We start from the raw sequence: 71,490 nt of genomic DNA, 5'->3' as shown, positions 1-71,490 counted from the left end.
AGATTTTGATTTAGTTTGAATTTTGAATTGAATTAACTCCAAATAAAATAAAAAAGATCCAACTCAACCCACACAAATTTTGAAATGGAATTTTTGGGATGAGGAATGAATTAGCTAACATTTTCAAATGAGCACACAATTAAAAAAAAGTTTTAAAATTTTGCAAATTTCACTCAAATAAATATTAATTTTTTTTGGAATATTACAATACTACCTCAGTTCCAAATTGTAGGTTATTTTAACTTTTCTAGGTTTATACATACACTATATCTAGATGCATAATAATATCTATGAACCTACAATTTGGAACAGAGAGACTATAGTGTATATCTAGGTGCATAATAATATCTATGAACCTAGAAAAGTCAAAACGACCTACAATAAGGAATGGAGGGAGTAAAGCTAGTACTACTTATTGCTGCTGTGCTACATACATACATGGGGCCCTATGGTTTCAGGGGCATGGGATGAATAATAGCACAAAGCAGGATGAAGAGCATGGTGGCAGCAAGGGCACGAAGCCCGGAACAGCAACACCCTCTTGGTCGGAGCGATGCTTTGCCCTGATTTATTGTAGCTTTGTTTCCTCTATCTACCTTCACATTGAAGTTTGATTATGCTTGTATAGACTAGTTTCCTTCCCAATTATCAGTGAATTTCTCCCAAAATTGGATTGTTGCTTCTTTTCAATTCTAGCTCTTCTTCTTGTTCAGCGGGAGTGCCTGTATTTTAATCAATTTTGTTTAGCGGGAATGCTTGTATTTCAATCAATTTTGTTATGCAAACCTGACAATGCATGGTATCTGTTAGGAAAGTGGTTCTAATTAGGTCATTAGTGATTTTGGTGATTGTGTGTCAATAATAACAATAATAATCCAGAGGGGGCCAGCCAATGTTCATTAAGCAATTAAACTAATAAACAGTACCAAAATCACTATTCAACCAATGGAAATTTTGCTTTGGCAGGGGGGCCATGGCCCGCTATGGCCATGCCTAAGCTCGCCCCTGCTAGGGACGAACAACATTTGCGAGTATATAAGGTTTAGTCACATGGATGTAAGGTAATGGACTTGAGTGATGAAACACATCAAACAAAGGTAAAAGAGGACATGTACAAGACCACCGAAGACCTTAAAGCAACCCAAGACATCATAAAAGAAAAGTCAGCACAAAGATACGGCCATCTCCCGCGTATATCGAGTCGATGAGGATCCTGGTTTTCAGGGCCCTGCGTCACATGGCCGATCGCGCCAAGTTGGCCAAGACTCGTGAAGAGGAAGATGCGTACAAGCGTCAGGCCCAAGAGGTGCACCAACGAATTCATTTTCTGGAGGACTCTCGCCCAGGGATCGTCGGCACGATAGATCGCCTCAAACGCCGGAGGGCAGAGCTTGCCAAGGAGATGGAACAGGTGACCAAAGCAATAGATGCCGAAGAGAAGAGGCTCCAAGAACTCCCTTCCGTCATCGCCGATCTAAAACAGGAGAGGCAGCATTTGGCCCACGAAGCCCTCAAACTCCACCGCAATGTGTCAATATGTCGTCCTTGCATTCGGACTTCCCTGTTAACTGATCCACAATAAGCATGGAATTCCCGAAGACTTCGACAGAATCGGCCTTGACTTCTCTTAGTAATTGTAATCCCTTCAATACAGCTCAGTACTCTGCTTGATTGTTAGTGGCGGTGGCTTCTATCGGCAGAGAAAAGTCATAATTTGCCCCCCGAGGCGATATGAGGACGATGCCGATTCCTGATCCGACCCCACATGATGATCCATCGAAGTATAAAGTCCAAGGTACCGGTTCCACGAAGGTAGCCTCTGGTCCGCAGTGTTGGGCGACGAAATCGGCCATGACCTGTCCCTTGACGGCTTTCGCCGATTCATACCGAAGGTCAAACTTTGACAAAGCTAAGATCCATTTGCCGATTCGCCCTTTCAAAATTAGCAACGACAACATGTATTTTACCATGTCGTCTTTGCATACGACCACACATTCCGTCGATAGCAAATAGTGCCGGAGTTTGGTACATGAGAAGTAAAGGCATAGGCACAACCGTTCCACTGGAGGATACCTTGTTTCAGCGTCCAGAAGTCTTCTACTGACATAATAAATTACTCATTCCTTTCCTTCAAACTCCTAGACTAGTGCCGACCCAATAGCCTTTTCATCGGCTGATAAATATAATTTAAATGGCTTACCAGTTTGAGGAGGGACCAATACCGGTGGTGAGACCAAGTACTGCTTGATATCTTCCAGTGCCTTACGTTGCTCTTCCCCCCAATAAACTCCTGGTCGGGCTTCAACTTTAATAGTGGTGTAAAAGCTTGGATTCGCCCAGATAGATTAGATATGAATCTTCTGATGAAATTCACCTTGCCGATTAGACAGTTGGAATAAACCAAGGTGGCCTGGGCATCTGAAGGCCGTTTTGGGTATGTCTTCTTCGGCCGTAAGTATTTGATTGTACCCAACGTTTCCGTCCATGAAGCTAATAATCTTGTGTCCCGCGGCAACGTCTATCAGCACGTCGGCCGTTGGCATGGGGTATCCGTCCATCGGCATGGCCTGATTAAGATTCCTGAAATCAACACACATGCGTAGCTTTCCGTTCTTCTTGTATACTGGTACAATGTTGGAGATCCACTCGGCATAACGACATTGCCGAATAAATTTTGCTTCAATTAGCCGAGTTATTTCGGCTTTTATGTCTGGTAGAATTTTAGGATTGCACCGCCGTGCAGGCTGTTGATACGGCCGATATCCTAGTTTTATGGGTAGCTGATGTTCAACAATAGATCGATCTAATCCGGGCATCTCATGATACTCCCAAGCAAAACAATCCTTAAATTCTCTTAACAAACTTGTTAGTTTACATTTGTATTCTGGGTCTAAATTTGCACTAATATAAGTCGGCCTTGGTTTGGTGCCATCGCCTAAGTCTATCATCTCCAATGAATCGGCCGACGTGAACCCGTGCCCTAGCTTCCCATCTTCTCGGGTGAACTGATCCATTTAATCTGAGTCTTCGGAGCCGACTGCTCGGATCGGCTGTAGGCCAAAATTGGACACCTTCAAGAAGTCAGTATCCCATACTCTACCGGATATGCATTTGACGGTTTCGCAGCTCCACTGCTGCGTGTCGGCTGCCGCGATGCCGTATGCGGAGTCGGCGTTGACCACCTCGATGTTGTCGCCGACCCATTGTACAAGACATTGATGCATTGTCGACGGGATGCAACAATTTGCGTGTATCCAGTCTCGGCCGAGTAGCATGTTGTAGGATCCCTTGCCATTAATAACAAAGAAGGTACCGGGAAGGGTCTTACTGCCGATGGTGAGGTCGACGCAGAGGGCGCCGCGAGCGGGGGATACATTGCCCTCGAAGTCCTTGAGCATCATGTCTGTCTTGGTCAAGTCATCATCGCTTTTCCCAAGCTTCCGGAGCACGGCATATGGCATGATGTTGACTGCAGCTCCTCCGTCTACCATTAATCTAGTGAGGGGTCGGCCGCTGACATGCCCTTTAAGGAACAACGCTTTCAGGTGTTGCCGTTTGTCGTCTTCGGGCTTCTCGAATGTGGCTGTCATTGGCTCCAAAGCCAATTGTGCCATCTGTTCTTCTATCGCCGATATATCCTGTCGGTCGGCAGGAGTCATAAATTCCATCGGCAGTATGAAAACCATGCCGATGTCGGCTGCCGATTCATCGCCTGCCGATTTGTCGCCTCCTCTGTTGTTTCTTTTGGGGCGCCATACCTGAGACCTGCCTTCCCTCTTGTCCGTCGTGTACTGTTGTTCTTCCTCCTGCTGTTCCCACTGGCAGAGGCGCTGGATTCTTCATTTTTGAGACTTGGTTAATCCATCGGGACACCACCTGGGGTTCACTGGTTTGGTTCGTGGCCTGGCGTGTTCCCATTCCGGTTCGCGTCCTAAAGGGTTCTTGTCTGACACTCGAGCATCGGCCACCTCTTCAAGCCGACTGTGAATGCTGGCCTTGTTCTCCGACCGGTCATGTCGATCAAATCTGCCCTCCGGCCTATCATGGCGTTTGCCTTCCGACCGATCATATCGGTCACTTCTGCCCCCCAGCCGATCACGCACGGGAGGGCGCCGGTCATCTTGGTCGCGCCATTTCCTGTTGATCGGCTCTGGTCTCCCATCTCTAGAGCGAGACCTGTTGAACGGCCGATTGTTATGATACGGGCCGTTGCACTCTGGGCAATTATCGGCCGACGATAACCTGAGGTTGCTTTCCCAACAGTGGATGAAGAACGGGCATCTCCAGTGATCTTCATGTCGCCGCATCGCTTCTTCCCGGGATCTTGAGCGCTCATGTTGCTGCTGATATTTGTGGAGCAGGAATTGGGAAGTGATGCGTGGCTCACCTGATCCGCTGTCGTTGTCTACCATCCGCCGCTTCCCCTTGATGTCTTCAGGCGCCGCTTGATTTCTGGGATCTACGGCACCACCCTTTTTAGCCGATTCGGATGTTAGCACCTTTGTTTGGAGCGGATTCTTTCCCGTGTCAACCATGTTGGTGGGGAAGGGGTGCTGATCGATCTTCATCGGCTTGGCTGGTTTTGTTGGTACTTCAAATTTAAGTCTGCCCTGCTCAATAGCCGTTTGTATCTGTTGTCGGAAGATTTTGCACTCGTTAGTGTCATGGGAGGTAGCGTTGTGCCATTTGCAATATTTCATCTTCTTCAGCTGTTCGGCAGAAGGTATCGTATGGTATGGCGAGAGCTTAATCTGTCCTTCCTAGAGTAGGAGGTCGAAGATTTTATCGGCCTTCGACGTGTCAAAACCGAACGTTTCTGGCTCCTTCTTGCCGAACGGGCATGATATCGGCTTCTTTCCCTTAACCCATTCCGCAAGACTGACCTCTGCATCTTCTTCGGCTTCAACCTCTTCTAAGTATGCCACCTTCTTCTGGAAGTTCCTCCGTGGATTGAAAGAACGTACCTCCTGTCCAGACAATCGGTGGACGATTTGGCTTAAGCTCTCAAACTCCTGTGAGGCGTATTTTTCTTTGATGTGAGGTAGGAGACCTTGAAAGGCTATATCAGCCAGCTGTACGTCGTTTAGAGCCAAAGAATAGCATTTGTTCCTGATTTCCTGAAACCTTTGTACATATGAGGATATCGGCTCTTCGCTTCTCTGCTTGAGGCTGGTCAAATCGGACAGCTTCATCTCATGTACCCCGGCGTAGAAGTATTTATGAAACTACCTCTCCAAATCGGCCCATGTAATAATCGAGTTGGGCGGTAATGTCGTGAACCACTGGAAGGCCGACCCAGACAAAGACGACGAGAATAGCCGCACCCGTAGAGCGTCTTGCGCCGCTGCTTCTCCGCATTGGATGATGAATCTGTTCACGTGTTCTACGGTTGAAGTGTCATCCATCCCCGAGAACTTGGTGAAGTTAGGAACTTTATACCGATGGGGAAACGGCAGTAGGTCGTACGTAGACGGGTACGGTGTCCTGTAAGTGTAAGTCTGTACCTTCGGCTTCAAGCCGAATTGTTCCTGAATCACTTCTGCTATACGTGCCGACCAGTCCGGCTGTTGCTGGTAAACTGTTGGCTGAGGGACTGGCACGTGCTGGTATATCGGAGGCAGGATGGCTTGATGCTGAGTGAAAGTATGTGGCATCTGATGTGTTATAGCCGGCTATGTATTCAGGGTCAGCTGTTTGAATGAGCCACTCGTTTCATCATATAGTACGAGCTCTGCTACTTTGCTCATCTCTGGTGCGACAGGCTGGTATGGCGGCATAGTTGGTCGAGTGGTTGCCTGGAAAGACGCCTGGAATTGGGGACTTCCCTGACTGGCCGATTGATCCTGAACGGCCGTAGCTGATGGTGCACCCCAAGGCGCTGGACTAACCGGAGGGAATTGCGCAGAGGACAGCTGAACGGGGTGTGGCTGGAGGTGTTGTGTGCCATTATACCCCATAGGAATTGATGATGAGGAAGCGCCTGAACCCCCAAATGGAAATTGGATCGGCTGAGAAGCCGAATTCAGATAACCCTTGTTTGGTGGAATCGGCGGAGCATATGCCGGTCCCTTGTACCCTTGAGATACCCCGCTAGCCAAGGAGCTGATGATGGCATTGTACACCGTATTTGCAAGCACCGGGGATTGATCGATGAAGGCTTGATAAACAGACTGCTGGACCATCTCGGACATCTTGTCCGAGTCCTCGGTGATTGTGATCTGACGGGGAGTTGGAAATGGAGACTTTTTGATAGCCTCCCCGCTTCTGGTGCGACTGAAGGACTGCAGGCAAGCCTTCCGGTAGTATGCAGTCTGCTTCTCTAGTTCTTCCTTCTGGTCGTCCCTGAGATCTGCCTCTGTTACTTCGATGACGTTGTCTTTGGAGACTTCATCAGCTTTCGACATGGTGGCGGTTGTATTTGTCCCACCGGGCATGCCAAAAGTGTGTTGGCACTAGAAATCGGTCGACCGAATCCCCAGCGTCTTAACACACGACCCGGGAGAATCTGCTTAACTCCTGTTTGGGTGATTGCCCTGGTGCGGTTCGCGCGGCGTGCCAGCCAATCTGACCTGTTGATTGGCAAGGAAGAAGACGTGTCAGATCCAGAAGTCGCGATCGGCTAAATTTCCGATCTCGAGAGAGCTTATCAGCGAATCGGCCGATTTGCCGTAATAAAGAAATCGGCTATAAAGCAGCCGATTACCAGGCAGCGTGAATGAAAACTGTTGGAGTAATTAGTACAACGCTACAGTAGCAACACTAGGAACAAATCTAGTCGGCTATGCGTAGAATAAGTAATTTGAACGGCAAAATATGAGAAAAGCCGAAACTGCCGGTTCCTAGCTGGATAACTAGTGATAAAACTAGAAAAACAGGTAAAACCTACGATTCTAGTAAATATTGATAACTAGTGAATAAATCTAAATGAAACGACAGCGATGCGCCCGAAGTTAAAGCTTAGAATTTACTCGGTAAACGGAACTTACAAGATCGGCCGGAGGTCAAGTTGATGCATCCCCGCCAACCCGTACGAACTCGTGAAAAAGAAGAAAGTATTTGGCGAAGTTGCCTGCTTGAAAGTAAGTACGAGGAAATAGTAGTTTGTTGTATTGAGTTGTTGATGATTACAGATCTACAAAAGTGGCTATTTATAGCCCCGTACAGACGACTTCCTATCTGGCTAGAACTCTATCCCTAATTCAAATGGAAAACGAATATTTACAAGTACGACTCGTACTAGGTCGGTTATTATACGCTTCATGGGCTGATTCCCTCTTCATCTTTATAATCCTTTCCAAGCCCATACCGGCCCAATTATTCCAACCTCCCAATCGGCCGATTTCTTCATCGGTGAGGGGTAACCGATCGGGAACCGGGCGCGTCCGATCCAAACCCCAGGGGTCAAGTGAGGTGGAATTCTAAAGATCTATCGGCCGATCCTGGACTGTAGCATCGGCCGATCTTGGACTGTAGCACCAACCAACTGATCTTTAACTGTAGCGCCACTCGGCCGATTTCCAACTGTCACCCTTGTATCCTGCTGTATCTTCCCATTTTTTCTTCTCCTGACGCTGATTTTACTCGTGTCGAAATCTGGCGTCAACAACTTCCAAGCACATCCACTTCCAGAAACAAGTCACCACGCCAACCTCGCACGAAATCAACCAACGTAACACCCAACGACACATACAGTAATGGTTGAAGCGACCGCAAGTCGCTGTATCAACTAGCTTTCGCAACAACTAAGTCAGCGGGTTGCCCCACATGGCAACCCAGCTTCGACTTATCTAAACTTGTAGTTGGCTCACGAATAAGCGCAACTAAACCACAGCAGCTTAAAAAATGCATAGGTACATGTGTATTTCATAAGGCATAACTTCGTACACAATCAAAAGTATCTAACCTCGTCACCTTTACATCAAAATAAAAAACAAGTCTATAAATAAACAGATCTACTCCGCAGCATCCCCCTCCTCGTTAGTAGCACTAGGCTGCGAACGAAGCTGGGCTAATCGCTCGCAAGCTAGCCTCTTCACGTATTCCTGCCCGGAGGATGACCACATGCGCTCGAATAAATTCTTCTTTGCATTCTCCACAACAAAAGAGTTCGTGGCGCATCCAATATCTTGGGCAGCTGGGGCAACATAATTGTCCTCGGAAATATTTTTAATATGCTCGCATCCTTGTTGCTCCAGCAAGTGAAGGGCGCTTTCCAGGCAGAACACGGCGGAGTAGTCGTTCAGGCCCTCAAGAACCTCGGGAAGACTCTTGACCTCGTCTAACAGCCATTCGAACATGCGCTCGCATCCTTCGTCCAGTGGGCAATCATCGGGCTCAGCACCAAACGCACCAAGGGAGGCTTTGTAAGCTTCATGAACTTTTTCGAACCTCTCCCTTAGCGTAGTTTCTATCTGGCTCAAAAGCTTTGCCCTCGTTTCTATCTTGGGCTCGATCTGGCCAATCTTAGCTTTTAAGCCCGAGATAATCTCGCTATCCCACTTGGCATCTTCGCGCAAGTCTTGGATAATCTTGTCTTTCTCTTTAACCAGCTTTTCAAGATCCACCACTTCTGATGACAAGCGATCGAGCTCATCGCCCCTAGCCTTGTAATTTTTGCCAAGTCTGCGAGAGTCCTCTTTCAACTCCGCATTCTCAACCTTGACCTTTTTCATCTCTAGGGACATAGCTGCAATAGTCGCTTCAAGTGAAGCCACTTTCTTCGCAAGTTCCGCAGCTGACTTCTCGCTCTTGACAAGCCGATCCCTTGTAATCATAGACGAGTAAGACATCTGCAAAATCCAAACAAAGAACATCAGACCAAGTCACAGTAGACGCAACAAAGCTAATAAACTTCACACGTATCACCAAATCGACCAGTAGCCATACCTTCTTTACGAGGTTAGCCTCCCAATTCAAAAGCTCCTCCGAGCTCATCGACTTTACAGATTGCTGAAAATCTCTGAGTCAAGCATACAATTATAAGTACACCACGACAACAACGAAGTCCACAAACAATAATGACTCACAAAGTGGCTATTACCTTCGTACCCCCGCGCCTCGACGGCGACCGGAACAATCTCCTTACCCCTACCCGAAGCCACCACACTCGCTTTCTCCATCTTCTTCGAACCTCCAGCATCTGCACAGCGCTTGCAATCCTCACCCTCTTTCCCCCAGTCCAAAATTAGGTTATGTGGATTATAAACCCTACCTTCAGCGCACGTCGCCAGAACCTCCGTGCACCCGCTCAAGCCCAGACCTTCGTTAAGCCCTTGCAGACCAGCCGGCAATTTCTCACCTACATCATAACATTTAACTTTCAGCCTTACATGATCCTCACAGCTAACCTCGCCAACATCCCCCATAGTTGCCTCCAAATCCCTCAAAAATGACGTCGAAGCCCGCCCGCAATCAAAGAACTGAAGCTTCGGCAAAACCACCTCTACATGCTTACCAGATCTATCAGCCTCAGCACTAGCACCCTTAGGATCAGATGAGAATGCGTCCACAAGCTTTGCCTTTTCGGCAGCTACCCTCTCCTCACGCTTCTCGGTTTCAACCAAAAGAGCCCTTGAGCTTGTGGAAGAAGGTACAATCTTGCTGCTGGCCCCCGAAGGCGCATCGGCCTTGGCACCCGGTACGATAACGCGTGCAAAACAAGGCTTGTTAGCCCCTTTCTTAGTCCGAGCACCAGGGCCTGCGGACGAAGGTGCATCAGTAGGAGGACGAACGAAAATAGGTACAACATATGCCGGCCTGCTCAAGTCAATAGATGAAGCCATCGACCCAGATGGTGGCACGACAGACGAAGCTCCCACGGTAGCATCTTTCCTCTTCTGCGCTTCCAAGTTGAGAGTTTTTTGCTTCACCTTCGTGGCTGCTTGTGACTCAACAACAAGTTTCGTAGTGCGAGCAGAATCAAATTTCACCTTCTTCCTCTGCTCAGCACCAGCACCCCGACGGCGCCTCTTTCCCATAACCTTGGGAAGAGGTGGCACTGCGATGTCAAGCAAATCACAAACCCGGTTGACACGCCGCCCGTGTCTCACAACAGATTAGAAAGAGCGCCTTTCGGGCTGGGTCACCGGACCCAAAATCTCATAAGCCACATCTTCCACTGACTGTACAAACAGGTCCAAGTCGCCAACCTCATCCTTCTTAAGCTCGAAGCAAGGGAACGGCACAACGTTCTCGCTCCAAGAAACCTTCTTCTCAACGAGCTTAAGTGGCTTCGCAAAATTGGCAGACAAAGGCCACGCTCGGGCAGCGACGTACTCCTCCACAAGATCACGCCCAGATATCAAGGGCCCAGCAACCCTGTAGGCAGCTTCGCATTTCGTCACAATGGCTATCTGGATAAACGAAGGAGTCATCAGCACGTCCATCGGCCCAAACTATGCATAAAATAGAAATCTAGTACCAAGGCCGGCCATCTCAACTCTCACATAAAACCAGTGCGTCAGCCATGCGTCATCCCACTTGTTCCTCTGCACGAAGGTAAGTTCTACCCTTGGCAAATTCCTCTTATCGTTCTTCCAACGCGGCACGAAGGTACAACATCCAAAATGATTTTCGCAAGCACCCTTGCCATCATCAGAATAAGTCCTCTTCTTCTGAATGTGAAGGTCATGTAACCTCGCGAACCCCTCCACATCAACGCTTCCACCAAACGTACGCTGCACGCAATAGAACTTAGACAAGTTCACGATGGTGTTGGGGGTCAACTAATGCAGCCTAACACGATAGCGATCCAATATAACTGGTAGCTGCCTGTCGCACGGAAACCGAAGCCCCGCAGTAAACAGATCCCTAAAGACAATAGCTTCGCCGACTTCGGGCGTCAGAACTGCCTCGCTCCCAGGGGCTCTGCCCATTCCCTTAGGGAAAAAGTTGCTCTCCTCAAAAAGTGTAATATCTTGCGAGGTCACCTGGGAGTGCCCAAAATAAAGAGTAGGAACGCACGGAACCTTCCCCCTGACGGATGCCCCCAGCCTCACTTCAACCTCAGCATCCTCCTCCTCCTCACCCTCAACCTCGTCGGCACCTTTACCTTCTTCCTCGTCTGAGGATACAGCATGAACCTTGGCTTCCCCTGTACCTTTCAAGGCTTGACCCATTTCACCTTCACCTTCACCCCCATCAGATGACCAATCAGGCGAGCTGCTCCACGAAGATCCCTCATCAGCAGAAACCAAACCATCCTTCGTATAGATTCACTTCTTCGACCTCTTCCCATCAGATTCCCCACTGCTCGCAGACTGCGAAGTAGGGCTACCTCCACCACCAGGGGCAACCTGAAGGGCCAACTCCTCCGAAGACATTGTCTGCAGCTCTGTCTGGTGCTAACTGCCAAGAAAACGAAGTCAACACCCCACCAGGAAAACGAAGCCAATAAAGCACAACGAAGCTGCGCAGCGAAGGCAAAAGGTGGCAAAAAATGCAGCTCGAAAGTGACAGTGTAAAATATGGCCCGCCCCTCCCGGCAAACCTTTTATAGGCACGGTAAAAACCACCTCGAACCATTAACCGCCACATAAGAAATGACCTTGTTACCCTCACATAACGGTAAAACACCTCGGCCCGCACCGCCCTTCAGGGTGACGTTTTGAGGACGTTTTTGAACTTTTCGTGGGATCGGTTGACGACGCCTCGGACCTCGCCCACGAAGGGGCTATTGTTGGGGACCGCCCCACAACACACCCTGAACGGCGCTGGCGGGGACCCTCTCTCTTAATCGACCCTAACCTCATCACATTCCCCTTTACGAAGCTAATAAATGACCAAAGTTAACTATCATGAAGGTGTCCACTCTGGTGTTTTGCAGGCAAGGACTCGCGAAGTTAAATCCCCCACGGAGCTCTCAGCGATTTGGCTTCGGAAAGATTCCGTGACCAGAAGCCCAAGTTAGCTGACTTCGACCAAAGAAGGTGAGAAGTTTACGGAAGCTTGCTCGGTCTCGACGAAGCTTATGAATAAGGAAGAGGATAGTCAAGACGGTCCTGGGACCACTTTATAGCAGGACGACTCCGTAATAAGAATCTTGAACGAGGTTGGACATGTAATTTTACCGTGAAAGCGACATCTTGAATAGGAACAAAGTTACTGTCCTGTACAGAATATTCTTAGGATGTAGTGGTTGAGTATGGGTATAACGGGGATGCAGAAATGTAACTTTATGGCCCTATAAAGGGAGGTGAACCATCCCCCCAGGGAGGGCATTAATCACTGATAGGATAGCCACTGTAACGTTTGTCTGAACGGCCGTTGTATTCGTTCGTCATAACGTTCCTACTATTGTTTGTGAGGCCCCTAACATATATATATAACAATTTACTGACAATAAGAACGGACTATATATACATGACGAGACAAAGAAGCATCCTTCTTTATTCGATATAAGTCTATATATGTACGAATCTGAGAAATACTAAGGTAAACCTACTTAGTGGGGTAGGAAGGCTCCATGGCGAGACCGCACATGCCCCTCTTGTCCGAAATATCCTTCTCCATTCTCAAGTAACCATTCTCGCCCCATGTGGTGCCCCAAGAGTTCTTCATCAGCCAGTAGTTTGTGCCATCACTTGCCTTTCCATAACCGATTGCTGCAATTCCATGATCCAAGTCTGTGCCGCAAGAGCCGGTCATCACACCACCGGAGTAGAACTGAAATGTCATGTCTCCTCCATCCACGGCCACCGAGACAGGCTGGTTAGCTACGGCCTTCATGAGGGCTGCCTCGTTGTTTGCCGGCACATCTTCATAGCTCTTGATGGTCGCAGCGCTGTTCGATCCACTCTTGCACTTGCCATCCGCAGCTGTGTAAGGATAGCCAGACTCCGTGGTTAGGCCGCCATTCTTGATGATGAACTTGAAGGCGTCGTCCATCAAACCACCCTCACATCCCTGATCCTCTCCATGGACATCGCAATCCACCAACTCTTGCTCCGAGAGCGAGATGAGCTTTCCGGTGCTGAGTTTCACAATGCCCTCCGTGGCGGCCACAGCCGAGAACGCCCAGCAGCAGCCTGCAATTGGTTAATTATGTTTCAACGTATGGATGCCATCAAACACTAGTTGCAGAAAAATAGTGTTGACACAAGTGTATCATCCTTCTAATTAAATGTACTTACCACACTGTCCCTGATCCTTGATGGGAGTCACAGCACCCTTAGTTCTCCAGTCGATGGTCGCCGGAAGCGCATCAATGCTAACATTCTCGTACCTAAATCCGGTAGGGACCTTCATCGGGCTAGGTTTGAAGCCCTTGTTAGTCTTGGTGGCCCTGAACTCGTCGTTGGTGAGGTCGGCAAACTGGTTGACGCCGAGCCAGAACTTGCGGTTCCCAGCGGCGTTGAATGACTCGATGAACTTAACATTGGCCTTGAACACCTCGAACCGCCGAGCCTTCTCGGCAGCATCTTTGTAGACACGGCTGTACTGTGCCATCCATTGCTCGTGCCTCGCCACCATGGCTGAGTCGTCACTCAGGGCGCGAGCTGCGAGAGCACCACTGAATAAGAAGGCGCAGCCGAGGATTGCAAGGAGAAAAGCCTTGGGGCTGGCCATGATCGATCAGGCCTTTCAATAGGTTGCTACTGCTGCCGTTGTGCACTGTGCTTTTGATTTGGTGATTGGATATGCAAGAGTTGCACGGGTATATATAGCTACCGGCCTGTATTTTTGTAAGTCTTAAGATACGGTGCTTGTACGATGTATTGTGTGGAAAGGGACATGTCCGTGGCCGTGAAGTACGGTGTGGTTGACAGATGGTATAAAATACTTGTGCTTGAGACGTGCGTTTGCCGCACTGCTGAGAATGCCCATTGTTTATGCCTAGCGTTCTAAAAGCATAATAAACATATAGAATAAAACGCCACATTTGATCACAGGCATTAATATTCAACATATAGAGTAAAAATTGGAAAAAAAACATACCACCAGGGACAGGAATGTGATTTTGACATATAATACCAAAATAAGTTTTTCCTTATCTTTATATCCTGTACTTGAACATAACGTTCCCTTGTTATAGATATCTATAAACTTAAAAATTAACATAGTCGGTCGTCCTTGAACACTTTAAACGATGCCATTCATCTTATTTATATCAGTTTGCCACTCCACTAAAAACCTTCAGTGATATATTGACGCAGACTTTGTGAGATAAATCCTTTTTACTGATGCTCTTTATCACAAACCGTAGCGCTATCCATCACTATCGGTTCTGTTAAAAGACCTCAAAACTAGACACTCAATTTTCCTAAGTTCTCCACAGCCTCCCTTTCCCCTCTATGCTGCATGCCTCCACGCACCATGATATCTCGCCTAGGTGGAAGCCAGGCCAGGCACGGGTTGGAAATTTTTAGAGTTCCGCGTTTCAGGATCAGTAGTGGCAACAGCTGATGTGTCAGCTTCTGGCACAGACAAGCCTTTCACGCCCACCTTTGCAGCCTGGTCTGGTGGCTTGCTTGACGCTTGACCCTTATTCTTGCCCTTGGAGATGTGTTTGCTCCCTTCAAGGTGGCACCGGCGGGGTTTGGTGGCGTGGGCCTGGCACGGCGCGACCCGGGCTGCGCGTGCGTGGCACAGGGGAAAACCTTGTCCGCGGCACGACGGCTGCAGCGCACGGGCCACCGGTGTTCCGGGGCCGCGGCGGCTTGCAGCGGAGGGGGCCCGCAGGGCAGCAGGGCAAGACGGCATGGTTGCGGTGCGGGGCTGGCTCGGCGTGTGCATGACGGCCCAGCGGTTGGCTGCGAGCGTGGGCAGGGCGTGCACGGCGTAGGGAGGACTTCCCGCCTGCGGCACGCCGGTGGCCACGTGCGGGGCTCTTGCATTCCAGACCTGCGGTGGCACAGTGGCGAGCGGCGGCGACGTCAAGCGGCTGGAGCATCTCCCCTGCAAGACGTGGCACAAAGGCTCGACAAGACATGTTGTCCGCGTGCGTGCGTCAGGAGCAAGGAGAAAGGGGAATAGTTCTCCGGGTGGCTCACAGGCGGGGTCCGCCGGTCATCAGCTGCAATGCGGAGGGTTCCGGAAGGTGGGCCGGCGAGGTTAGCTAGGCCGGCTGGCTTAGCTGGGCAGCAGCGTGGTTTAGGCAGGCCAGGGGCCAAATGGTTTGGGTGGGCTAGGCCGGGGTAGGTTAGGAGGCCAAGCTGGTTAGGTTAGATGGGTTAGGGAGTTTAGGCTCGAGTTAGCTATGTTTTTATAATTGAGTTAGCTTTAGTTTATATTTTGATTTAGATTCGGAATGCAAAGTCACAAATCCAAATCAATCAAGCAAGCATGTGTTTAAATTTAAGTGCAAAAATTTAATTACTAGCTTTGAAATTTAGAGAAAAGAGATGACGGTGGACTTTAAGTTTGACCCACACATTCAAACAAAAAGTGTTAAATTTTTGCAAAAACTGGCACAATTAATATCACTTAATTTTGAGGGATATTACACACATGCTCACTTATCTAAATGTGTGTGTTTCCTCCTTCTCTTTCTCTCTCCAACATTTAATTTTCATGGTTTTTTTGAGAAGTCTCAGTAATTTCAATAGATCCCTCTCTTTGTTTGATAAATATTTCAGATATAATATTTTGCTAGGATTGTTTTTACCTACCAAGCTTCACATAAACCTTCCACTATATGAGTAGATTAGGTTGAAAATAATCTAGTATAGGCTTGAGTACTTGATGAGATGAGAGTTTCTAAGAGAGAATCGCACTTGTGTTGGCTTTGAATCTTTTTGAAAAACTGTTCACGATGGAATAAGGTAAAGGTTTGAAGTTCACTAAAGTTCAAGAGCATTGAATTCATTTTATCGTGGCTTGTTAGTTATTACTAGTCTATCTTCCATGATGAAAAGTAGCCAGTCACAACTTGAACTTTAAATGTTAAACAGTTGAGAGAGCAATGTGTCTTGTTATGTATAACTAAGTGCAGGGATGGCATCGAAGGGCAATGTTAATTTCTTAATTAAGCAAGTATCCTGGACTTGCTCGAGGACGAGCAAGGTTTAAGCATGGGGGAATTGTTGACACTAGTTATTTCCACCTTTTTAGTACTATTTAAGTAGTGTTTTTGGATTAAATCTTATACTAACCCCTCACTTAGCACCTGAAATAATCCCATATTCGCATATGTATTGTATTTTGAACTATATTGCAAAATAGAAGGAAATACGATATAAACATGTGACTTTTGTACGGGCTTGATTTGGACTTGGACTTGGGACAACATAAGGAGTCTTCACGAGAAAGACAAGGACCAGGGAAACTCAAAAGAGGGTAGGCCGATCGGCCCAGCACCCATAGGCCAATCGGCCTAGCCCAATTCGTCATCCAAATACGTCCACATTCAATGAACCATAATTTCAAATGACTTAAAGGTGAAATATGTGGTGATTTGGCAAGATAATCTCGTTGTCAAGCTAAGGAAAACTCAAGATTGGAAGGTCTGAAGGCCTGTAGAAGTAGCAGATCTTGCATAAGGCATATCTCCCTCCTTGGACTCTGATTCGGGCAAATTTGGTGTCTAAACTGCATGACTCGAATGATGTGGCATTTGAGGCTAGAAAAGTGGCGTAATCATCTAGGCCGATCGGCCCAGCGGGCCCAGGCCGATCAGTCTAGCCTGTTTCTAGCCTCGATCAACGTGCCCTTCGTCCCATGACATCTCCAGACTATAAATATCCCCGTTCTCCTTTGGCATGTGCATCCAACCACAAGAACTCGATGGAACCTAGGTCATTCACCAGAGGGAGCTGACGGCCGCCGCAAGTCTTCGAAGTTGTCTAGAAGATGGCTTAGGCCAAACCCTAGCTGCCATGGCCTCCCTGCGCGGTTGTGCCATGTGTCGTACATACATCTATGAGCCCACCAGCAGATTTGAACAGTCCCAAATATAGGGCTATACACCGAGACGCATCTGATATAGAGGCTTTGGTGCAGGACAACATAGTATATGTGGAAAGACAAAGAGTAGTTGAGGATTAGGAAAATACCTGTTGTAATAAGGGTAGGACTTCTCTAGTCGTGTTCGACTAGTTTTCATGCAATAAACCGACCTGTAACCCTACTCCTGACTATATAAGGCGAGGCAAGGACCCCCTCCAAAGCAATTCAATTCAACTAAAACACAGAACATAGGGTATCACGCAACTAGCAGCCCGAACATATCTAAATCATGTGTCTGTGTTTACTTCGAGTTCCTGATCTCGATGAGCCCCACCAACCAAAATACTACCTCCGGCACCCTCCTGGGTAGCTTGCCAGGTCTAAACACCGACAGCGGGCGTGCCAAGTAGGAGAGCACCAAGAATCCGTTGGCGAACTTGATGGCACAAGTCATCATCAAGCCAATCGTCGCATTCAAGGAAGCCAACCATGAAGCTCTAGCGCGAAGCTCTGGAGGATCTCGTTGAGAATTTTGGTTGATTTTCTATTTCTGACCTAGTCAGAGGCTAGGGGGACGAGTCTGAGTACAACTCAGCTTCTTCCGCTAGTTGGCTTGACTCGCACGAGTTGACGCAGAAGCCATCATACGAATCGAACTACTCCCAGAATCAATTCCCATTCGAACTCTGCAATGCGGCCACTGTCTATTAGGCGGCCTTGTCCAGATCGCAATCCAATACGGATAGGATCAATGACCCCGACTACTACTTGGATCCGGATGAGGAGACCCCTTTATCAGGTTCGCAGCAGAGTCTGGTAATCCCATCATCTCCACAAGGCAGATTTGTCTACTAGCCCAACATGAAGCCATCCGCTCTAGCCAAGGACAACAATTCATGCCTCATTGCCTACCTCGACAATCTCTTGTACCGGGACGGAGCTCCTTTGTCTCCTATCCTAGAGAAGGGTGGCCCTACGGAAGTCACCACCTTTAGTTTGGAAAGCTTCCCACCAGAGCGAGAAGTTTTCGCTGTTCTCAAAAATCAAGATGGTGATCAGGAAGAAGAGGAACGAGATAACAACCCATGACATGAACATCACCTAGATGACATCTCGCAAGACGAGCTCACTGCCAGCATTGTTAGAGAAGAAATTGAAGCACAAAGAACTCGATGACGAGCAAGAAACACTGCAAGAGCAGAGCGATAACGCCGCCTTGCAGCAGATCTACCGATCCAGAACCTTGACATCGCCTTTGAAGTAGTTCAAATACGTCACCATCATACTCCTTTGGCCACCATCGCGTCAATTGATCTCATTACCAGCACGACACCCCAAAACAAGTACACCCAATACTTGGCTGAACTGGCAGAACTCGTGTATGAATAACTCGATCAGCAGAATCCCATACAGTCAGTCCAACACTCCGATCGAAGCCAACATGGTAGCAGCCACAGAGGCCCTCCGCCTAGACAAAGTCAAGCCGGAGGCACCAGACCAAGCCAAGCTAGAGCTAAAGGTAGTTAGGTAGGTGTTGATGCTCGCTATTGACACACTTTTACCCCTGTTTATCTTCAATAATGACATGAATTTTATACCTAAACTATTGACTACACCTAATAAACTAGTCATTTTCACATGTGAAACATATTTTGGAGTTCTGTATTTGCAGGGATATGACCTAAAAGTATATTTTTGGATAAAGCACTGAACGAGCATCGAACTAGACAAAGGTAGAGGCCAACGGGCCTAGGAAGGGCCTTTGGCTGATCGGCCCAAAGGAGCCTTGGCCGACCGGCCTAGGGTCTTCTAGAGCCTTTCGACGCCCATCTTTGGCAAGCAATCCTCCGAGATGACTTAAGGGCTAACTTTGTGAAGATACGGTAAGGATCACTTTGGGATCAAAGAGGAATCAAAGAAGATCAATCTCATCCTGACACAACTGATGAGCCAGGCCCACGTGCAAGTGAAAATAAGACTTCAAAGCACTAGATGAGACTTGAGGACGAAGCAGGACGCGAGAAGGCAAAAGGGGTCCTTTGCCCTCTCATCTTCCAATTTTTGCCACGTGCTCTCTAGACTATAAATACCCATAAAAAATTCACCGAGCCCCATATCGAAGATGATGTACTTTATGTGAAGCAGCAGAATGAGCTTGAGGGACACCTTCCCAGAGATCCGAGAGCCGTGCGATTGTTGGGGGCTAGCGTAGGCGAACCTCTGCTGGCGTGATCACCCTACGAGGAAGATCACGCTGGAGTTCTGGAGGTAGGAGTCATCAAGATCAAGGTAGGATCCCGGTGGTGATCTTGTAATGTACAATCATTCATGGTGAAGTAATAAATGTGTTCATATTCTTAGCGATTTAAGTATCTCCTTTGATGGTTTTATGCTTTATCGGGTTTGCTTGCTTTTCAATCTATGAATCGATGATAGATTTCTTAGGGTGTTCTTGTGGTCATGGTGACCAGATTTGCATGCCTGATCTACCGATGAGTATGGCATGTTCTTATGATCATGCCCTTAACCTGCTTGTGCTGATATAGGTGATCGTAACAGGATCTTTCCTTCGTAAGGTGGGGGGGTTTAGAAGTCCGGACCGGAGGTCTAGATTTAGAGATGCTTTTTACTAAGATCATATCTATGTTGCTTTGCTATCCATGCTCAAAATTACAACATATGCATAGTCTATGTTGCTCTTGATTGGTTACCTCTGCTCTATCTCTTAGCTGTTTGTATATGCTTAGCAGATTGGATCTGAATCTCTCATATACAACAACTTAATACTAACAAGGATAGTTGAAATAGATCTTGTGCTACAACTGATCCGTACGCTTGCAGTTCACAACTTGGCATGCTTACAACCGTCAACAAGCTTTGCTAACGCGGTTGCCAGGGAACTAACACTCAAGTTCTAGTATAACTATGCATGCATAGATATAACTTTTTGTTCATGATTTTTTAGTCTTTTTTGTTCAATATTTTTGTCTTTGTGTAATCTCAAGCAAAATTTCAGATCTAGTTGTTTATATGTGTTTGCTTTCACTAACGCTAACAGGAGATGGACGGCTACATCTCTAATAAATTGAAAAATTTTGTGGACGATCCAGAAAAACTTTACGGCATTCTAAACATTAATGACTTACCTATCCATGAATTGGGCGGTGTCGGTCAACCGTTTGGGATCGATACTTCAAGACTAAGGATCTTGCAGAGTTCACCTTTCACTGGCAAGGAAGATGCTAATCTTCATCTACAAGCTTTTACGCAGCTATGCAACACCGTCGACGCGGATGGAGTTACTCAGAATCAACTAAGGGTAAGGTTGTTCACTTACTCTCTACTTGGATGAGCGCTTTAATGGTTTTACTCTCTGCCGATGGCAACGATTTAGAATTGGGATGAGTTGATGAAGGCTTTCTTAACTTAACATTATTTGCCAGCTAGACTCAGAATATCAGAAGCAGGATAGCTAGTTTTGCTCAATATGCTTCCGAGATGATTGCTGAAGCTCATGAGGACTTCAATGAGTACGTCTTTGTAGTTCCACACCATAAGTACCCGAAAGATGACCTAGTCCAAAAGTTCTATCAAGGGCTGACACCAGCATTAAGGGCAATCATCGATGGATCGACTAGAGGATCAATTATAGGCCTCACCCCAACTCAAGGTTTCAAGTTATTCAGGAAGGTTGTAGACAATGATGCATGGCATGATCTGGGTGCCTATTCCCAGCTCAACCTACTAGAAACACACAAGGAGTGTTGCAGGTGGAGCGTGATCAATTACTTGATGGAAAGATCGGCTTGCTAATGAGGAGACCGGAGAAGATGGAGATAAAGGAAGCTCAAGCTATAGACCTCAAGGCAGCAGAAGCAAGATCAACATGTGATGACTGTGGCGACTACAACCATGTTGGGAAGAACTTTCCAGAGGAAGCAATGTTGCTAGACTACATGAAGAAGAAAGAGTGGTTTCCACCATCCAACTATTGGTATGGATAGAATAGACCTCAATTCAAGGCAAGCTCATCCATCCAGAACATAGTGCCTCTACGAATTGAGCTGAAGGAGTTTATGGAGGAGCAAGGCAAGATTAACAAAGACACTATTACTAAGTTTAAGGCTATGGACAAGATTCTAAAAAATATTGACAGCAAGGTGATAGAGGTCGGAAGTTTGAACCACCAAGTGATGAAATGATAAAGATGCTGGAGACTCAAGTTACACACTTAGCTGGGCATTATACAAGCAATCAAGGGAAGTTGCTAGGACAACCGATGAATCTAGAGTAAGCTAAAGCTATTCAAACTCACTCAGGCAAGGAAACAGAAGATCCAGAACATCCGGCGGGAGCTAGGAAGCCTAAACTAGCTGCAGAAGCAGAGATGACTTCAAAGGAGAAGACACCTACTCCAGCTCTAGAGATTGAAATAGAAGAGCCAGAGTTTGAGATGGTCGATCAAGATGACACAAAGATTCTGCTAGAGAAACCACACCATCATCTAGGTGAATAACGAACAATTTGAAAAGTTCATTGAAGTTGTGGATAGGTTGAACATCAATATGCCACTGCTAGATGCTCTACATGTTTAAACCTACACTTGCTACTTCAAGGATATCCTGACGAACAAGAGAGAGATTCCGTAGTTCACTGTAGATCACATCGAGATCACAGAAGCATGCAGTGCTACAATTGCTAATCAAGCTCCCAAGAAGAAAAGAGATCTGGGATGTCCAACCATCCCATGTTCATTTGGAGCACTGATATTCGAAAGGGTATTATGTGATCTTGGTGCAAGTGTGAGCATCATGCCTAAAGCTATGTTCGAGAAGCTACGCCTGCCGGAGCTAGAACCAACTACTATGTGCCTGGAGTTGGTGGACAACACCATTGGCTATTCTGAAGGCATTGCTGAAGATGTACCTGTGAAGATTAGGAATCACTTTGTACCTCTTTGTACCTGTTGACTTCATGATACTCAAGATGAGAGAAGAAGGTAAATCCCTGCTCATCCTAGAAAGACCGTAAGAGCAAACATTGACATTGGGAATTGTGAGACCAAGTTTGATATTAATGGCATTATGAGCACGTTCAAGTTTCTCCAATGCTTTGAGGTATGCAACATGATTTCTAGCAAGTATATAATGTCACATCTTCATGTGAAGAACGAGGAGAAGAACACGAAGGCAGAAGAAAAGAAACCAGCAAAAAAAGTTGCTATCGTCTAGAAGAAGGAAGAATGCCAGCCTATGAAGATGAAAAAGATAGCCAAGTTTGTGCCTACATCAAAGCCAAAGATGGTGAAGAAGTGGGTGCTGAAGACTGCATCACTGACACCGAGCACTGTTCTGAAGTGAAGAATTGAAGAGTCTAGCTATAGACCATAAACGAAGCACTTTGTGGGAGGCAACCCGATCATCGAGTTAAGAATAAGCTACTGGGAGGACAACCCTGAAGTCATTTGAAGTTTCAAGTAAGTGAGTCACAGATTTCGCTACGTCATACCTGGTGAACAATTATTAAGTGGAACCTCCGGTCAAGACAATATTTGGAGTTTATTCACTCAGTCGTTTTGTATTCCTTTCTTTTTCATGAACCAATGACTTGAGCCATCCCAATTTTTATTTGATTTTTCTTGGAAAACCAGAACCATATATCCCTATAAGAGGGGTAAAGGTACCCACGGGTCCCCACCGACCAGGATACTGGTCGGTCTTGGAAAGTGGGCCCGCCCAACAATGTCATGCGGGCCAAGGCATGAAAACGCGGGGAGCACAAGCCAGGAAGCTGGGTGAATGGATTCTGCCCGGATATCACATGATACTTCTTGTAAACCAATTCAGATTGCTTTCCATTTGACAACTGACTAGAATTAGATCCTATCTGATTGTAGCCCTAGGTTGTGGCTCTCTATAAGGTGGCCAGGGATGCCCCCCTGAGGGTATATCAATTCTTCACATCCCATACCAACAATACAATCCACCAAAACACAGGACGGTATTACTCTTCGGAGGCCTGAACCTATCTAAACCTTGAGCCCTTTTTAAACCATTTGAGTTCTTGGTCTTACAATCTCTTCCGCCTACAAATCTACCACCAGGGTACCCTCTAGTGGACTACCGGTCACTAAATCTGACAGTTGGCGCGCCAGGTAGGAGTGATCGTGAGATCCTCCCCAACAGCTCGATTGCATCCCGCCCCAGCATCATCTTCCCCAAGAGCATGAAGAACTTCCTCACCAAACTGATCTAGCGCCACTTCGGGAGCATGCCAGTCACTAAATCCGATAGTTGGCGCGCCAGGTAGGGGTATTGGCTCATCAGGGTTGGCCATAGGCTGGATCATGTCCATCACGTAGCCTGCAGCCGACCTCAGGTCTTCCAGCTCCACCTCCAACCCTGCAATGGCCACTTGATCATGCAAGAGACTATTCATAATAGAAATCAAGCACCGGTTCATGTCCTTGCACAAGCTAGCCTCATAGGCCAGTTTCACACGGCATGCTCACGGTTCGTGGCGACGTCGTGGTCTTGCTGCAGTCAGGCATTGGCTTCCTTGCACTCTTTGAGGTCTCTCTTAAGCCTCTCCACTTCTGGGCATTTACAAAATAGTAGAACTCAAAAAAAGATAAAGGCCACATCTACCCAAGGTAGATCTTCCATAAGGAACGAAGCCAAACAAGTCAACAAAGTGCTAAGGTCACCCTAGACCTCCCTGTGATCTTCTTCTACTCCTCGATCTCTCAGTCCTTTTTTCGGATCTGCTCCGCGGCATCCTCATTGGCCTTATTGAGCTTAGTCTTCAGGCGCTCGGCCTCGAGGCAATACTCCTTAGCACGGTGGATGAAGTCCGCCCTCTTGTGCGTACGCTTGGCCAGATTCTATACAAAAGTTACTCCAACAATTCAAACATGGAAGATAGGGGCTGAAGTGAATAGCAATATTGGTCAGCCAACTTACATATAACACCTCTCCGACCTTGGCTGCGGCTTCCTTTAGGGTGGCAAGATCTTTCTTGTCAGTAGCAGCATCTTGCTCTAGGGCCATCCTACAGAAGTCCGAAGTGGTGGAATCATCCTTGTGGGCATCGACATCGGCGTTGTAGCCCGCCACCTCCATGTCGGTTGGTGTTTCCCTAGGGTCTCCTCCATATGCACCCTGACACTAGCATCTGTGGCCCCGGGCACGGATACAGTGGCGTCCTTGGTGACATGTTGGCATGGTGAAGACCTTGGCTCGAGCCCCTTAGGTCTCGTCACCAGGCCACTCTTGCTCTTGGCCTGGATAGATGTCATGGATGCAGCCTCTATAGTTGCATCACGAGTTTGACCTTCTGCATGGGTCTTGACGCCATTGTCCTGCAGGCCCGACTCGTCCTCCGTCACCGCCTTCCTGCTCGAATGGCGAGACACAGAGATAAAGTGAAGCAATGTACAAACAAAACTTCAAACAATATACGACGCCATGATCATACTCACAATGTGCTCTTCTTCGCTCAGAACTTTGGGCGAAAAGGTGCTTGCAGCAGCATGATCAGCTCCTTCTGCTTTCCCGCATGGATCTCCATCTTTAGCTGCTCCTTGAGCCGCTCCGTTTTGGCTGCGGTTGTCTCAAGGAGCTCGGCCTTCTTCTTCTTAGTGGTTGTGCTTGGCACCTCGCACAAGGTCTCCGCAGCGGATGCTGCTCCCATAGTGGGTGCCTTTGGCTTCGTGGCACCTCTCTTCTTTCATTTCTTCTTCTCTGCCTCCAGCGCCTTGGACTCCACCTTCTTGTGAACGGCCTGGCGGGTCTGTTGCCCAACAGGAGCCGTTCCCCTAAGCTCCGTTCCACTGCCTTGGACCAATACGTCCACGTCGGAGTTGTCAAAGGAGGAGTCCAACTCCCAGTCCAGTGCGGCAGGTGGCTGGTCGGTCTCGGTGCTCGGCCCATCTAGGAACTGGTGCCAGACAAAAAAACTCATACTCTCAGCTCTAAAAAATAAACACAATCAAGTAGAAATAGATGCAAAAGCAAAGCAATCAAGTCAAATGATGAAATCACGAACTTACTGACTCGGTCAGCCTAATGAGGGAATACGCCTTTAGGCATTGCAAGTTCTTGATGACCCTGCGAAAGAACTCGATAACCCGGTCGGTGACCTCTTCTTAGGTAACCTTCTGCTATGCCTCCCGAGTCAGATCCAATGGCTCTGAGTACTCATATGCCAGGTATACCCTATCATTGATGGGTTGCGTCAGCCTCCAGCAAAAGTTGCAGCAACGCTGGCATGGGTGGGTGGGATTGGGGGCTAGGGTTTGGAGAGAAGATCCAACGGTTGAAAATGTTTACATGAATCTCAAATATTGGAAGGTGATAAAGAAAGTTTCTTCCAAAAGATGGATAGTGTCAGATTTAGTAGCTCGGTAGTCCACCAGGGGGTTACCTAAGTGGTTGATTTGTAGGTAGGGAGGATTGTGAGACCAAGAACTCGAAGGTGATCACAAGAACATGAAGGTTTAGACAGGTTCAGGCCTCCGTAGAGTAATACCTACGTCCTATATTTTGCTGGATTTTATTGCTTTGCGCTGGTGTGTGGTTTAGTCTTTGATGAAATCGGATTAGTTCCCCTCCTAGGGGTACCCCTACCTCTCCTATATACTTCGAGGGGTAGGGTCACATGGCCGGACCTCTAGTCGGTTACTATAGATGAGATCTAGTCGGATTACAACACGTGGGGAGCTCTAATCGGACTCTATCTTCCGCCTACTTCATCAAGTCAGGCTGGCCTATTAGTGGTCGGCTGGGCCCTCCATGAGGGTACCTGGGTATCTATAACCATCAAGCCCCTGAGTGGTGTGGAGTTGAATAGCAGCCCGACACGAATGCTGAGTTGGATAAGCTTCGCCCGAGTGCTTTCGTCATTTGGTTGCCAAGAAGCTGCGTAGTGCTCAAAGAAAAATCCTTGATCTTGTAGTCTTTGTCTTGTGAAACACCATGGACATACGTCAAGTGACATCCTACACCCAGCCTTTGAGCCCCCGAATGCGAGGACTGGTAGAGCAACGGAAGCATGCCGACCCGAAGTAGGTGTCCAGCCCCTGAGCGCGAGGATTGGTGAAACCATGTATGCACGCTGAGTCGCCTCCTGCACCCAGCCTCTGAGCCTGGGAGGTCGGCCTGGTGTTAGTAGGCACGCCGAGTCGTCTATGGCATCCAGCATCCAAGGCTGGGAGCCGGTCGAGTTGTGGAAGCATGCCGAGTCACCTCCTGCCCCAAGCCAGAGAGGTTGGCCAAGCACCTGGAGGCTCGCCGAGTCGTATTGTGGCGCCCAGCCCCCGAGCTGGGGAGCTGTCCGAGTTGCGGAAGCACACTGAGTCGCCTCACGTCCCGATCCAGAGAGGTTGGCCGAGCAGCAGGAGGCTCGCCAAGTCATATGTGGCGTCCAGCCCTTGAGCCTGGGAGCTGGCTGAGTCACGAAAGCGCGCCGAGTCACCTCCCGCACCCAATCCCCTGAGCCTAGGAGGTCGGCTGAGCGGCAGGAGGCACACCGAGTAGTTTCTGAGCTGTAAAAAGACTAAATGTTATGTAGCATAATATAGAATATTTAATGATTGATAACTCGGAAGTTCGATTCATTGTAGAAGTAAACTCTTAGGCATCCTGCTCTTGTATGCTACTTAATTTCCCTAAGTAGTTAGCCCATTATGTTTAAGCATCTGACCTTGCCGGGGTGTTGCTGAGCGGACTCGGGTGTGCTTAGCAAGAAGTGACACATGAGGGTCAGGCTTCACGGATTAAGACGTGTGCTACCCGACTATTTTAGCATATGTTAAGAACGACGAAGAAGCTGCAAAGTAATCAAAACTGTGCGGAAAAGCACCAGCATGAGCTGGGCACCCGTGGGGTGTAGCCCCCGACCGCCCGTGTAGTGGACGAACCAAGCTGTATAAGCAGTCGGTGTGCGACCAAGGTGGTCGGTGAAAGTCACAGAAACATAGAGGAGCCAAGACGGTCGGCGAAAGTCACGGAGACATGGAGGAGCCGAGGGGTATGTACGTATACGGAAGCCGTAAAATATTTAATTGTAAATAAGACTTAGTTTGATTTGTGGTCGAGTTGGAGAACCCGCGTGTCTCGTGTATAGGCTCAGAAGCCCCGGGTACCATCTTGATCATCGTGGTTGGTGAACAACTTTCAATGAAGCAAACCAGTCGAGACCTGTTGCCTAGCAATTCTTGGTTGAGTCCAAGTGGTTGAAGGTATCACCGGTGTGCCCTTCCTGCGACCTGCCTCAACAGGCACGAGCTGGCAGGCCTGGCCTTGTTGGACTGGTCGGGGAGCCAAACTCGGCTGCGTGCTTGTTGACGCCACCGCAGTGGACGAAGCATGACAGCCGACTTCCTTGTGGGCCGACGGCGCACATCCCTCCTAGAAGACGCCGAGTGGCGCTCGTGCCGAAGAACATGACCCGTGCGTATACTGTATGGATAAGAAAGACAAATCAGCATGTGATTAGCATCTGAAAAATCAGATCAATTTAATACCAATATTAGAAACAACTCACCCAACTGGACAAATGTCGGAGATTTCTACCAGCAAGCTCGCTAAGTGGATCCCACGATCTCCCCTACCTGGCATGCCAACTGTTGAATTTAGTAGCCTGGTAATCCACCAGGGGGTCACCTAAGTGGTTGATTTGTAGGTAGGGAGGATTGCGAGACCAAGAACTCCAAGGTGATCACACACGGTGCAGTGTGCGGCTGGCATGGGTACGGCGTGCGGTGGCCTTGCGGGCACGCGGCCCCCAGCGGTGCGCCTATTGGCACGCGGTCCCAGGGCTTTCCCCGACCGTGGCACGGTGAGGCGGCACACGTACCCCGGCAGCCGGCGGCGAGGCGAAGCAACGGCGGCCTACATCTACGGTGGCTATGGCTAGAGAACAAGGGAGCCAAGGTAGAGAAAGAGGGGTGGCAAGCTCACGGCGAGGGCTTGGCGAAGGCTACGGTGGCGTTCGGGCGGCTTCGGGCTCCTCCACAGTGGCCTCCTTCCTTTCCCCTTCGGGCTAGGCCGCAGGTTAGCGGGCCATGGGTTAGATAGGTTAGCGGGCCGGTCTGATAGGTTAGGTTTGGTTCTTATTTAGATTTTGATTTAGTTTGAATTTTGAATTGAATTAACTCCAAATAAAATAAAAAAGATCCAACTCAACCCACACAAATTTTGAAATGGAATTTTTGGGATGAGGAATGAATTAGCTAGCATTTTCAAATGAGCACACAATTTAAACAAAAAGTTTTAAAATTTTGCAAATTTCACTCAAATAAATATTACAAATTTTTGGAATATTACAATACTCCCTCCATTCCAAATTATAGGTCATTTTAACTTTTCTAGGTTTATACATACACTATATCTAGATGCATAATAATATCTATGAACCTACAATTTGGAATAGAGAGAGTATAGTGTGTATCTAGGTGCATAATAATGTCTATGAACTTAAAAAAGTCAAAACGACCTACAATAAGGAATGGAGGGAGTAAAGTTGGTACTACTTACTGCTGCTGTGCTACATACATACATGGGGCTCTATGGTTTCAGGGGCACGGGATGAATAATAGCCCAAAGCAGGATGAAGAGCATGATGGCAGCAAGGGCACGAAGCCTGGAACAGCAACACCCTCTTGGTCGGAGCGATGCTTTGCCCTAATTTATTGTAGCTTTGTTTCCTCTATCTAGCTTCACATTGAAGTTTGATTATGCTTGTATAGACTAGTTTCCTTCCCAATTATCAGTGAATTTCGCCCAAAATTGGATTGTTGCTTCTTTTCAATTCTAGCTCTTCTTCTTGTTCAGCAGGAGTGCCTGTATTTTAATCAATTTTGTTTAGCAGGAATGCCTGTATTTCAATCAATTTTGTTATGCAAACCTGACAACACATGGTATCTGTAAGGAAACTGGTTCTAATTAGGTCATTAGTGATTTTGGTGATTGTGTGTCAATAATAACCTAGGGGATAGTGGCGAAGCTTAACGAAGAATCCAGAGGGGGCCGGCCAGTGTTCATTAAGCAATTAAACTAATAAACAGTACAAAAATCACTATTCAACCAATGGAAATTTTGCTTTGGTAAGGGGGCCATGGCCTGCTATGGCCATGCCTAAGCTCGCCCCTGCTAGGGACGAACAACATTTGCGAGTATATAAGGTTTAGTCACATGAATGTAAGGTAATGGACTTGAGTGATGAAACACATCAAACAAAGGTAAAAGAGGATATGTACAAGAGCACAGAAGACCTTAAAGCAACCCAAGACATCATAAAAGAGAAGTCAACACAAAGATACGGTGATCATAGTCGCATATCATAGACACACAAAGAAATGAAGCAAATCAGTGATCATAGGATGACACGGTGATGGCCATGAAGGGAGCATTTGATGAATCGATGGTCAGTTCGATTCGAAGTTAACATGCATCATAGCATGATACGGTGACTACAGTAACTGGAGCTTAGGATCAATCGGTGATCATAGGATGATACGGTGATAGCTATAAAGGAAGCAAAAGATGAATTGGTGTGATAGGCGCGGCTCGAATTGGGCTATGGAGTTTTTATGCATACACAAAATGATACGGTGACTACAGTACTTGAAGCATTGGATCAATCAGTGACACAGTATGGTATGGTGATGGCCATGAAGTGGTTATAGTATAAATCGATGATTACTATTTTTGTGACCATTTGAGCAACAGCTAGTTTCTTGGCTTTAGGCTATTTATACCCCATTGCCTAGCCAATTCGTCTATGTTAGAGTTTTGAAGAAGCTATAGGCTTAGTTTCCAAATATACATAAGTATTCTATTCACCAAAGTGCTCAAGACAAGATTAAGACATTTAGGTATTGATTAGTGCTAGTTTAGGCATATCAGCGCATTGCTTTAAGGATTAGCCTAGAGTTATGCAAGGTTTGCACACCTCCTTATTATTGGTGCTTCCATGCACCAAGAGTTGTAAATTTGGGGTTTGTAAGTCGTGCGAGACTCTCCAACTATGTATGTGGAGTAGCCGGCGATGCAAATGAAATGGCGGAGAGGTGCTTGGCATTTTCACAAAACCCTACCAAGTGAAGAGTGGCAAGAAGCATCTATAAGAGGCTTAGGCAGAAATCCGCTTGTGCGTGGGGAAGGCTCGTCAACTATCCTACGAGTTACTCGACTAGGAAGCATATGCCCTTAGGCGGGCATTTCCTTGAGAGGGGCTCCACAACGAGGACTTGTGGAAAGCTTTTGTAACACCCAAAATTTCAATAATTCAAACTCATTAAAATTTGCTCAAATTAAGGTGTTATTAAAATTCTAGGCATTTAAATTCATTTTATTTAATTCAAATAATTCATCATAGGATTTATTTGAGCATTCATGCTGGTGCATTAATTTTGATTGCTTGAGTTTGATCAAGCTTTGAATTTTCAAATTTGAATTCAATTTCCAAATCTTTTTCCATTTCTCTTTTTCTTTCTTTTGCTTCTCCTCCGCCTGGGCCGAAATCTCCTTCTCCCTCCATTTCTTTTCTTCTCCGGCCCAGCTCGCTCTCCTCCACCGGCCTGCTCCACCGCCCGCCGGCCCTCTTCTCTTTTTCCTCCTGCCGGCCCAACACCCCGCCTCCTCCTCCGCTCGGCCTGCTCCTCCGTCCGCTCCTCCACGCGGCCCGCGCACCGTGCGCCGGCCCATCGCTCCGCCCCGGCTCGCCGCTCGCCCGCGCCTCGCGGCCCACGAGCGCGCCGGCCCGCGACACCGCTCCAGCCTGCCTCCGCCCGCGCCCGCTGACGGGTGGACCCCACCGCCTTCTTCCTCCTCCGGCCAAATCCGGCCGGAACTCCCGCAACCGCCGCGCGCCGTCTCCGCCCCGGACTCCATCCGCTCCGCGTCCTTCGGGGGGGTTTAAACCCGCGCCGCCTCTATCTCTAGCGCCTATAAAAGCCGCCGCCCCCTCTCGGTCTCCTCCACCAGCACCCGCGCCCAAACCCTAGCCGCCACAAGCTCAAGCGCCGCCGCCGCTTCCCCGCCGTCGTCCGCCGCCTCCGGTGAGCACCCGCCGACGAGGACCCCCAAAACGGGATCGCCGTGTTCTCCTCTTGCTTCTGGTGAAGTCTGTGCGTCAAATGGTGCCCCGGAGCGCCGTTTCGGTCGACTCCGGCGACCCGCCGCAGCTCGCCGTCGCCGGCTTTCCTTTTTCCGCCACCGCCCGCGAGTCGTCGTCGACCGTAGCCGTCGGATCAAGATCCGACGGTCGATCGCGAGTCAAATCAGACTGCGTACCGGTCAGCGTCGCCGCGCCGCGCCGCTTTTACAGATCTGCCCTCGCCTTTTTCGGTTTAACCCTTGAGCTTTCCAGAAATCAACCCGCCGTCCGGGTTTGATGTTTTTACGCGTCAGACCCTCGGTTTATACGCATAATTACGTATAAGCCCTCGGTTTTCGCGGATAGGCCCTACAAGTTTTGTTTCTCTTACAGAAAAGTCCCTGGATCTTGTTTTAATCATATCTTTTGCATCTTAACTCCGTTTTTCGTGTTCTTTATACCCACGTGTTCGTTTTAAAGAGTAGATCATCTTTTCAAGCTTGTTTTCTCTGTTTACCTATGTTTGGTGTACTGTTTTCTTACTTTTGCCCATGTTTGCTTGTATGTGCTCGTGTGACGCGTGTAGGCTCCCCGCAGTTCGAGGGAGTTGTCGATCAAGCCTTTGAGGAGTACGAACAGCAGGAGCAAGCCAAGAAGGCAAGTCGTGTCCTTGATCACTACCTTGTTGTCCTATACACCTTTACTTTCTCGTACTCAACATTTATGCTATGCACATGTTAAGATTCAATTGATGGGTCCCAATTAAGGTTCGCCTAGATTGATTTACCTTTGCCTTGACCAACCGGTTTACTTTATGTTGGGTAGCTCATGCTTAGTGCTTACTTGGTACATGGTGGTTTAACTTCACACAATGCTTAATCTTGCTTTACTTATGTTATACCTTTCATTAAAAAAAGATCATTATTTGTTAATCGGGACATGGAGAACCACCCAGGAAAACAGTGCTACCACAAGACTAAATGGCTCTGGTCTTGGCTGATTAATTAGAAACCTTAGTCTGGGGTGACCTTACTCGTGATGAGGCAAGAGGGGGGACTGAGTCGTTGCATTTTACCTGGGATGGGTGGTGCACGCCAGACACCGAAACCTTAGCGGGTTACCACTGACTAATGAATCTTTGTAAAGGCCTCATAGCGTCCCTATGCAATCACACCTCGGAAGTGTGGTATGGTGCCTTGCAAACACCGCATGGTTGGGTCCAAAGTTCTTATGAACTTTTACGCGACTTGTGGGTAAAGATGTGCCACCTCTGCAGAGTGCTAAACTGATCGATCAGCCGTGCTCACGGTTAAGAGCGGCCTGGACCCTCACATGATAATATTATCGGAAGATGGACTTAACTTGTTATCATTTCATGCATTTGTTGCTTTATTTATGATCATGTTTAATTTCGGGTGGTATGAACTTATACTTAGTTAATCGCTAATAAAATTTGACCAACTTAATTAAAAGCGAATGCTAATTATGCCTTAGCCATACCTTGAATTAGCCTTACACTACACTATTCCCCACGACTTGTTGAGTACCAACCATAAGTGTACTCACCCTTGCAAAACCGCTGTTCAGACCAAGTTAATTGGGAAGAGGAGTACTTCCACGACTTCGAGGAGTTCTAGGCGTACGTTTCTTCAGTCAGCTGCCTGTGGAGTCGTCGTCATCTTTGGAGTTCTGCTGCGTAATAATTAGACTTTGTGGTTTATGTAAGACTTTCGGTCATGTAATAATGGTTAATACTCTCTTTATTCGATTTAGCACTGTCTTTGCTATTCACTATTGTCGTACATGTGTGTAACTTGATCCTGGCGCACATGTATTTAATGCACTCGATTTTGTCCTTAAAATCGGGTGTGACAGCTTTGCTTTCAACCTCAGTAAAAATCATTTTGTTGCCGTATCGGGAGTTTGCCTTCTCTGCCTCATTTATCTTCCGCATTTCTTATTGCACTTTACATTCCGCATTTACCTTTCCTAAAATTGCCATGTGTAGTTTGTAGGATTGGAACCTATGGTGCAAAACTCTTTTGGTTAGAGATAGCAACATATAGAAAAACCTAGTGCACATCTAGATAGAAATTGGAATATGTTTTTATATATGCTTGGAGTCTTAGTTTTTAAACACCCAATTCACCCCCTCTTAGTGTGTCACGATCCCTTTAGTATCGAATGACGTTACATAGAGCAGCCAAATAAAATGTGTATTTGCCATCATGTAATAAGATACGCCGCAATCTGATTCTCTTTGCATTTGCATTACCATTTCACGTACCACCAAACAGCACCTAAGTTCGTTTCATCAGTGATAGTGATTTTCAAAGCATAGGAAAGCCTATAGCAAATTAGAAATGTGCTTTTTAGGTTGCTTATTCTGACAAGGCACGTTGTCCATAAGCACAGGTGACCAACATTAGAAAATTACCAGCATGTAGTGTATTTACCATTACAGATCCAACATATTTACATGGTCTTCACATGAAATGCACAAGCATCCTTAAATAGTAGATCAATTTGTATATATAACATTTTACTGTCAATAAGAACGGACTATATGTACATGACGAGACAGAGAAGCATCCTTCTTTATTCGATATAAGTCTATATATATACGAATCTGAGAAATACTAAGGTAAACCTACTTAGTGGGGTAGGAAGGCTCCATGGCGAGGCCGCACATGCCCCTCTTGTCCGAAATATCCTTCTCCATTCTCAAGTAACCATTCTCACCCCATGTGGTGCCCCAAGAGTTCTTCATCAGCCAGTAGTTTGTGCCATCACTTGCCTTTCCATAACCGATTGCTGCAATTCCATGATCCAAGTCTGTGCCGCAAGAGCCGGTCATCACACCACTGGAGTAGAACTGAAATGTCATGTCTCCTCCATCCACGGCCACCGAGACAGGCTGGTTAGCTACGGCCTTCATGAGGGCTGCCTCGTTGTTTGCCGGCACATCTTCATAGCCCTTGATGGTCGCAGCGCTGTTCGATCCACTCTTGCACTTGCCATCCGCAGCTGTGTATGGATAGCCAGACTCAGTGGTTAGGCCGCCATTCTTGATGATGAACTTGAAGGCGTCGTCCATCAAACCACCCTCACATCCCTGATCCTCTCCATGGACATCGCAATCCACCAACTCTTGCTCCGAGAGCGAGATGAGCTTTCCGGTGCTGATTTTCACAATGCCCTCCGTGGCGGCCACAGCCGAGAACGCCCAGCAGCAGCCTGCAATTGGTTAATTATGTTTCAACGTACATCAAACACTAGTTGCAGAAAAATAGTGTTGACACAAGTGTATCATCCTTCTAATTAAATGTACTTACCACACTGTCCCTGATCCTTGATGGGAGTCACAGCACCCTTGGTTCTCCAGTCGATGGTCGCCGGAAGCGCATCAATGCTAACATTCTCGTACCTAAATCCGGTAGGGACCTTCATCGGGCTATGTTTGAAGCCCTTGTTAGTCTTGGTGGCCCTGAACTCGTCGTTGGTGAGGTCAGCAAACTGGTTGACGCCGAGCCAGAACTTGCGGTTCCCAGCGGCATTGAATGACTCGATGAACTTAACATTGGCGTTGAACACCTCGAGCCGCCGAGCCTTCTCGGCAGCATCTTTGTAGACACGGCTGTACTGTGCCATCCATTGCTCGTGCCTCGCCACCATGGCTGAGTCGTCACTCAGGGCGCGAGCTGCGAGAGCACCACTGAATAAGAAGGCGCAGCCGAGGATTGCAAGGAGAAAAGCCTTGGGGCTGGTCATGATCGATCAGGCCTTTCAATAGGTTGCTACTGCTGGCGTTGTGCACTGTGCTTTTGATTTGGTGATTGGATATGCAAGAGTTGCACGAGTATATATAGCTACCGGCCTGTATTTTTGTAAGTCTTAAGATACGGTGCTTGTACGATGTATTGTGTGGAAAGGGACATGTCCGTGGCCGTGAAGTACGGTGTGGTTGACAGATGGTATAAAATACTTGTGCTTGAGACGTGCGTTTGCCGCACTGCTGAGAATGCCCATTGTTTATGCCTAGCGTTCTAAAAACATAATAAAGATATAGAATAAAACGCCACATTTGATCAAAGGCATTAATATTCAACATATAGAATAAAAATTGGAAAAAAAACATACCACCAGGGACAGGAATGTGATTTTGACATATAATACCAAAATAAGTTTTTCCTTATCTTTATATCCTGTACTTGAACATAACGTATATCTATAAACTTAAAAATTAACATAGTCGGTCGTCCTTGAACACTTTAAACGATGCCATTCATCTTATTTATATCAGTTTGCCACTCCACTAAAAACCTTCAGTGATATATTGACGCAGACTTTGTGAGATAAATCCTTTTTACTGATGCTCTTTATCACAAACCGTAGCGCTATCCATCACTATCGGTTCTGTTAAAAGACCTCAAAACTAGACACTCAATTTTCCTAAGTTCTCCACAGCCTCCCATTCCCCTCTATGCTGCATGCCTCCACGCACCATGATATCTCGCCTAGCTGGAAGCTAGGCCAGGCACGGGTTGGAAATTTTTAGAGTTCCGCGTTTCAGGATCAGCAGTGGCAACAGCTGATGTGTCAGCTTCTGGCACAGACAAGCCTTTCACGCCCACCTTTGCAGCCTGGTCTGGTGGCTTGCTTGACGCTTGACCCTTATTCTTGCCCTTGGAGATGTGTTTGCTCCCTTCGAGGTGGCACCGGCGGGGTTTGGTGGCGTTGGGCCTGGCACAGCGCGACGCGGGCTGCGCGTGCGCGGCACAGGGGAAAACCTTGTCCGCGGCACGACCGCTGCAGCGCGCGAGCCACCGGTGTTCCGGGGCTGCGGCGGCTTGCAGCGGAGGGGGCCCGCAGGGCAGCAGGGCAAGACGGCATGGTTGCTGTGTGGGGCTGGCTCGGCGTGTGCATGACAGCCCAGCAGTTGGCTGCGAGCCTAGGTAGGGCGTGCACGGCGCGTAGGGAGGACTCCCGCCTGCGGCACGCCCGTGGCCACGTGCGGGGCTCTTGCATTCCAGACCTGCGATGGCATGGTGGCGAGCGGCGGCGATGTCAAGCGGCTGGAGCAGCTCCCCTGCAAGACGTGGCACAAAGGCTCGACAAGACATGCTGTCCGCGTGCGTGCGTCGGGAGCAAGGAGAAAGGGGAATAGTTCTCCGGGTGGCTGACAGGCGGGGCCCGCCGGTCATCAGCTGCAATGCGGACGGTTCCGGAAGGTGGGCCGGCGAGGTTAGCTAGGCCAGCTGGCTTAGCTAGGCCGCAGCGTGGTTTAGGCAGGCCAGTGGCCAAATGGTTTGGGTGGGCTTGGCCGGGGTAGGTTAGGAGGCCTAGCTGGTTAGGTTAGATGGGTTAGGGAGTTTAGGCTCGAGTTAGCTAGGTTTTTATAATTGAGTGAGCTTTAGTTTTTATTTAGATTCGAAATGCAAAGTTACAAATCCAAATCAATCAAGCAAGCATGTGTTTAAATTTAAGTGCAAAAATTTAATTACTAGCTTTTGAAATTTAGAGAAAAGAGATGACGGTGGACCTTAATTTTGACCCACACATTCAAACAAAAAGTGTTAAATTTTTGCAAAAACTGGCACAATTAATATCACTTAATTTTGAGGGATATTACACACATGCTCACTTATCTAAATGTGTGTTTCCTCCTTCTCTTTCTCTCTCCAACATTTAATTTTCATGGGTTTTTTTAGAAGTCTCAGTAATTTCAATAGATCCCTCTCTTGGTTTGATAAATATTTCAGATATAATATTTTGCTAGGATTGTTTTTACCTACCAAGCTTCACATAAACCTTCCACTATATGAGTAGATTAGGTTGAAAATAATCTAGTATAGGCTTGAGTACTTGATGAGATGAGAGTTTCTAAGAGAGAATCTCACTTGTGTTGGCTTTGAATCTTTTTGAAAAACTGTTCATGATGGAATAAGGTAAAGGTCTGAAGATCACTAAAGTTCAAGAGCATTGTGTTTATTTTATCGTGGCTTGTTATTTATTACTAGTCTATCTTCCATGATGAAAAGTAGCTAGTCACAACTTGAACTTTAAATGTTAAACACTTGAGAGAGCAATGTGTCTTGTTATGTATAACTAAGTGCAGGGATGGCATCGAAGGTCAATGTTAATTTTTTAATTAAGCAAGTATCCTGGACTTGCTCGAGGAGGAGAAATGTTTAAGCATGGGGAAATTGTTGACACTAGTTATTGCCACCTTTTTAGTGCTATTTAAGTAGTGTTTTTGGACTAAATCTTATACTAACCCCCACTTAGCACCTGAAATAACCCTATATTCGCATATGTAGGAAATACGATATAAACATGTGACTTTTGTAAGGACTTGATTTGGACTTGGACTTGGGACAACATAAGGAGTCTTCACGAGAAAGACAAGGACCAGGGAAGCTCAAAAGAGGGTAGGCCGATCGGCCCAGGACCCATAGGCCAATCGGCCTAGCCCAATTCGTCATCCAAATACGTCTACATTCAATAAACCATAATTTCAAATGAATTAAAGGTGAAGTATGTGGTGATTTGGCAAGATAATCTCGTTGTCAAGCTAAGGAAAACTCAAGATTGGAAGGTCTGAAGGCCCATAGAAGTAGCAGATCTTGCATAAGGCATATCTCCCTCCTTGGACTCTGATTCGGGCAAATTTGGTGTCTAAACTGCATGACTCGAATGATCTGGCATTTGAGGCTAGAAAAGTGGCGTAATCATCTAGGCTGATCAGTCTAGCCTGTTTCTAGCCTCGATCAACGTGCCCTTCGTCCCACGACATCTCTTGTACTAGGACGGAGCTCCTTTGTCTCCTATCCTAGAGAAGGGTGGCCCTATGGAAGTCACTGCCTTTAGTTTGGAAAGCTTCTCACCAGGGCGAGAAGTTTTCGCTGTTCTCAAAAATCAAGATGGTGATCAGGAAGAAGAGCAACGAGATAACAACCCACAACACGAACATCACCTAGATGACATCTCACAAGACGAGCTCACTGCCAGCATTGTCAGAGATGAAATTGAAGCAGAAAGAACTCGACGACGAGCAAGAAACACCGCAAGAGCAGAGCGACAACGCCACCTTGTAGCAGATCTACCGATCCAGAACCTTGAGATCGCCTTTGAAGCAGTTCAAATACGTCACCATCATACTCCTTTGGCCACCATCGCGTCAATTAATCTCATCACCTGCGCGACACCCCAAAATAAGTACACCCAATAGTTGGCTAAACTGGCAGAACTCGTGTATGAATAACACGATGAGCAGAATCCCATACAGTCAGTCCAACACTCCAATCGAAGCCAACATGGCAGCAGCCACAGAGGCCCTCCGCCCAGACCAAGTCAAGCCGGAGGCGCCAGGCCAAGCCAAGCTGGAGCTAAAGGTAGCTAGGCAGGTGTTGATGCTCGCTATTGACATACTTTTACCCCTGTTTATCTTCAATAATGACATGAATTTTATACCTAAACTATTGACTACACCTAATAAACTAGTCATTTTCACATGTGAAACATATTTTGGAGTTCTGTATTTGCAGGGATATGACCTAAAAGTATATTTTTGGATAAAGCACTGAACGAGTATCGAACCAAACAAAGGTAGAGGCCAATGGGCCTAGGAAGGGCCTTTGGCTGATCGGCCCAAAGGAGCCTCGGCCGACTGGCCTAGGGTCTTCTGGAGCCTTTCGATGCCCATCTTTGTCAAGCAATCCTCCGAGATGACTTAAGGGCTAACTTTGTGAAGATACGGTAAGGATCACTTTGGGATCAAAGAGGAATCAAAGAAGATCAATCTCATCCTGACACAACTGATGAGCCAGGCCCACGTGCAAGTGAAAATAAGACTTCAAAGCACTAGATGAGACTTGAGGACGAAGAAGGACGCGAGAGGGCAAAAGGAAGGCCCAGGCCGATCGGCCTGGGGCTTTCCTTTGCTCTCTCGTCTTCCAATTTTTGCCACAAGCTCTGTAAACTATAAATACCCAAAAAAAATTCACCGAGCCCCATATCGAAGATGATGTACTTTATGTGAAGCAGCAGAGTAGCAGAATGAGCTTGAGGGACACCTCCCCGGAGATCTGAGAGCCGTTCGGTTGTTGGGGGCTAGCGTAGGCGAACCTCTGCTGGCGTGATCACCCTACGAGGAAGATCACGCTAGAGTTCTGGAGGTAAGAGTCATCAAGATCAAGGTAGGATCCCGGTGGTGATCTTGTAATGTACAATCATTCATGGTGAAGTAATAAATGTGTTCATATTCTTAGCGATTTAAGTATCTCCTTTGATGATTTTATGGTTTATCGGGTTTGCTTGCTTTTCAATCTATGAATCGATGATAGATTGCTTAGGGTGTTCTTGTGGTCATGGTGACCAGATTTGCATGCCTGATCTACCGATGAGTATGGCATGTTTTTATGATCATGCCCTTAACCTGCTTGTGCTGATACAGGTGATCGTGACAGGATTTTTCCTTCGTAAGGTGGGGAGGTTTAGAAGTCCGGACCGGAGGTGTAGATTTAGAGATGCTTTTTACTAAGATCATATCTATGTTGCTTTGCTATCCATGCTCAGATTTACAACATATGCATAGTCTACGTTGCTCTAGATTGGTTACCTCTGCTCTATCTTTTAGCTGTTTGTATATGCTTAGCAGATTGGAGTTGAATCTCTCATATATAGCAACTTAATACTAACAACGCTAGTTGAAATAGATCTTGTGCTACAACTGATCCGTACGCTTGCAGTTCACAACTTGGCATGCTAACAGCCGTCAACAAGCTTTTCTAACGCGGTTGCCGAGGAACTAACACTCAAGTTCTAGTTTGACTATGCATGTATAGATATAACTTTTTGTTCATAATTTTTTAGTCTTTTTTGTTCAATATTTTTGTCTTTGTGTAATCTCAGTCAAAATTTCAGATCTAGTTGTTTATATGTGTTTGCTTTCACTAACGCTAACAGGAGATGGACGGCTACATCTCTAATAAATTGAAAAATTTTGTGGATGATCTAGAAAAACTTTACGGCATTCTAAACATTAATGACTTACCTATCCATGAATTGGGTTGTGTCGGCCGACCGTGTAGGATCGGTACTTCAAGACTGAGGATCTTGCAGAGTTCACCTTTCACTGGCAAGGAAGATGCTAATCTTGTTCTACAAGCTTTTACGCAGCTATGCAACACCATCGACGCGGATGGAGTTACTCAGAATCAACTAAGGGTAAGATTGTTCACTTACTCTCTACTTGGATGAGCGCTTCAATGGTTTTACTCTCTACCGGTGGCAACGATTTAGAATTGGGATGAGTTGATGAAGGCTTTCTTAACTGAACCTTACTTGCCAGCTAGACTCAGAATATCAGAAGCAGGATAGCTAGTTTTGCTCAATATGCTTCCGAGATGATTGCTGAAGCTCATGAGGAATTCAATGAGTACGTCTTTGTAGTTCCACACCATAAGTACTCGAAAGATGACCTAGTCCAGAAGTTCTATCAAGGGCTAACACCAGCATTAAGGGCAATCATCGATGGATCGGCTGGAGGATCAACTATAGGCCACACCCCAACTCAAGGTTTCAAGTTATTCAGGAAGGTTGTAGACAATGATGCATGGCATGATCTGGGCGCCTATTCCCAGCTCAACCTACTAGAAGAGTGCAGTGCTACAATTGCTAATCAGGCTCCCAAGAAGAAAAGAGATCTGGGATGTCCAACCATCCCATGTTCATTTGGAGCACTGATATTCGAAAGGGTATTATGTGATCTTGGTGCAAGTGTGAGCATCATGCCTAAAGTTGTGTTCGAGAAGCTACGCCTGCCGGAGCTAGAACCAACTACTATGTGCCTAGAGTTGGTGGACAACACCGTTGGCTATTCTCAAGGCATTGCTGAAGATGTACCTATGAAGATTGGGAATCACTTTGTACCTGTTGACTTCGTGATACTCAAGATGAGAGAAGAAACTAAATCCCCGCTCATCCTAGAAAGACCGTAAGAGCAAACATAGACGTTGGGAATTGCGAGATCAAGTTGGATATTAATGGCATTATGAGCACGTTCAAGTTTCTCTAATGCTTTGAGGTATGCAACATGATTTCTAGCAAGTATATAATGTCACATCTTCATGTCAAGAATGAGGAGAAGAACACGAAGGCAGAAGAAAAGAAACCAGCAAAAAAAGTTGCTATCGTCTAGAAGAAGGAAGAATGCCAGCCTCTGAAGATGAAAAAGATAGCACAGTCTGTGCCTACATCAAAGCCAAAGATGGTGAAGAAGTGGGTGCTGAAGACTGCATCACTGACAGCGAGCACTATTCTGAAGTGAAGAATTGAAGAGTCTAGCCATAGACCATAAATGAAGCACTTTGTGGGAGGCAACCCGATCATCGAGTTAAGAATAAGCTACTGGGAAGACAACCCTGAAGTCATTTGAAGTTTCGAGTAAGTGAGTCACAGATTTCGCTACGTCATACCTGGTGAACAATTATTAAGTGGAACCTTGGGTCAAGACAATATTTGGAGTTTATTCACTCAGTCGTTTTGTATTCCTTTCTTTTTCATGAACCAATGACTTGAGCCATCCCAATTTTTATTTGATTTTTCTTGGAAAACCAGAACCATATATCCCTATAAGAGGCGTAAAGGTACCCATGGGTCCCCACTGACCAGGATACTGGTCGGTCCTGGGTGGGCCCGCCCAACAATGTCTTGCGGGCCAAGGCACGAAAATGCAGGGAGCACAAGCCAAGAAGCTGGGTGAATGGATTCTGCCCGGATATCACAGTATACTTCTTGTAAACCAATTCGGATTGCTTTTAATTTAACAACCGACTAGAATTAGATCCTATCTGATTGTAACCCTAGGTTGTGGGTCTCTATAAGGTGGCTAGGGATGCCCCCCCGAGGGTATATCGATTCTTCGCATCCCATACCAGCAATGCAATCCACCAGAACATAGGACGTATGGTATTACTCTCCGGAGGCCTGAACCTATCTAAACCTTGAGCCCTTTTTAAACCATTCGAGTTATTGGTCTTACAATCTCTTCCGCCTACAAATCTACCACCAGGGTATCCCTCTAGTGGACTACCGGTCACTAAATCCGACAGTTGGCACGCCAGGTAGGAGTGGTCGTGAGATCCTCCCCAACAGCTCGATTGCATCCCGCCCTAGCATCATCTTCCCCGAGAGCATGAAGAACTTCCTCACCAAACTGATCTAGCTCCACTTCGAGAGCATGCCAGTCACTAAATCCGATAGTTGGCGCGCCAGGTAGGGGCATTGGCTCGTCAGGGTTGGCCATAGGCTGGATCATGTCCATCACGTAGCCTGCGGCCGACCTCAGGTCTTTCAGCTCCACCTTCAACCCTGCAATGACCACCTGATCATGCCAGAGACTATTCATAATAGAAATCAAGCACCGGTTCATATCCTTGCACAAGCTAGCCTCATAGGCCAGTTTCTGTGACATGGCATGCTCACGGTTCGTGGCGACATCCTCATTGTCCTTATTGAGCTCAGTCCTTTTTTTGGATCTGCTCCGCGGCATCCTCATTGTCCTTATTGAGCTCAGTCTTCAGGTGCTCGGCCTCGAGGCAATACTCCTTAGCACGGTGGATGAAGTCCGCCCTCTTGTGCGTACGCTTGGCCAGATTCTATACAAAAGTTACTCCAACAATTCAAACATGGAAGATAGGGGCTTAAGTGAACAACAAGATTGGTTGGCCAACTTACATATAACACCTCTCTGACCTTGGCTGCGGCTTCCTTTAGGGTGGCAAGATCTTTCTTGTCGGTAGCAGCATCTTGCTCTAGGGCCATCCTGCAGAAGTCCAAAATGGTGGAATCATCCTTGTGGGCATCGACATCGGCGTTGTAGCCCGCCACCTCCATGTTGGTCGGTGCTTCCCTAGGGTCTCCTCCATATGCACCCTGACACTAGCATCTGTGGCCCCGGGCACGGATACAGTGGCGTCCTTGGTGACATGTTAGCACGGTGAAGTCCTCGGCACGAGCCCCTTAAGTCTCGTCACCAGGCCACTCTTGCTCTTGGCCTGGACAGATGTCATGGATGCAGCCTCTATAGTCGCATCACGAGTTTGACCTTCTGCATGGGTCTTGACGCCAGTGTCCTATAGGCCCGACTCGTCCTCCATCACCGCCTTCCTGCTTGAATGGCGAGACACAGAGATAAAGTGAAGCAATGTACAAACAAAACTTCAAACAATATACGATGCCATGATCATACTCGCAATGTGCTCTTCTTCGCTCAGAACTTTGGGTGAAAAGGAGCTTGCAGCAGCATGATCAGCTCCTTCTGCTTTCCCGCATGGATCTCCATCTTTAGCTACTCCTTGAGCCGCTCCGTGTTGGTTGCGGTCGTCTCAAGGAGCTCGGCCTTCTTCTTCTTAGTGTCTGGGCTTGGCACCTCGCACAAGGTCTCCGCAGGGGATGCTGCTGCCATAGTGGGTGCCTTTAGCTTCGTGGCACCTCTCTTCTTTCATTTCTTCTTCTCCGCCTCCAGCGCCTTGGACTCCACCACCTTGTGAACGGCTTGGCGTGTCTGCTGCCCAACAGGAGCCGTGCCCTTAAGCTCCATTCCACTGCCTTGGACCAATACATCCATGTCAGAGTTGTCAAAGGAGGAGTCCGACTCCCAGTCCAGTGCGGCAGGTGGCTGGTCGGTCTCGGTGCTCGGCCCATCTAGGAACTGGTGCCAGACAAAAAAAATCATACTCTCAGCTCTAAAAAATAAAATACAATCAAGTAGAAATAGATGCAAAAGCAAAGCAATCAAGCCAAATGATGAAATCATGAACTTACTGACTCGGTCAGCCTAATGAGGGAATACGCCTTTAGGCATTGCTTGTTCTTGATGACCCTACGAAAGAACTTGATAACCCGATCGGTGACCTCTTCCTAGGTAACCTTCCGCTATGCCTCCCGGGTAAGATCAAATGGCTATGAGTACTCATATGCCAGGTATACCGTATCATTGATGGGCTGCGTCAGCCTCCAGCAAAAGTTGTAGCAACGCTGGCATGGGTGGGTGGGATTGGGGGCTAGGGTTTGGAGAGAAGATCCAACGGTTGAAAATGTTTACATGAATCTCAAATATTGGAAGGTGATAAAGAAAGTTTCTTCCAGAAGATGGATAGTGTCGGATTTAGTAGCTCAGCAGTCCACCAGGGGGTTACCTAAGTGCTTGATTTGTAGGCAGGGAGGATTGCGAGACCAAGAACTCGAAGGTGATCACAAGAACACGAAGGTTTAGACAGGTTCAGGCCTCCGGAGAGTAATACCTACGTCCTATATTTTGCTGGATTGTATTGCTTTGCGCTGGTGCGTGGTTTAGTCTTTGATGAAATCGGATGAGTTCCCCTCCTAGGGGTACCCCTACCTCTCGTATATACTCCGAGGGGTAGGGTCACATGGAGAGACCTCTAGTCGATTACTATAGATGAGATCTAGTCGGATTATAACACCTGGATTTCGATTCGATCAATCACATTGATCTTCGCTCACTGAAACTGGAATTACGTGTATCACTTAACTCCGATGGCGGAAACCTGACCGGTAGGAGTATGTCGTTACACTACCATTGCAGCAAGAACACGAAACCAGGACATAGATCAAATTGAAAACTCGCATATCTCCATATGCACACATCCCAAATCCAAAACTAAACAGCTATGGCTCTAATACCATTGTTGGGATACGAGGTAGGCTACACTAGCGCAAATCAAAAATTTCTACCGTGTGCTGCAGTTGCAACACCTCCAAGGTATCCACACGTGCAAGGAGGAAGCATCGCAAGCCGGACTGCTAGATCCGTGAGTTGCAACAGGCGAAGGCGTGGGAGGCGCGGCATATGTGTTTCGTCAAAAAGGTGTAAACCCTAGGGCGCCCCCACCCCTCTATTTATAGAGGTTCCTAACAGGCCTCTAGGTCCGAGGCCCATTAGTACTTCTAAACCTAATCCAACTCGGATCACATCTGAATTGGGCTTCGAGCCCCTTAAGTGTGTGACCCTATGGGCTCGGATACGTATAGACATGGCCCGAGTACTCCTACTTGGCCCAATAGTCGGTAGCGGCCTCTAGCAAGACGTGCCAACTCCTATACGTACACGAAGATCATATCAGACGAACCATCACAACATTATATGCATGCTATTCCCTTTGCCTCATGATATTTGGTCTATCTTCAAGCCGACCGCTCTTTCTCGATCCTGTGATTCGGAATCCCTTTTGTAGGTCAACTCTTAACCGTACGTAGCATGGCCATGCATTTTCGGATCCGATCACTCGAGGGGCCCAGAGATATCACTCTCAATCAGAGAGGGGCAAATCCCATCTTGATTGACCATGTCTCACAGCATGCTTCTTGACAAACCCGAAAGCTACCTTTATAACTACCCTGTTACGGCGTAGCGTTTGATAGCCCCTAAGTAGGTCGATCCACATCTTGAATACATGCGACAATCTCAGGTCTAAGGACAAAGCGTATATGTTGTTTAAAGAGAGAACTACTTCTCGTGTTGGGTCAGTCCTAGCACATGTCTCCACATATGCCCACATTATTAGTTCAACATCTCCATGTCCATGACTTGTGAAACATAGTCATCAACTAATACATGTGCTAGTCTAATATTCATGTGTGTCCTCACATGAACTCCGACTAGGGACAACTTTAGAATAACCATACAAGTAAAGAGTTTCACACACAATTCACATAATTGCAAATCAATTCAAGTAGCCTTTAATGGATATTCAAGGAACACAACATAAATCATGGATACAAATGGAATATCTTCATCTCTATGGTTGCCTCTAGGGCATACCTCCAACAGCCTTCGAGCCCCCGAGTGCGAGGACTAGCAGAGCAACGGAAGCATGCTGACCCGAAGTAGGTGTCCAGCCCTCGAGCGCGAGGACTGGTGAAGCCATGTATGCACGCTGAATCGCCTCCTGCACCCAGCCTTTGAGCCTGGGAGGTCGGCCTAGTGTTAGGAGGCATGCCGAGTCGTCTATGGCATCCAGCCTCCAAGGCTGGGAGCCGGTCGAGTTGCAGAAGCATGCTGAGTCACCTCCTGCCCCAAGCAGAGAGGTTGGCCAAGCACCAGGAGGCTCGCTGAGTCGTATTGTGGCGCCCAGCCCCCGAGCTGGGGAGCTGTCCGAGTTGCGGAAGCACACCGAGTTGCCTCATGTCCCGATCTAGAGAGGTTGGCCGAGCAGCAGGAGCCTCGCCGAGTCGTATGTGGCGTCCAGCCCCTGAGCCTGGGAGCCGGCCGAGTCATGAAAGCGTGCCGAGTCACCTCCCGCACCCAATCCCCAAGCCTGGGAGGTCGGCCAAGTCATGGAAGCACGTCGAGTCACCTCCCGCACCCATCACCTGAGCCTAGGAGGTCAGCTGAGCGGCAGGAGGCACACCGAGTAGTTTCTGAGCTGTAAAAAGACAATATAAATGTTATGTAGCATAATATAGAATATTTAATGATTGATAACTCGGAAGTTTGATTCATTGTAGAAGTAAACTCTTGCGCATCCTGCTCTTGTATGCTACTTAATTTCCCTGAGTAGTTAGCCCATTATGTTTAAGCACCTGACCCTGCCGGGGTGTTGCTGAGCGGACTCGGGTGTGCTTAGCAAGAAGCGACACATGAGGGTCAGGCTTCACGGATTAAGATGTGTGCTATCCGACTACTTTAGCAACCATTAAGAGCAACGAACAAGCTGCAAAGTAACTCCAAATAAAATAAAAAAGATCCAACTCAACCCACACAAATTTTGAAATGGAATTTTTGGGATGAGGAATGAATTAGCTAACATTTTAAAATGAGCACACAATTTAAACAAAAAGTTTTAAAATTTTGCAAATTTCACTCAAATTAATATTACAAATTTTTGGAATATTACAATACTCCCTCCATTCCAAATTGTAGGTCATTTTAACTTTTCTAGGTTTATACATACACTATATCTAGATGCATAATAATATCTATGAACCTACAATTTGGAATAGAGACAGTATAGTGTATATCTAGGTGCATAATAATATCTATGAACTTAGAAAAGTCAAAACGACCTACAATAAGGAATGGAGGGAGTAAAGTTGGTACTACTTACTGCTGCTGTGCTACATACATACATGGGGCCCTATGGTTTCACGGGCACAGGATGAATAATAGCCCAAAGCAGGATGAAGAGCATGATGGCGGCAACGGCATGAAGCCCGGAACAGCAACACCCTCTTGGTCGGAGCGATGCTTTGCCCTAATTTATTGTAGCTTTGTTTCCTCTATCTAGCTTCACATTAAAGTTTGATTATGCTTGTATAGACTAGTTTCCTTCCCAATTATCAGTGAATTTCTCCCAAAATTGGATTGTTACTTCTTTTCAATTCTAGCTCTTCTTCTTGTGCAGCGGGAGTGCCTGTATTTTAATCAATTTTGTTTAGCGGGAATGCCTGTATTTCAATCAATTTTGTTATGCAAACCTGACAACGCATGGTATCTGTAAGGAAAGTGGTTCTAATTAGGTCATTAGTGATTTTGGTGATTGTGTGTCAATAATAACCTATGGGACAGTGGCGGAGCTTAACGAAGAATCCAGAGGGGGCCAGCCATTGTTCATTAAGCAATTAAACTAATAAACAGTACCAAAATCACTATTCAACCAATGGAAATTTTGCTTTGGCAGGGGGGCCATGGCACGCTTTGGCCATGCCTAAGCTCGCCCTTGCTAGGGACGAACAACATTTGCGAGTATATAAGGTTTAGTCACATGCATGTAAGGTAATGGACTTGAGTGATGAAACACATCAAACAAAGGTAAAAGAGGATATGTACAAGAGCACAGAAGACCTTAAAGCAACCCAAGACATCATAAAAGAGAAGTCAGCACAAAGATACGGTGATCATAGTCGCATATCATAGACACACAAAGAAATGAAGCAAATCAGTGATCATAGGATGATACGGTGATGGCCATGAAGGGAGCATTTGATGAATCGGTGGTCAGTTCGATTCGAAGTTAACATGCATCATAGCATGATACGGTGACTATAGTAACTGGAGCTTAGGATCAATCGGTGATCATAGGATGATACAGTGATAGCCATAAAGGAAGTAGAAGATGAATTGGTGTGATAGGCGCTGCTCGAATTAGGCTATGGAGTTTTTATGCATACACAAAATGATACGGTGACTACAGTAGCTGGAGCATTGGATCAATCAGTGATCATAGTATGGTATGGTGATGGCCATGAAGTGGTTATAGTATAAATCGGTGATTACTATTTTTGTGACCGTTTGAGCAACGGCTAGTTTCTTGGCTTTAGGCTATTTATACCCCATTGCCTAGCCAATTCGTCTATGTTAGAGTTTTAAAGAAGCTATAGGCTTAGTTTCCAAATATGCATAAGTATTCTATTCACCAAAGTGCTCAAGACAAGATTAAGACATTTAGGTATTGATTAGTGCTAGTTTAGGCATATCAGCGCATTGCTTTAAGGATTAGCCTAGAGTTATGCAAGGTTTGCACACCTCCTTATTATTGGTGCTTCCACGCACCAAGAGTTGTAAATTTGGGGTTTGTAAGTCGTGCGAGACTCTCCAATGGAGTAGCCGGCGATGCTAATGAAATGGCGGAGAGGCGCTTGGCATTTTCACGAAACTCTACCAAGTGAAGAGGGGCAAGAAGCATGTATGAGAGGCTTAGGCAGAAATTCGCTTGCGCGTGGGGAGGCTCATCAACTATCCTACGAGTAACTCGACTAGGAAGCATATGCCCTTACTCGTGGAAAGCTTTGCTTTCAACCTCGGTAAAAATCATTGTGTTGCCGTATCAGGAGTTTGGCTTCTCTGCCTCATTTATCTTCCGCATTACTTCTTGCACTTTACATTCCGCATTTACCTTTCCTAAAATTGCCATGTGTAGTTTATAGGATTGGAACCTATGGTGCAAAACTCTTTTGGTTAGAGATAGCAACATATAGAAAAACCTAGTGCACATCTAGATAGAAATTGGAATATATTTTTATATATGCTTGGAGTCTTAGTTTTTAAACATCCAATTCACCCCCTCTTAGTGTGTCACGATCCCTTCAGTATCGAATGATGTTACATAGTGCAGCAAAATAAAATGTGTAATTGCCATCATGTAATAAGATACACCGCAATCTGATTCCCTTTGCATTTGCATTACCATTTCACGTACCGCCAAACAGCACCTAAGTTCGTTTCATCAGTGATAGTGATTTTCAAAGCATAGGAAAGCCTATAGCAAATTAGAAATGTGCTTTTTAGGTTGCTTATTCTGACAAGGCACGTTGTCCATAAGCACAGGTGACCAACAATGGAAAATTACCAGCATGTAGTGTATTTATCATTACAGATCCAACATATTTACATGGTCTTCACATGAAATGCACAATGAAATGCACAAGCATCCTTAAATAGTAGATCAATTTGTATATATAACAATTTACTGACAATAAGAACGGACTATATGTACATGACGAGACAGAGAAGCATCCTTCTTTATTCGATATAAGTCTATATATGTACGAATTTGAGAAATACTAAGGTAAACCTACTTAGTGGGGTAGGAAGGCTCCATGGCGAGGCCGCACATGCCCCTCTTGTCCGAAATATCCTTCTCCATTCTCAAGTAACCATTCTCGCCCCATGTGGTGCCCCAAGAGTTCTTCATCAGCCAGTAGTTTGTGCCATCACTTGCCTTTCCATAACCGATTGCTGCAATTCCATGATCCAAGTCTGTGCCGCAAGAGCCGGTCATCACACCACCGGAGTAGAACTGAAATGTCATGTCTCCTCCATCCACAGCCACCGAGACAGGCTGGTTAGCTACAGCCTTCATGAGGGCTGCCTCGTTGTTTGCCGGCACATCTTCATAGCCCTTGATGGTCGCAGCGCTGTTCGATCCACTCTTGCACTTGCCATCCGCAGCTGTGTAAGGATAGCCAGACTCAGTGGTTAGGCCGCCATTCTTGATGATGAACTTGAAGGCGTCGTCCATCAAACCACCCTCACATCCCTGATCCTCTCCATGGACATCGCAATCCACCAACTCTTGCTCCGAGAGCGAGATGAGCTTTCCGGTGCTGATTTTCACAATGCCCTCCATGGCGGCCACAGCCGAGAACGCCCAGCAGCAGCCTGCAATTGGTTAATTATGTTTCAACGTACATCAAACACTAGTTGCAGAAAAATAGTGTTGACACAAGTGTATCATCCTTCTAATTAAATGTACTTACCACACTGTCCCTGATCCTTGATGGGAGTCACAGCACCCTTGGTTCTCCAGTCGATGGTCGCCGGAAGCGCATCAATGCTAACATTCTCGTACCTAAATCCGGTAGGGACCTTCATCGGGCTATGTTTGAAGCCCTTGTTAGTCTTGGTGGCCCTGAACTCGTCGTTGGTGAGGTCAGCAAACTGGTTGACGCCGAGCCAGAACTTGCGGTTCCCAGCGGCGTTGAATGACTCGATGAACTTAACATTGGCGTTGAACACCTCGAACCGCCGAGCCTTCTCGGCAGCATCTTTGTAGACACGGCTGTACTGTGCCATCCATTGCTCGTGCCTCGCCACCATGGCTGAGTCGTCACTCAGGGCGCGAGCTGCGAGAGCACCACTGAATAAGAAGGCGCAGCCGAGGATTGCAAGGAGAAAAGCCTTGGGGCTGGTCATGATCGATCAGGCCTTTCAATAGATTGCTACTGCTGGCGTTGTGCACCGTGCTTTTGATTTGGTGATTGGATATGCAAGAGTTGCACGGGTATATATAGCTACCGGCCTGTATTTTTGTAAGTCTTAAGATACGGTGCTTGTACGATGTATTGTGTGGAAAGGGACATGTCCGTGGCCGTGAAGTACGGTGTGGTTGACAGATGGTATAAAATACTTGTGCTTGAGACGTGCGTTTGCCGCACTGCTGAGAATGCCCATTGTTTATGCCTAGCGTTCTAAAAGCATAATAAAGATATAGAATAAAACGCCACATTTGATCAAAGGCATTAATATTCAACATATAGAATAAAAATTGGAAAAAAAACATACCACCAGGGACAGGAATGTGATTTTGACATATAATACCAAAATAAGTTTTTCCTTATCTTTATATCCTGTACTTGAACATAACGTTCCCTTGTTATAGATATCTATAAACTTAAAAATTAACATAGTCGGTCGTCCTTGAACACTTTAAACGATGCCATTCATCTTATTTATATCAGTTTGCCACTCCACTAAAAACCTTCAGTGATATATTGACGCAGACTTTGTGAGATAAATCCTTTTTACTGATGCTCTTTATCACAAACCGTAGCGCTATCCATCACTATCGGTTCTGTTAAAAGACCTCAAAACTAGACACTCAATTTTCCTAAGTTCTCCACAGCCTCCCATTCCCCTCTATGCTGCATGCCTCCACGCACCATGATATCTCGCCTAGCTGGAAGCTAGGCCAGGCACGGGTTGGAAATTTTTAGAGTTCCGCGTTTCAGGATCAGCAGTGGCACATACAAGCCTTTCACGCCCACCTTTGCAGCCTGGTCTGGTGGCTTGCTTGACGCTTGACCCTTATTCTTGCCCTTGGAGATGTGTTTGCTCCCTTTGAGGTGGCACCGGCGGGATTTGGTGGCGTTGGGCCTGGCACGGCGCGACGCGGGCTGCGCGTGCGCGGCACAGGGGAAAACCTTGTCCGCGGCACGACCGCTGCAGCGCGCGAGCCACCGGTGTTCCGGGGCTGCGGCGGCTTGCAGCGGAGGGGGCCCGCAGGGCAGCAGGGCAAGACGGCATGGTTGCTGTGCGGGGCTGACTCGGCGTGTGCATGACGGCCCAGCAGTTGGCTGCGAGCGTGGGTAGGGCGTGCACGGCGCGTAGGGAGGACTCCCTGCCTGCGGCACTCCCGTGGCCACGTGCGGGGCTCTTGCATCCCAGACCTGCGATGGCATGGTGGCGAGCGGCGGCGACGTCAAGCGGCTGGAGCAGCTCCCCTGCAAGACGTGGCACAAAGGCTCGACAAGACATGCTGTCCGCGTGCGTGCGTCGGGAGCAAGGATCAAGGGGAATAGTTCTCCGGGTGGCTGACAGGCGGGGCCTGCCGGTCATCAGCTGCAATGCGGACGGTTCCGGAAGGTGGGCCGGCGAGGTTAGCTAGGCCGGCTGGCTTAGCTAGGCCGCAGCGTGGTTTAGGCAGGCCAGTGGCCAAATGGTTTGGGTAGGCTTGGCTGGGGTAGGTTAGGAGGCCAAGCTGGTTAGGTTAGATGGGTTAGGGAGTTTAGGCTCGAGTTAGCTAGGTTTTTATAATTGAGTGAGCTTTAGTTTTTATTTAGATTCGAAATGCAAAGTCACAAATCCAAATCAATCAAGCAAGCATGTGTTTAAATTTAAGTGCAAAAATTTAATTACTAGCTTTTGAAATTTAGACAAAAAGAGATGACGGTGGACCTTAATTTTGACCCACACATTCAAACAAAAAGTGTTAAATTTTTGCAAAAACTGGCACAATTAATATCACTTAATTTTGAGGGATATTACACACATGCTCACTTATCTAAATGTGTGTGTTTCCTCCTTCTCTTTCTCTCTCCAACATTTAATTTTCATGGGTTTTTTGAGAAGTCTCAGTAATTTCAATAGATCCCTCTCTTGGTTTGATAAATATTTCAGATATTATCCTTTGCTAGGATTGTTTTTACCTACCAAGCTTCACATAAACCTTCCACTAGTAGATTAGGTTGAAAATAATCTAGTATAGGCTTGAGTACTTGATGAGATGAGAGTTTCTAAGAGAGAATCTCACTTGTGTTGGCTTTGAATCTTTTTGAAAAACTTTTCATGATGGAATAAGGTAAAGGTTTGAAGTTCACTAAAGTTCAAGAGCATTGTATTCATTTTATCGTGGCTTGTTATTTATTACTAGTCTATCTTCCATGATGAAAAGTAGCTGGTCACAACTTGAACTTTAAATGTTAAACACTTGAGAGAGCAATGTGTCTTGTTATGTATAACTAAGTGCAGGGATGATATCGAAGGTCAATGTTAATTTCTTAATTAAGCAAGTATCCTGGACTTGCTCGAGGACGAGCAAGGTTTAAGCATGGGGAAATTGTTGACACTAGTTATTGCCACCTTTTTAGTGCTATTTAAGTAGTGTTTTTGGACTAAATCTTATACTAACCCCCCACTTAGCACCTGAAATAACCCCATATTCGCATATGTGTTGTATTTTGAACTATATTGCAAAATAGCAGGAAGTACGATATAAGCATGTGACTTTTGTACGGGCTTGATTTGGACTTGGACTTGGGACAACATAAGGAGTCTTCACGAGAAAGACAAGGACCAGGGAAGCTCAAAAGAGGGTAGGCTGATCGGCCCAGGACCCATAGGCCAATCGGCCTAGCTCAATTCGTCATCCAAATACGTCCACATTCAATGAACCATAATTTCAAATGACTTAAAGGTGAAGTATGTGGTGATTTGGCAAGATAATCTCGTTGTCAAGCTAAGGAAAACTCAAGATTGGAAGGTCTGAAGGCCCATAGAAGTAGCAGATCTTGCATAAGGCATATCTCCTTCCTTGGACTCTGATTCGGGCAAATTTGGTGTCTAAATTGCATGACTCGAATGATCTGGCATTTGAGGCTAGAAAAGTGGCGTAATCATCTAGGCCGATCGGTCTAGCCTGTTTCTAGCCTCGATCAACGTGCCCTTCGTCCCACGACATCTCTTGTACCAGGACGGAGCTCCTTTGTCTTCTATCCTACAGAAGGGTGGCCCTATGGAAGTCACTGCCTTTAGTTTGGAAAGCTTCTCACCAGGGCGAGAAGTTTTCGCTGTTCTCAAAAATCAAGATGGTGATCAAGAAGAAGAGCAACGAGATAACAACCCACAACACGAACATCACCTAGATGACATCTCACAAGACGAGCTCACTGCCAGCATTGTCAGAGAAGAAATTGAAGCAGAAAGAACTCGACGACGAGCAAGAAACACCGCAAGAGCAGAGCGACAACGCCACCTTGTAGCAGATCTACCGATCCAGAACCTTGACATCGCCTTTGAAGCAGTTCAAATACGTCACCATCATACTCCTTTGGCCAGCATCGCGTCAATTAATCTCATCACTTGCGCGACACCCCAAAACAAGTACACCCAATAGTTGGCTGAACTGGCAGAACTCGTGTATGAATAACTCAATGAGCAGAATCCCATACAGTCAGTCCAACACTCCGATCGAAGCCAACATGGCAGCAGCCACAGAGGCCCTCCGCCCAGACCAAGTCAAGCCGGAGGCGCCAGGCCAAGCCAAGCTGGAGCTGAAGGTAGTTAGGCAGGTGTTGATGCTCGCTATTGACATACTTTTACCCCTGTTTATCTTCAATAATGACATGAATTTTATACCTAAACTATTGACTACACCTAATAAACTAGTCATTTTCACATGTGAAACATATTTTGGAGCTCTGTATTTGCAGGGATATGACCTAAAAGTATATTTTTGGATAAAGCACTGAACGAGCATCGAACCAAACAAAAGTAGAGGCCAACGGGCCTAGGAAGGGCCTTTGGCTGATCGGCCCAAAGGAGCCTCGGCCGACTGGCCTAGGGTCTTCTGGAGCCTTTCGATGCCCATCTTTGGCAAGCAATCCTCTGAGATGACTTAAGGGCTAACTTTGTGAAGATACGGTAAGGGTCACTTTGTGATCAAAGAGGAATCAAAGAAGATCAATCTCATCCTGACACAACTGATGAGCCAGGCCCACGTGCAAGTGAAAATAAGACTTCAAAGCACTAGATGAGACTTGAGGACGAAGCAGGACGCGAGAGGGCAAAAGGAAGGCCCAAGCCGATCGGTCTGGGGCTTTCCTTTGCCCTCTCGTCTTCCAATTTTTGTCACGTGCTCTCTAAACTATAAATACCCAAAAAAATTCACCGAGCCCCATATCGAAGATGATGTACTTTATGTGAAGCAGCAGAGCAGCAGAATGAGCTTGAGGGACACCTCCCCGGAGATCCGAGAGCCGTGCGGTTGTTGGGGACTAGCGTAGGCGAACCTCTGCTAGCGTGATCACCCTACGAGGAAGATCACGCTAGAGTTCTAGAGGTAGGAGTCATCAAGATCAAGGTAGGATCCCGATGGTGATCTTGTAATGTACAATCATTCATGGTGAAGTAATAAATGTGTTCATATTCTTAGCGATTTAAGTATCTCCTTTGATGGTTTTATGCTTTATCGGGTTTGCTTGCTTTTCAATCTATGAATCGATGATAGATTGCTTTATCATGGTGACCAGATTTGCATGCCTGATCTACCGATGAGTATGGCATGTTCTTATGATCATACCCTTAACCTGCTTGTGCTGATACAGGTGATCGTGACAGGATCTTTCCTTCGTAAGGTGGGGAGGTTTAGAAGTCCGGACCGGAGGTGTAGATTTAGAGATGCTTTTTACTAAGATCGTATCTATGTTGCTTTGGTATCCATGCTCAGAATTACAACATATGCATAGTCTATGTTGCTCTAGATTGGTTACCTCTGCTCTATCTGTTAGCTGTTTGTATATGCCTAGCAGATTGGAGCTGAATCTCTCATATATTGTGCTACAACTGATCTGTACGCTTGCAGTTCACAACTTGGCATGCTAACAGCCGTCAACAAGCTTTTCTAACACGGTTGCCGGGGAACTAACACTCAAGTTCTAGTTTGACTATGCATGTATAGATATAACTTTTTGTTCATAATTTTTTAGTCTTTTTTGTTCAATATTTTTGTCTTTGTGTAATCTCAGTCAAAATTTGAGATCTAGTTGTTTATATGTGTTTGCTTTCACTAACGCTAACAGGAGATGGACGGCTACATCTCTAATAAATTGAAAAATTTTGTGGATGATCCAGAAAAACTTTACGGCATTCTAAACATTAATGACTTACCTATCCATGAATTGGGCGGTGTCGGCCGACCGTGTGGGATCGATACTTCAAGACTGAGGATCTTGCAGAGTTCACCTTTCACTGGCAAGGAAGATGCTAATCTTCATCTACAAGCTTTTACGCAGCTATGCAACACCATCGACGCGGATGGAGTTACTTAGAATCAACTAAGGGTAAGATTGTTCACTTACTCTCTACTTGGATGAGCGCTTCAATGGTTTTACTCTCTACCGGTGGCAACAATTTAGAATTGGGATGAGTTGATGAAGGCTTTCTTAACTGAACATTACTTGCCAGCTAGACTTAGAATATCAGAAGCAGGATAGCTAGTTTTGCTCAATATGCTTTCGAGATGATTGCTGAAGCTCATGAGGACTTCAATGAGTACATCTTTGTAGTTCCACACCATAAGTACCCGAAAGATGACCTAGTCCAGAAGTTCTATCAAGGGCTAACACCAGCATTAAGGGCAATCATCGATGGATCGGCTGGAGGATCAATTATAGGCCACACCCCAACTCAAGGTTTCAAGTTATTCAGGAAGGTTGTAGACAATGATGCATGGCATGATCTGGGCGCCTATTCCCAGCTCAACCTACTAGAAACACACAAGGAGTGTTGCAGGTGGAGCATGATCAATTACTCGATGGAAAGATCAGCTTGCTAATGAGGAGACCGAAGAAGATGGAGATAAAGGAAGCTCAAGCTATAGACCTCAAGGCAGCAGAAGCAAGATCAACATGTGAAGATTGTGGTGACTACAGCCATGTTGGGAAGAACTGTCGAGAGGTAGCAAAGTTGCTAGACTACATGAAGAAGAAAGAGTGGTTTTCACCATCCAACTATTGGTATGGATAGAATAGACCTCAATTCAATGCAAGCTCATCCATCCAGAACATAGTGCCTCTACGAATTGAGCAGAAGGAGTTTATGGAGGAGCAAGGTAAGATTAACAAAGACACTATTACTAAGTTTAAGGCTATGGACAAGATTCTAAAAAATATTGACAGCAAGGTGATAGAGGTTGGAAGTTCGAACCACCAAGTGATGAAATGATAAAGATGCTGGAGACTCAAGTTACACAGTTAGCTGGGCATTATACAAGCAATCAAGGGAAGTTGCTGGGACAACCGATGAATCCAGAGTAAGCTAAAGCTATTCAAACTCGCTCAGGCAAGGAAACAGAAGATCCAGAACATCCAGCGGGAGCTAGGAAGCCTAAACCAGCTGCAGAAGCAGAGATGACTTCAAAGGAGAAGACACCTACTCCAGCTCTAGAGATTGAAATAGAAGAGCCAGAGTTTGAGATGGTTGATCAAGATGACACAAAGATTCTGCTAGAGAAACCACGCCATCATCTAGGTGAAACTAACGAACAGTTTGAAAAGTTCGTTGAAGTTGTGCATAGGTTGAACATCAATATGCCACTGCTAGATGCTCTACAAGTTTAAACCTACACTTGCTACTTCAAGGATATCCTGACAAACAAGAGAGAGATTTCGTAGTTCACTGCAGATCACATCGAGATCACAGAAGAGTGCAGTGCTACAATTGCTAATCAAGCTCCCAAGAAGAAATGAGATCTGGGATGTCCAACCATCCCATGTTCATTTGGAGCACTGATATTCGAAAGGGTATTATGTGATCTTGGTGCAAGTGTGAGCATCATGCCTAAAGTTGTGTTCGAGAAGCTACGCCTGCCGGAGCTAGAACCAACTACTATGGGCCTAGAGTTGGTGGACAACACCGTTGGCTATTCTCAAGGCATTGCTGAAGATGTACCTGTGAAGATTAAGAATCACTTTGTACATGTTGACTTCGTGATACTCAAGATGAGAGAAGAAGGTAAATCCTCGCTCATCCTAGAAAGACCGTAAGAGCAAACATAGACGTTGGGAATTGCGAGATCAAGTTTGATATTAATGGCATCATGAGCACGTTCAAGTTTCTCTAATGCTTTGAGGTATGCAACATGATTTCTAGCAAGTATATAATGTCACATCTTCATGTCAAGAATGAGGAGAAGAACACGAAGGCAGAAGAAAAGAAACCAGCAAAAAAAGTTGCTATCATCTAGAAGAAGGAAGAATGCCAGCCTGTGAATATGAAAAAGATAGCCAAGTATGTGCCTACATCAAAGCCAAAGATGGTGAAGAAGTGGGTGCTGAAGACTGCATCACTGACACCGAGCACTGTTCTGAAGTGAAGAATTGAAGAGTCTAGCTATAGACCATAAACGAAGCACTTTGTGGGAGGCAACCCGATCATCGAGTTAAGAATAAGCTACTGGGAGGACAACCCTGAAGTCATTTGAAGTTTCAAGTAAGTGAGTCACAGATTTGGCTACGTCATACCTGGTGAACAATTATTAAGTGGAACCTTCGGTCAAGACAATATTTGGAGTTTATTCACTCAGTCATTTTGTATTCCTTTCTTTTTCATGAAACAATGACTTGAGCCATCCCAATTTTTATTTGATTTTTCTTGGAAAACCAGAACCATATATCCCTATAAGAGGCGTAAAGGTACCCACGGGTCCCCACTGACCAGGATACTGGTCGGTCCTGGCAAGTGGGCCTGCCCAACAATGCCGTGCGGGCCAAGGCACGAAAACGCAGGGAGCACAAGCCAAGAAGCTGGGTGAATGGATTCTGCCTGGATATCACAGTATACTTCTTGTAAACCAATTCGGATTGCTTTCAATTTAACAACCGACTAGAATTAGATCCTATCTAATTGTAACCCTAGGTTGTGGGTCTCTATAAGGTGGCCAGGGATGCCCCCCGAGGGTATATCAATTCTTCGCATCCCATACCAGCAATGCAATCCACCAGAACACAGGACGTATGGTATTACTCTCCGGAGGCCTGAACCTATCTAAACCTTGAGCCCTTTTTAAACCATTCGAGTTCTTGGTCTTACAATCTCTTCCGCCTATAAATTTACCACCAGGGTACCCCTCTAGTGGACTACCGGTCACTAAATCCGACAGTTGGCACGCCAGGTAGGAGTGATCATGAGATCCTCCCCAACAGCTCGATTGCATTCCGCCCCAGCATCATCTTCCCCGAGAGCATGAAGAACTTCCTCACCAAACCGATCTAGCTCCACTTCGGGAGCATGCTAGTCACTAAATCCGATAGTTGGCGTGCTAGGTACGGGCATTGGCTCGTCAGGGTTGGCCATAGGCTGGATCATGTCCATCACGTAGCCTACGGCCGACCTCAGCTCTTCCAGCTCCACCTCCAACCCTGCAATGACCACCTGATCATGCCAGAGACTATTCATAATAGAAATCAAGCACTGGTTCATGTCCTTGCACAAACTAGCTTCATAGGCCAGTTTCACACGGCATGCTCATGGTTTGTGGCAGCGTCGTGGTCTTGCTGCAGTCATGCATTGGCTTTCTTGCACTCTTTGAGGTCTCTCTTAAGCCTCTCCACTTCTGGGCATTTACAAAATAATAGAACTCAAAAAAAGATAAAGGCCACATCTACCCAAGGTAGATCTTCCAAAAGGAACGAAGCCAAACAAGTCAGCAAAGTGCCAAGGTCACCCTAGTCCTCCTTGTGATCTTCTTCTGCTCCTCAATCTCTTAGTCCTTTTTTTGGATCTGCTCCGCGACATCCTCATTGGCCTTATTGAGCTCAATCTTCAGGTGCTCGGCCTCGAGGCAATACTCCTTAGCATGGTGGATGAAGTCCGCCCTCTTGTGCGTACGCTTCGCCAGATTCTATACAAAAGTTACTCCAACAATTCAAACATGGAAGATAGGGGCTGAAGTGAATAGCAAGATTGGTCGGCCAACTTACATATAACACCTCTCCGACCTTGGCTGCGGCTTCCTTTAGGGTGGCAAGATCTTTCTTGTCGGTAGCAGCATCTTGCTCTAGGGCCATCCTGCAGAAGTTCAAAGTGGTGGAATCATCGTTGTGGGCATCGACATCGGCGTTGTAGCCCGCCACCTCCATGTCAGTCGGTGCTTCCCTAGGGTCTCCTCCATATGCACCCTGACACTAGCATCTGTGGCCCCGGGCATGGATACAGTGGCGTCCTTGGTGACATGTTGGCACGGTGAAGACCTCGGCTCGAGCCCCTTAGGTCTCGTCACTAGGCCACTCTTGCTCTTGGCCTGCACATATGTCATGGATGCAGCCTCTATAGTCGCATCACGAGTTTGACCTTCTGCATGGGTCTTGACACCAATGTCCTATAGGCCCGACTCGTCCTCCATCACCGCCTTCCTGCTCGAATGGCGAGACCCAGAGATAAAGAGAAGCAATGTACAAACAAAACTTCAAACAATATGTACGTATACGGAAGCCGTAAAACTTCGGTGAAAGTCACAGAGACATGGAGGAGCCGAGGAGTATGTACGTATACGGAAGCTGTAAAATATTTAATTGTAAATAAGACTTAGTTTGATTTGTGGTCGAGTTGGAGAACCCGCGTGTCTCGTGTACAGGCTCAGAAGCCCCGGGTACCATCTTGATCATCGTGGTTGGTGAACAACTTTCAATAAAGCAAACCAATCGAGACCTGTTGCCTAGCAATTCTTGGTCGAGTCCAAGTGGTTGAAGGTATCACCGGTGTGCCCTTCCTGCGACCTACCTCAACAGGCATGAGCTAGCAAGCCTGGCCTTGTTGGACTGGTCGGGGAGCCGAACTCGGCTGCGTGCTTATTGATGCCACCGCAGTGGACGAAGCATGACAGCCGACTTCCTTGTAGGCTGACGGCGCACATCCCTCCTAGAAGACGCCGAGTGGCGCTCGTGCCGAAGAAGATGACCCGTGCGTATACCGTGTGGATAAGAAAGACAAATCAGCATGTGATTAGCATCCGAAAAATCAGATCAATTTAATACCAATATTAGAAACAACTCACCCAATTGGACAGATGTCGGAGATTTCTACCAGCAAGCTCGCTAAGTAAATCCCACGATCTCCCCTACCTGGCATGCCAACTGTTAAATTTAGTAGCTCGACAATCCACCAGGGGGTTACCTAAGTGGTTGATTTGTAGGCAGGGAGGATTGCAAGACCAAGAACTTGAAGGTGATCACGCACGGTGCAGTGTGCAGTTGGCACGGGTACGGTGTACGGTGGCCTGGCGGGCACGCGGCCCCCGGCAGTGCGCCCGTTGGCACGTGGTCCTAGGGCTTTCCTCGACCGTGGAACGGTGAGGCGGCACATGGACCCCGGCAGCCGGCAGCGAGGCGAAGCAACGGCGGCCTACATCTACGGCGGCTATGGCTAGAGAACAAGGGAGCCAAGGTAGAGAAAGAGGGGTGGCAAGCTCACGGCGAGGGCTTGGCGAAGGCTACGGCGGTGTTTGGGCGGCGGCGCTCGGGCGGCTTCGGGCTCCTCCACAGTGGCCTCCTTCCTTTCCCCTTTGGGCTAGGCCGAAGGTTAGCGGGCCACGGGTTAGATAGGTTAGCGGGCCGGTCTGATAGGTTAGGTTTGATTGCTTTAGGTTTGGTTTTTAGTTAAATTTTGATTTAGTTTGAATTTTGAATTGAATTAACTCCAAATAAAATAAAAAAGATCCAACTCAACCCACACAAATTTTGAAATGGAATTTTTGGGATGAGGAATGAATTAGCTAACATTTTAAAATGAGCACACAATTGAAACAAAAAGTTTTAAAATTTTGCAAATTGCACTCAAATAAATGTTACAAATTTTTGGAATATTACAATACTCCCTCCATTCCAAATTGTAGGTCATTTTAACTTTTCTAGGTTTATACATACACTATATCTAGATGCATAATAATATCTATGAACCTACAATTTGGAATAGAGAGAGTATAGTGTATATCTAGGTGCATAATAATATCTATGAACTTAGAAAAGTCAAAACGACCTACAATAAGGAATGGAGGGAGTAAAGTTGGTACTACTTACTGCTGCTGTGCTACATACATACATGGGGCCCTATGGTTTCAGGGGCACGGGATGAATAATAGCCCAAAGCAGGATGAAAAGCATGATGGCGGCAAGGGCACGAAGCCCGGAACAGCAACACCCTCTTGGTCGGAGCGATGCTTTGCCCTAATTTATTGTAGCTTTGTTTCCTCTATCTAGCTTCACATTGAAGTTTGATTATGCTTGTATAGACTAGTTTCCTTCCCAATTATCAGTGAATTTCTCCCAAAATTGGATTGTTACTTCTTTTCAATTCTAGCTCTTCTTCTTGTTCAGCGGGAGTGCCTGTATTTTAATCAATTTTTATTAGTGGGAATGCCTGTATTTCAATCAATTTTGTTATGCAAACCTGACAACGCATGGTATCTGTAAGGAAAGTGGTTCTAATTAGGTCATTAGTGATTTTGATGATTGTGTGTCAATAATAACCTATGGGACAGTGGCAGAGCTTAACGAAGAATCCAGAGGGGGCCAGCCATTGTTCATTAAGCAATTAAACTAATAAACAGTACCAAAATCACTATTCAACCAATGGAAATTTTGCTTTGGCAGGGGGGCCATGGCACGCTTTGGCCTTGCCTAAGCTCGCCCTTGCTAGGGTCGAACAACATTTGCGAGTATATAAGGTTTAGTCACATGGATGTAAGGTAATGGACTTGAGTGATGAAACACATCAAACAAAGGTAAAAGAGGATATGTACAAGAGCACAGAAGACCTTAAAGCAACCCAAGACATCATAAAAGAGAAGTCAGCACAAAGATACGGTGATCATAGTCGCATATCATAGACACACAAAGAAATGAAGCAAATCAGTGATCATAGGATGATACGGTGATGGCCATGAAGGGAGCATTTGATGAATCGGTGGTCAGTTCGATTCGAAGTTAACATGCATCATAGCATGATACGGTGACTATAGTAACTGGAGCTTAGGATCAATCGGTGATCATAGGATAATACGGTGATAGCCATAAAGGAAGCAGAAGATGAATTGGTGTGATAGGCGCTGCTCGAATTAGGCTATGGAGTTTTTATGCATACACAAAATGATACGGTGACTACAGTAGCTGGAGCATTGGATCAATCAGTGATCATAGTATGGTATGGTGATGGCCATGAAGTGGTTATAGTATAAATCGGTGATTACTATTTTTGTGACCGTTTGAGCAACGGCTAGTTTCTTGGCTTTAGGCTATTTATACCCCATTGCCTAGCCAATTCGTCTATGTTAGAGTTTTAAAGAAGCTATAGGCTTAGTTTCCAAATATGCATAAGTATTCTATTCACCAAAGTGCTCAAGACAAGATTAAGACATTTAGGTATTGATTAGTGCTAGTTTAGGCATATCAGCGCATTGCTTTAAGGATTAGCCTAGAGTTATGCAAGGTTTGCACACCTCCTTATTATTGGTGCTTCCACGCACCAAGAGTTGTAAATTTGGGGTTTGTAAGTCGTGCGAGACTCTCCAATGGAGTAGCCGGCGATGCTAATGAAATGGCGGAGAGGCGCTTGGCATTTTCACGAAACTCTACCAAGTGAAGAGGGGCAAGAAGCATGTATGAGAGGCTTAGGCAGAAATTCGCTTGCGCGTGGGGAGGCTCATCAACTATCCTACGAGTAACTCGACTAGGAAGCATATGCCCTTACTCGTGGAAAGCTTTGCTTTCAACCTCGGTAAAAATCATTGTGTTGCCGTATCAGGAGTTTGGCTTCTCTGCCTCATTTATCTTCCGCATTACTTCTTGCACTTTACATTCCGCATTTACCTTTCCTAAAATTGCCATGTGTAGTTTATAGGATTGGAACCTATGGTGCAAAACTCTTTTGGTTAGAGATAGCAACATATAGAAAAACCTAGTGCACATCTAGATAGAAATTGGAATATATTTTTATATATGCTTGGAGTCTTAGTTTTTAAACACCCAATTCACCCCCCTCTTAGTGTGTCACGATCCCTTCAGTATCGAATGACGTTACATAGTGCAGCAAAATAAAATGTGTAATTGCCATCATGTAATAAGATACACCGCAATCTGATTCCCTTTGCATTTGCATTACCATTTCACGTACCACCAAACAGCACCTAAGTTCGTTTCATCAGTGATAGTGATTTTCAAAGCATAGGAAAGCCTATAGCAAATTAGAAATGTGCTTTTTAGGTTGCTTATTCTGACAAGGCACGTTGTCCATAAGCACAGGTGACCAACAATGGAAAATTACCAGCATGTAGTGTATTTATCATTACAGATCCAACATATTTACATGGTCTTCACATGAAATGCACAATGAAATGCACAAGCATCCTTAAATAGTAGATCAATTTGTATATATAACAATTTACTGACAATAAGAACGGACTATATGTACATGACGAGACAGAGAAGCATCCTTCTTTATTCGATATAAGTCTATATATGTACGAATTTGAGAAATACTAAGGTAAACCTACTTAGTGGGGTAGGAAGGCTCCATGGCGAGGCCGCACATGCCCCTCTTGTCCGAAATATCCTTCTCCATTCTCAAGTAACCATTCTCGCCCCATGTGGTGCCCCAAGAGTTCTTCATCAGCCAGTAGTTTGTGCCATCACTTGCCTTTCCATAACCGATTGCTGCAATTCCATGATCCAAGTCTGTGCCGCAAGAGCCGGTCATCACACCACCGGAGTAGAACTGAAATGTCATGTCTCCTCCATCCACGGCCACCGAGACAGGCTGGTTAGCTACAGCCTTCATGAGGGCTGCCTCGTTGTTTGCCGGCACATCTTCATAGCCCTTGATGGTCGCAGCGCTGTTCGATCCACTCTTGCACTTGCCATCCGCAGCTGTGTAAGGATAGCCAGACTCAGTGGTTAGGCCGCCATTCTTGATGATGAACTTGAAGGCGTCGTCCATCAAACCACCCTCACATCCCTGATCCTCTCCATGGACATCGCAATCCACCAACTCTTGCTCCGAGAGCGAGATGAGCTTTCCGGTGCTGATTTTCACAATGCCCTCCGTGGCGGCCACAGCCGAGAACGCCCAGCAGCAGCCTGCAATTGGTTAATTATGTTTCAACGTACATCAAACACTAGTTGCAGAAAAATAGTGTTGACACAAGTGTATCATCCTTCTAATTAAATGTACTTACCACACTGTCCCTGATCCTTGATGGGAGTCACAGCACCCTTGGTTCTCCAGTCGATGGTCGCCGGAAGCGCATCAATGCTAACATTCTCGTACCTAAATCCGGTAGGGACCTTCATCGGGCTATGTTTGAAGCCCTTGTTAGTCTTGGTGGCCCTGAACTCGTCGTTGGTGAGGTCAGCAAACTGGTTGACGCCGAGCCAGAACTTGCGGTTCCCAGCGGCGTTGAATGACTCGATGAACTTAACATTGGCGTTGAACACCTCGAACCGCCGAGCCTTCTCGGCAGCATCTTTGTAGACACGGCTGTACTGTGCCATCCATTGCTCGTGCCTCGCCACCATGGCTGAGTCGTCACTCAGGGCGCGAGCTGCGAGAGCACCACTGAATAAGAAGGCGCAGCCGAGGATTGCAAGGAGAAAAGCCTTGGGGCTGGCCATGATCGATCAGGCCTTTCAATAGGTTGCTATTGCTGGCGTTGTGCACTGTGCTTTTGATTTGGTGATTGGATATGCAAGAGTTGCACGGGTATATATAGCTACCGGCCTGTATTTTTATTAGTCTTAAGATACGGTGCTTGTACGATGTATTGTGTGGAAAGGGACATGTCCGTGGCCGTGAAGTACGGTGTGGTTGACAGATGGTATAAAATACTTGTGCCTGAGACGTGCGTTTGCCGCACTGCTGAGAATGCCCATTGTTTATGCCTAGCGTTCTAAAAGCATAATAAAGATATAGAATAAAACGCCACATTTGATCAAAGGCATTAATATTCAACATATAGAATAAAAATTGGAAAAAAAAACATACCACCAGGGAAAGGAATGTGATTTTGACATATAATACCAAAATAAGTTTTTCCTTATCTTTATATCCTGTACTTGAACATAACGTTCACTTGTTATAGATATCTATGTTATGTTCAATTGTTATAGATATCTATAAACTTAAAAATTAACATAGTCGTTCGTCCTTGAACACTTTAAACGATGCCATTCATCTTATTTATATCAGTTTGCCACTCCACTAAAAACCTTCAGTGATATATTGACGCAGACTTTGTGAGATAAATCCTTTTTACTGATGCTCTTTATCACAAACCGTAGCGCTATCCATCACTATAGGTTCTGTTAAAAGACCTTACACTAGTAGAGAATTGGCTTTCCATGCCCCCCTTTTGTCCCGATTTAAAGTTGGCCCGGGACAAAAGGTTCACTAACCGGGACTAAAACTCGGTCACTGGTGGGGGGCTCACCAACCGGGACCTTTTATCCTGGTTGCAAAGGCTAGTGGGAAAAAAAGACTCTGAGAGGCCTTTTATCCTGGTTTGAAACACCAACCGGGATAAAAGACCCCCCCTTTTATCCCGGTTGGTAACACCAACCGAGATAAAAGGGTCAAGAGCCTTTTATCCCGGTTTGTAATACCAACCGGGATAAAAGGGGGTCATTTATCCCGGTTGGTGTTTCCAACCGGGATAAAAGGGTCCCAACGAGGTGACTGGAAGGTGACTGGAAGGGGATTAAATCCTCGAATCCTTTTATCCCGGTTGGAAACACCAACCGGGATAAAAGGGGGTCTTTTATCCCAGTTGGTGTTTCCAACCGGGATAAAAGGGTCCCCACGAGTTAATACAAAAGGATAGCATCCCCTACATACTCAGATGTGGTGTGTAGGTGGGATGGCAAGGAAGCTACGCGCGAGGCTGGAGGTTGTGACGTGTGGGGGGGCTCCTGGGAGCTCGGGAATTTTTTTTTTGCAGCGCCGGCCATGGGTGACCCGTTTTATCCCGGTTGGTATTACCAACCGGGATAAAAGGGGGTCTTTTGTCCCGGTTGAGTGACCCGGGATAAAAGACCCCCCTTTTGTCTCGGTTGGTTTATCCCGGATGGATTTTCGGGATATTTGCACCCTACCAACCGGGACTAAAGCCCAATTCTCTACTAGTGTTAAAACTAGACACTCAATTTTCCTAAGTTCTCCACAGCCTCCCTTTCCCCTCTATGCTGCATGCCTCGACGCACCATGATATCTCGCCTAGGTGGGAGCCAGGCCAGGCACGGGTTGAAAATTTTTAGAGTTCCGCGTTTCAGGATCAGCAGTGGCAACAGCTGATGCGTCAGCTTCTGGCACAGACAAGCCTTTCACGCCCAGCTTTGCAGCATGGTCTGGTGGCTAGCTTGATGGACGCTTGACCCTTATTCTTGCCCTCGGAGATGTGTTTGCTCCCTTCGAGGTGGCACCGGTGGGTTTTGGTGGCGTGCGCGACACAGGGGAAAACCTTGGCCGCGGCACGGCTGCTGCAGCGCGCGGGCCACCGGTGTTCCGGAGCCGCGGCGGCTTGCGGCGGAGGGGGCCCGCAGGCTAGCAGGGCAAGACGGTGTGGTTGCGGTGTGGGGCTGGTGCGGCGTGTGCACAGCGGCCCAGCGGTTGGCTGCAAGTGCGGGCAGGGCGTGCACGGTGTACGGAGGACTCCCCGCCTGCAGCACGCCGGTGGCCACGTGCGGGGCTCTTGCATTCCAGACCTGCAAGACGTGGCACAAAGGCCCGACAAGACATGTCTAGGTCTGCGGCTCGAAGGCCGGGCAGAGACGCTGTGCCGAGAGGAACAGGAAGGGGGTGTGGTTCACGGCGGGGTGGCGGTGTAGTCGTCGCTGGCGTGGTGAAGATATGCAGCATGGTGCCTTGAGGACGGCGATGGCACCTGCTCCTCCTCGGTGATGACGGCGGCACCGAGGACGGCAGCGGCTTCCTCCCAGCTCAACCCTTCCCCCTTCTTCTCCTCTTCACTCCTGTTCTTGTCTCCTGTACGAACTGGCGGTGATGTCTTGGGGAAAAACCCCAGCGGCTTTGGTGAGGGAGGTCCAAGGCTAGGGTTGCTTATATAGGTGTGGGGCGTGTGCGGGGTGGACGGCCGGCGATCCTCAGCGTTCGCGCGCGCAGACGCGTGGAGCACATCAGCGGGCTAGGGAGGTAAGGTGGGGGTTTTCCCTATCATGGAAGACTTCTGTAGGGGGTCACGGGTGGCGATGCATGGCAGGCGTCACGGCAGGACGGTGTGGCGAGCATCGAGGCGCGCCAGCACAAAAGTGATCTTGGGGCAGATCGGCAGTGCGCGGGGCAGCGATTACTGTCCGCGTGCGTGCATTGGGAGCAAGGAGAAAGGGGAATAGTGTTGGGATACGAGGTAGGCTACACTAGCGTAAATCAAAATTTCTACCGCGTATAACTAGGAAGAACTGCCGTATAAGGATCACGGGATTACCACTCGACGCACTACTGGTGCGGAAGATGTAGATATACGTCGATGCAGTGAAGACAATCACGTAGTCGTACGTAGTCGATCAACGTAGTCATACGTAGTCGATCACGTCACGTCCAGCAGCTCCCACGTGCAGCAAGATCGCCTCCGGTGCCGCGGCTCGTCGTCGGCTCGTCGTGGCTCGTCGGCGGCTCGTCGATGGCTCGTCCAAGTGCTACAGGCGCAACACCTCCAAGGTATCCACACGTGCAGGGAGGAAGCGTCACAAGCCGGACTGCTAGATCCGCGAGTTGCAACAGGCGAGGGCGTGGGAAGGCGCGGCAGGTGTGTTTCGCCAAAAAGGTGTGAACCCTAGGGCGCCCCCACCCCTCTATTTATAGAGGTTCCTGATGGGCCTCTGGATCCGAGGCCCATTAGTACTCCTAAACCTAATCCAACTCGGATCAGATCCGAATTGGGCTTCAAGCCCCTTAAGTGTGTGACCCTATGGGTTCGGATACATATAAACATGGCTCGAGTACTCCTACTCGGTCCAATAGTCGGTAGCGGCCTCTAGCAAGACGTGCCAACTCCTATACGCACACGAAGATCATATCAGACGAACCATCACAACATAATATACATGCTATTCCCTTTGCCTCACGATATTTGGTCTAGCTTCAAGTCGACCGCTCTTTCTCGATCCTGTGATTCGGAATCCCTTTGTAGGTTAACTCTTAACTGTACGTAGCATGGCCATGCATTTTCGGATCCGATCACTCGAGGGGCCCAGAGATATCACTCTCAATCAGAGAGGGGCAAATCCCATCTTGACTGACCATGTCTCATAGCATGCTTCTTGACAAACCCGAAAGCTACCTTTATAACTACCCTGTTACGGCATAGCGTTTGATAGCCCCTAAGTAGGTTGATCCACATCTAGAATACATGCGACAGTCTCAGGTCTAAGGACAAAGCGTATATGTTGTTTAAAGAGAGAACTACTTCTCGTGTTGGGTCAGTCCTAGCACATGTCTCCACATGTGTCCACATTATTAGTTCAACATCTCCATGTCCATGACTTGTGAAACATAGTCATCAACTAATACATGTGCTAGTCTAATATTCATGTGTGTCCTCACATGAACTCCGACTAGGGACAACTTTAGAATAACCGTACAAGTAAAGAGTTTCACATACAATTCACATAATTGCAAATCAATTCAAGTAGCCTTTAATGGATATTCAATGAACACAATATACAAATCATGGATACAAATGGAATATCATCATCTCTATGATTGCCTCTAGGGCATACCTCCAACAAATAGTTCTCCGGGTGGCTGATAGGCGGGGCTCGCCGGTCATCAGCTGCAATGCGGAGGGTTCCGGAAGGTGGGTCGGCGAGGTTAGCTAGGCCGGCTGGCTTAGCTGGGCCGCAGCGTGGTTTAGGCAGGCCAGTGGCCAAATGGTTTGGGTGGGCTAGGCCGGGGTAGGTTAGGAGGCCAAGCTGGTTAGGTTAGATGGGTTAGGGAGTTTAGGCTCGAGTTAGCTAGGTTTTTATAATTGAGTTAGCTTTGTATTTTGATTTAGATTCGAAATGCAAAGTCACAAATCCAAATCAATCAAGCAGGCATGTGTTTAAGTTTAAGTGCAAAAATTTAATTACTAGCTCTTGAAATTTAGAGAAAAGAGATGACGGTGGACCTTAAGTTTGACCGACACATTCAAACAAAAAGTGTTAAATTTTTGCAAAAACTAGCACAATTGATATCACTTAATTTTGAGGGATAGTACACACATGCTGACTTATCTAAATGTGTGTGTTTCCTCCTTCTGTTTCTCTCTCCAACATTTAATTTTCATGGCTTTTTTGAGAAGTCTTAGTAATTTCAATAGATCCCTCTCTTGGTTTGACAAATATTTCAGATATAATATTTTGCGAGGATTGTTTTTACCTACCAAGCTTCACATAAGCCTTCCACTATATGAGTAGATTGGGTTGAAAATAATCTAGTATAGACTTGAGTGACTTGATGAGATGAGAGTTTCTAAGAGAGAATCTCACTTGTGTTGGCTTTGAATCTTTTTGAAAAACTATTCACGATGGAATAAGGTAAAGGTTTGAAGTTTACTTAAGTTCAAGAGCATTGTATTCATTTTATCGTGGCTTGTTATTTATTACTAGTCTATCTTCTATGATGAAAAGTAGCTAGTCACAACTTGAACTTTAAATGTTAAAGACTTGAGAGAGCAATGTGTCTTGTTATGTATAACTAAGTGCAGGGATGGCATCAAAGGGCAATGTTAATTTCTTAATTAAGCAAGTATCCTGGACTTGCTCGAGGATGAGCAAGGTTTAAGCATGGGGGAATTGTTGACACTAGTTGTTGCCACCTTTTTAGTGCTATTTAAGTAGTGTTTTTGGACTAAATCTTATACTAACCTGCCACTTAGCATCTGAAATAACCCAATATTCGCATATGTGTTGTATTTTGAACTATATTGCAAAATAGCAGGAAATACGACATAAACATGTGACGTTTGTATGGGCTTGATTTGGACTTGGACTTGGGACAACATAAGGAGTCTTCACGAGAAAGACAAGGACCAGGGAAGCTCAAAAGAGGGTAGGCCGATCGGCCTAGGACCCATACGCCAATCGGCCTAGCCCAATTCGTGATCCAAATACGTCCATATTCAAGGAACCATCATTTCAAATGACTTAAAGGTGAAGTATGTGGTGATTTGGCAAGTTAATCTTGTGGTCAAGCTAAGGAAAACTCAAGATTGGAATGTCTGAAGGCCCGTAGAAGTAGTCGATCTTGCGTAAGGCATATCTCCCTCCTTGGACTCTGATTCAGGCAAATTTGGTGTCTAAACTGCATGACTCGAATGATCTACAACTTTCATATAGAAAGTTTTGGCATTTGAGGCCAGAAAAGTGGCGTAATCATCTAGGCTGATTGGCCAAGCGGGTCCAGGCCGATCGGTCTAGCCTATTTCTGGCCCCGATCAACGTGTCCTGCGTCCCACAACATCTCCGGACTATAAATATCCCCATTCTCCATCGGCATGTGCATCCAACCACTAGAACTCAATGAAACCTAGGTCATTCACCAGAGGGAGCTGACGGCCGCCGCAAGTCTTCGAAGTTGTCTAGGAGATGGCTTAGGTCAAACCCTAGCCGCCATGGCCTCCCTGCGCAGTTGTGCCATGTGTCATACATACATCTATGAGC

General features: G+C 46.7%; 4 protein-coding genes across 4 annotated transcripts; all 4 read right to left on the bottom strand.

Moving 5' to 3' along the window:
* Positions 1–12,438: 12,438 nt before the first annotated feature.
* On the bottom strand, positions 12,439–13,485 carry LOC117862157 (senescence-specific cysteine protease SAG39). The gene is made up of 2 exons (XM_034745679.2): positions 13,131–13,485; positions 12,439–13,025 (listed from the first exon to the last, which is right to left on the bottom strand). The coding sequence occupies exons 1-2, from the start codon at positions 13,468–13,470 to the stop codon at positions 12,439–12,441; spliced, it is 927 nt and encodes a 308-aa protein (XP_034601570.1). The 5' UTR covers positions 13,471–13,485.
* A 20,149-nt stretch (positions 13,486–33,634) lies between these two features.
* On the bottom strand, positions 33,635–34,800 carry LOC117862024 (senescence-specific cysteine protease SAG39). The gene is made up of 2 exons (XM_034745533.2): positions 34,320–34,800; positions 33,635–34,221 (listed from the first exon to the last, which is right to left on the bottom strand). Exons 1-2 carry the CDS (start codon positions 34,753–34,755, stop codon positions 33,635–33,637), a joined length of 1,023 nt encoding a protein of 340 aa, XP_034601424.1. The 5' UTR covers positions 34,756–34,800.
* A 14,718-nt stretch (positions 34,801–49,518) lies between these two features.
* LOC117862027 (senescence-specific cysteine protease SAG39) lies at positions 49,519–50,704 on the bottom strand. Its single transcript, XM_034745537.2, has 2 exons — positions 50,269–50,704; positions 49,519–50,170 (listed from the first exon to the last, which is right to left on the bottom strand). Exons 1-2 carry the CDS (start codon positions 50,702–50,704, stop codon positions 49,584–49,586), a joined length of 1,023 nt encoding a protein of 340 aa, XP_034601428.1. The 3' UTR covers positions 49,519–49,583.
* Positions 50,705–64,262: 13,558 nt separating this feature from the next.
* On the bottom strand, positions 64,263–65,448 carry LOC117862056 (senescence-specific cysteine protease SAG39). The gene is made up of 2 exons (XM_034745570.2): positions 65,013–65,448; positions 64,263–64,914 (listed from the first exon to the last, which is right to left on the bottom strand). The coding sequence occupies exons 1-2, from the start codon at positions 65,446–65,448 to the stop codon at positions 64,328–64,330; spliced, it is 1,023 nt and encodes a 340-aa protein (XP_034601461.1). The 3' UTR covers positions 64,263–64,327.
* Between the last annotated feature and the right edge of the window lie 6,042 nt (positions 65,449–71,490).

This window comes from Setaria viridis, chromosome 6, assembly GCF_005286985.2.
Source record: "Setaria viridis chromosome 6, Setaria_viridis_v4.0, whole genome shotgun sequence".
Lineage (NCBI taxonomy): Eukaryota > Viridiplantae > Streptophyta > Magnoliopsida > Poales > Poaceae > Setaria > Setaria viridis.
The sequence above is the reverse complement of the archived record's forward strand: the minus strand, read 5'-3'. Positions and strand labels throughout refer to the sequence as shown.

Coding starts and splice junctions, on each gene's coding strand:
- LOC117862157 (XM_034745679.2), bottom strand. CDS start 13,470: ATGGTGGCGAGGCACGAGCAATGGATGGCACAGTACAGCCGTGTCTAC. Junction 13,026..13,130: donor CAAGGATCAGGGACAGTGTG/GTAAGTACATTT, acceptor AACCAATTGCAG/GCTGCTGCTGGGCGTTCTCG.
- LOC117862024 (XM_034745533.2), bottom strand. CDS start 34,755: ATGACCAGCCCCAAGGCTTTTCTCCTTGCAATCCTCGGCTGCGCCTTC. Junction 34,222..34,319: donor CAAGGATCAGGGACAGTGTG/GTAAGTACATTT, acceptor AACCAATTGCAG/GCTGCTGCTGGGCGTTCTCG.
- LOC117862027 (XM_034745537.2), bottom strand. CDS start 50,704: ATGACCAGCCCCAAGGCTTTTCTCCTTGCAATCCTCGGCTGCGCCTTC. Junction 50,171..50,268: donor CAAGGATCAGGGACAGTGTG/GTAAGTACATTT, acceptor AACCAATTGCAG/GCTGCTGCTGGGCGTTCTCG.
- LOC117862056 (XM_034745570.2), bottom strand. CDS start 65,448: ATGGCCAGCCCCAAGGCTTTTCTCCTTGCAATCCTCGGCTGCGCCTTC. Junction 64,915..65,012: donor CAAGGATCAGGGACAGTGTG/GTAAGTACATTT, acceptor AACCAATTGCAG/GCTGCTGCTGGGCGTTCTCG.